At 36.7% G+C, this 72089-nt stretch overlaps 2 protein-coding genes across 2 annotated transcripts; both read right to left on the reverse strand.

The window, feature by feature from the left end:
* Window positions 1-25968: 25968 nt before the first annotated feature.
* Window positions 25969-37093, reverse strand: LOC123549278 (glycogen-binding subunit 76A-like). Its single transcript, XM_045337220.2, has 2 exons — window positions 36791-37093; window positions 25969-36676 (listed from the first exon to the last, which is right to left on the reverse strand). Exon 2 carries the CDS (start codon window positions 36505-36507, stop codon window positions 35128-35130), a length of 1380 nt encoding a protein of 459 aa, XP_045193155.2. The 5' UTR covers window positions 36508-36676; window positions 36791-37093; the 3' UTR covers window positions 25969-35127.
* An 8681-nt stretch (window positions 37094-45774) lies between these two features.
* LOC123549276 (aquaporin-like) lies at window positions 45775-58643 on the reverse strand. The gene is made up of 4 exons (XM_045337219.2): window positions 57977-58643; window positions 56198-56278; window positions 48234-48419; window positions 45775-47476 (listed from the first exon to the last, which is right to left on the reverse strand). Exons 1-4 carry the CDS (start codon window positions 58520-58522, stop codon window positions 47372-47374), a joined length of 918 nt encoding a protein of 305 aa, XP_045193154.1. The 5' UTR covers window positions 58523-58643; the 3' UTR covers window positions 45775-47371.
* Between the last annotated feature and the right edge of the window lie 13446 nt (window positions 58644-72089).

The following is a 72089-nucleotide window of genomic DNA, read 5'->3' on the forward strand; positions in this document are numbered from 1 at the left end:
ATCCGTCCGTCCACACTTTCCTTTAAACAACAAATCCTCTGAAACCATTTGGTGGAAGTTGATGAAACTTGGCCTGGAAGTTCCTTGTATGGTTCCCTTCCAAAGTTGTTCAAAGAATTGAATTCCACACAGAACTCTGGTTGCCATGGCAACAGAAAGGAAAAACTTAAAAAATCTTCTTGTCCAAAACCGCAAAGCGTAGAGCCTCGATATTTGGCATGTGACATTATTTAATGGTTCTCTATGAAGATTGTTCAAATTATGCCCCTGGGCTGAAAAGAGGCATGGCCCGGGGGTCCCAGATTTTACATAGACTTCTATAGGTAAAAACTTTAAAAATCTTCTTGTCTACAACTGCAAGGCCTAGGCTTTTGATATTTGGTATGTTGTATTGCTTAGTGGTCCTCTACAAAGACTTTTCTAATTATGCCCCTGGGGTGAAAAGAGGTCCTGCCCTGGGGGTCCCAAGTTTTACATAGACTTATATAGGAAACACACTTTAAAAATATTCTTGTCTGAAAGTTCAAGGCCAAGGCTTTTGATATTTGGTATGTTGCATTGCCTAATGGTCCTCTACCAAAATTGTTCAATTTATGCCCCTGAGGTGAAAAGAGGTCCTGCCCTGGGGTCCCAAGTTTTACATAGACTTATATAGGGAAAAAAAATAAAATCTTCTTGTCTGAAAGTTCAAGGCCTAGGCCTTTGATATTTGGTATGTAGCATTGCCAAGTGGTTCTCTGATAAGATTGTTCAAATTATGGCTCTGGGGTGAAAACAGGCCCCACTCCGGGGGTCACTTGTATATGAGTTACCGGTATATAGGAAAAAATACTTCAACAATTATCTGATCATATTTCCTAGACTGTTTCATTATAATTACCTGATGACCCCAAGTAATTAGGGGGTCACCTACTGACCTACTTTGTTGTTTTTTAAGATACAGCCTTGAAATTATGATGACATATACAGTTTTGCACACCGATCTTAACACTGACTTTCATTGACCATGAATGTGACCTACTGACTCTCTTAATATTTTAGCAGCTGTAGCTTATTACTCAGGTGAGCGATTCAGGGTAACCATGACACTCTTGTTATATTAGGAAGTTGTCTGACCCTGCTTTTGTTAACACTGTAACAGAGTCTTCGGAAAATGCGGCATTTGTGCTTGTGTAAACACTGTAACAGGGTCTTCGGAAAATGCGGCGTTTAATTATGCTTGTGTTAACACAGTAAGAGTCTTCGGAAAATGCGGCGTTTGTAGTTGTGTTAACACTGTAACAGAGTCTTCGGAAAATGCGGCGTTTGTGCTTGTGTTAACACTGTAACAGGGTCTTCGGAAAATGCGGCGTTTAATTATGCTTGTGTTAACACAGTAACAGAGTCTTCGGAAAATGCGGCGTTTGTTGTTGTGTTAACACTGTAACATAGTCTTCGGAAAATACGGCGTTTGTAGTTGTGTTAACACTGTAACAGAGTCTTCGGAAAATGTGGCGTTTGTGCTTGTGTTAACACTGTAACAGGGTCTTCGGAAAATGCAGCGTTTAATTATGCGTGTGTTAACACAGTAACAGAGTCTTCGGAAATGCGGCGTTTAATTATACTTGTGTTAACACAGTAACAGAGTCTTCGGAAAATGCGGCGTTTGTTGTTGTGTTAACACTGTAACAGAGTCTTCGGAAAATGCGGCGTTTGTAGTTGTGTTAACACTGTAACAGTCTTCAGAACATGCGGCGTTTGTGCTTGTGTTAACACTGCAACAGAGTCTTCGGAAAATGCGGCGTTTGATTATGCTTGTGTTAACACTGTAAGAGAGTCTTCGGAAAATGCGGCGTTTCATTATGCTTGTGTTAACACAGTAACAGAGTCTACAGAAAATGCGGGTTTGTGCTTTTGTTAACACTGTAACAGAGTCTTCGGAAAATGCGGCGTTTAATTATGCTTGTGTTAACACAGTAACAGAGTCTACAGAAAATGCGGGTTTGTGCTTTTGTTAACACTGTAACAGAGTCTTCGGAAAATGCGGCGTTTGTAGTTGTGTTAACACAGTAATAGAGTCTACAGAAAATGCGGGTTTGTGCTTTTGTTAACACTGTAACAGAGTCTTCAGAACATGCGGCGTTTGTGCTTTTGTTAACACTGTAACAGAGTCTTCGGAAAATGCGGCGTTTGTAGTTGTGTTAACACAGTAACAGAGTCTACAGAACATGCGGCGTTTGTGCTTGTGTTAACACTGTAACAGAGTCTACAGAACACGCGGCGTTTGTGCTTTTGTTAACACTGTAACAGAGTCTACAGAAAATGCGGGTTTATGCTTTTGTTAACACTGTAACAGAGTCTTCGGAAAATGCGTCGTTTGTGCTTGTGTTAACACAGTAACAGAGTCTTCGGAAAATGCGGCGTTTAATTATGCTTATGTTAACACTGTAAGAGGGTCTTCGGAAAATGCGGGCTTTATATGCTTGTGTTAACACTGTAACAGAGTTTTCGGAAAATGCGGCGTTTGTTTGTGTTAACACGTAACAGAGTCTTCAGAAAAAGCGGCGTTTGTGTTTGTTAACACAGTAACAGTGTCTTACAGAAAATGCGGCGTTTTTGTGCTTGTGTTAACACAGTAACAGAGTCTTCGGAAAATGCGGCGTTTGTAGTTGTATTAACACTGTAACATAGTCTTCGGAAAATACGGCGTTTGTAGTTGTGTTAACACTGTAACAGAGTCTTCGGAAAATGTGGCGTTTGTGCTTGTGTTAACACTGTAACAGGTCTCGAAAAGCGGCGTTTGTAGTTGTGTTAACACAGTAACAGAGTCTACAGAACATGCGGCGTTTGTGCTTGTGTTAACACTGTAACAGAGTCTACAGAACACGCGGCGTTTGTGCTTTTGTTAACACTGTAACAGAGTCTACAGAAAATGCGGGTTTATGCTTTTGTTAACACTGTAACAGAGTCTTCGAAAATGCGTCGTTTGTGCTTGAGTTAACACAGTAACAGAGTCTTCGGAAAATGCGGCGTTTAATAGCTTATGTTAACACTGTAAAGGGTCTACGAAAATCGCGGCGTTTATTATCTTGTGTTAACACAGTAACAGAGTTTTCGAAAATGCGGCGTTTGTGAATTTTGTTAACACTGTAACAGAGTCTTCAGAACACGCGGCGTTTGTGTTTGTGTTAACACAGTAACAGTGTCTACGAAAATGCGGCGTTTGTGCTTGTGTTAACACAGTAACAGAGTCTTCGAAAATGCGCGTTTGTAGTTTGTTTAACACTGTAAACATAGTCTTCGGAAAATAGCGGCGTTTGTAGTTGTGTTAACACTGTAACAGAGTCTTCGGAAAATGGGCGTTTGTGCTTGTGTTAACACTGTAACAGGTCTTCGGAAAATGCAGCGTTTAATTAGTGTGTGTTAACACAGTAACGAGTCTTCGGAAAATGCGGCGTTAATTATACTTGTGTTAACACAGTAACAGAGTCTTCGGAAAATGCGGCGTTTGTTGTGTTAACACTGTAACAGAGTCTTCGGAAAATGCGGCGTTTGTAGTTGTGTTAACACTGTAACAAGTCTTCGAAAATGCGGCGTTTGTGCTTGTGTTAACACTGCAAACAGAGTCTTCGAAATGCAGGCGTTTATTATGCTTGTGTTAACACTGAAGATGGATCTTTCGAAATCGCTTTTCATTATGCTTGTGTTAAACACAGTAACAAGTCTACAGAAAATCGGTTAAGTTGCTTTTGTTAAACGTAAACAAGTCCTTTGAAAACAGCGCGATTAAATATCATGTAACACAGTAAAAAGTCTACAGAAAATGCGTTTGTTCTTTTGTTACACGTACAGAGTCTTCGAAAATGCAAGTATATGTGTTGTGGTAACACGTAACAAGTCTACGAAATAACGGCGTATTAATTATGCTAATGTTAACACTGTAGTAGGTCTTCGTAAAATCGGCGTTTAATTATGCTTCTTTTAACACGAGTAACAGAGTCTTCGGAAAATTTGCCGTTTTGTAATTGTGTAACAACTGTAACAGAGTCTTCAGCAAACGCGCGTTTGTGTTGTGTTAACTACTAAAAACGTGTCTACAAAAATCGTTTGTGCTTTTGTTATAACACAGTACAGAGTCTTCGGAAAATGCGGCGTTTGTATGGTGTTAACACTGTAACAGGTCTTCAGAACACGCGCGTTTGTGTTGTGTTACACTGTAACAGAGTGTCAAACAGAAAAGCGGTTGTGCTTTTGTTAAATGTAATAAGTCTACAAAAATGCGGTTTTGTGCTTTTTGTTAAACACTGTAACAAGTCTACAGAGCACCGGCGTTTGCTTTTGTTAACACGTAACAAGCCTTCAAGACACACCGCTTTGGTAGTGTAAACCTGTAACAGAGTCTACAAAAATTACGTTTGTTTTGAGCTTTTGTTACACAGACATCAAGTCTTCGGAAAATGCGGGTTTGTGCTTTTGTTAACACAGTAACAGAGTCTACAGAAAATGCGGGTTTGTGCTTTTGTTAACACTGTAACAGAGTCTTCGGAAAATGCGTCGTTTGTGCTTGTGTTAACACAGTAACAGAGTCTTCGGAAAATGCGGCGTTTAATTATGCTTATGTTAACACTGTAAGAGGGTCTTCGGAAAATGCGGCGTTTAATTATGCTTGTGTTAACACAGTAACAGAGTCTTCGGAAAATGCGGCGTTTGTAATTGTGTTAACACTGTAACAGAGTCTTCAGAACACGCGGCGTTTGTGTTTGTGTTAACACAGTAACAGTGTCTACAGAAAATGCGGCGTTTGTGCTTGTGTTAACACAGTAACAGAGTCTTCGGAAAATGCGGCGTTTGTAGTTGTGTTAACACTGTAACAGAGTCTACAGAACACGCGGCGTTTGTGCTTGTGTTAACACTGTAACAGAGTCTTCGGAAAATGCGGCGTTTGTAGTTGTGTTAACACTGTAACAGAGTCTTCAGAACACGCGGCGTTTGTGTTTGTGTTAACACTGTAACAGAGTCTACAGAAAATGCGGCGTTTGTGCTTTTGTTAACACTGTAACAGAGTCTACAGAAAATGCGGGTTTGTGCTTTTGTTAACACTGTAACAGAGTCTTCGGAAAATGCGGGTTTGTGCTTTTGTTAACACAGTAACAGAGTCTTCAGAACATGCGGCGTTTGTGCTTTTGTTAACACTGTAATAGAGTCTACAGAAAATGCGGGTTTGTGCTTTTGTTAACACTGTAACAGAGTCTACAGAAAATGCGGGTTTGTGCTTTTGTTAACACTGTAACAGAGTCTTCGGAAAATGCGTCGTTTGTGCTTGTGTTAACACAGTAACAGAGTCTTCGGAAAATGCGGCGTTTAATTATGCTTATGTTAACACTGTAAGAGGGTCTTCGGAAAATGCGGCGTTTAATTATGCTTGTGTTAACACAGTAACAGAGTCTTCGGAAAATGCGGCGTTTGTAATTGTGTTAACACTGTAACAGAGTCTTCAGAACACGCGGCGTTTGTGTTTGTGTTAACACAGTAACAGTGTCTACAGAAAATGCGGCGTTTGTGCTTGTGTTAACACAGTAACAGAGTCTTCGGAAAATGCGGCGTTTGTAGTTGTGTTAACACTGTAACAGAGTCTTCAGAACACGCGGCGTTTGTGTTTGTGTTAACACAGTAACAGTGTCTACAGAAAATGCGGCGTTTGTGCTTGTGTTAACACAGTAACAGAGTCTTCGGAAAATGCGGCGTTTGTAGTTGTGTTAACACTGTAACAGAGTCCCTTTAGAAACACGCGGCGTTTGTGTTTGTGTTAACACAGTAACAGTGTCTACAGAAAATGCGGCGTTTGTGCTTGTGTTAACACAGTAACAGAGTCTTCGGAAAATGCGGCGTTTGTAGTTGTGTTAACACTGTAACAGAGTCTACAGAAAATGCGGGTTTGTGCTTTTGTTAACACTGTAATAGAGTCTTCGGAAAATGCGGCGTTTGTGCCAGTGTTAACACTGTAACAGAGTCTTCGGAAATGCGGCGTTTAATTATGCTTGTGTTAACACAGTAACAGTCTACGGAAAATGCTGCGTTTGTGCTTGTGTTAACACAGTAAAAGAGTCTTCGGAAAATGCGGCGTTTGTTGTTGTGTTAACACAGTAACAGAGTCTTCAGAACATGCGGCGTTTGTGCTTGTGTTAACACTGTAACAGAGTCTTCGGAAAATGCGGCGTTTGTGCTTGTGTTAACACTGTAAGAGGGTCTACAGAACATGCGGCGTTTGTGCTTGTGTTAACACTGTAACAGAGTCTTCGGAAAATGCGGCGTTTGTGCTTGTGTTAACACAGTAACAGAGTCTTCGGAAAATGCGGCGTTTGTGCTTGTGTTAACACTGTAACAGAGTCTTCGGAAAATGCGGCGTTTGTAGTTGTGTTAACACTGTAACAGAGTCTTCAGAACATGCGGCGTTTGTGCTTGTGTTAACACTGTAACAGAGTCTTCGGAAAATGCGGCGTTTGTGCTTGTGTTAACACTGTAAGAGGGTCTACAGAACATGCGGCGTTTGTGCTTGTGTTAACACTGTAACAGAGTCTTCGGAAAATGCGGCGTTTGTGCTTGTGTTAACACAGTAACAGAGTCTTCGGAAAATGCGGCGTTTGTGCTTGTGTTAACACTGTAAAAGAGTCTTCGGAAAATGCGGGTTTGTGCTTATGTTAACACTGCAACAGAGTCTACAGAAAATGCGGGTTTGTGCTTGTGTTAACTCTGTAATAGAGTCTACAGAAAATGCGGGTTTGTGCTTGTGTTAACACTGTAATAGAGTCTACAGAAAATGCGGCGTTTAATTATGCTTATGTTAACACTGTAATAGGGTCTTCGGAAAATGCGGGTTTGTGCTTATGTTAACACTGTAACAGAGTCTACAGAAAATGCGGGTTTGTGCTTGTGTTAACACTGTAATAGAGTCTACAGAAAATGCGGGTTTGTGCTTTTGTTAACACTGTAACAGAGTCTACAGAAAATGCGGGTTGGTGCTTGTGTTAACACTGTAACAGAGTCTTCGGAAAATGCGGCGTTTGTGCTTGTGTTAACACAGTAACAGAGTCTTCGGAAAATGCGGCGTTTGTGCTTGTGTTAACACTGTAACAGAGTCTTCGGAAAATGCGGCGTTTGTGCTTGTGTTAACACAGTAACAGAGTCTTCGGAAAATGCGACGTTTGTGCTTGTGTTAACACAGTAACAGAGTCTTCGGAAAATGCGGCGTTTGTGCTTGTGTTAACACAGTAACAGAGTCTTCGGAAAATGCGACGTTTGTGCTTGTGTTAACACTGTACAGAGTCTTCAGAACACGCGACGTTTGTGTTTGTGTTAACACTGTAAGAGAGTCTACAGAAAATGCGGCATTTGTGCTTTTGTTAACACTGTAACAGAGTCTTCGGAAAATGCGGCGTTTGTGCTTGTGTTAACACTGTAACAGAGTCTACGGAAAATGCGGCGTTTAATTATGTTTGTGTTAACACAGTAACAGTCTTCGGAAAATGCGGCGTTTGTGCTTGTGTTAACACTGTAACAGAGTCTTCGGAAAATGCGGCGTTTGTGCTTGTGTTAAGGTCACAATAGCCTAAATAGTTTTCCTTATATATTCTATATAAAACTGACCTTTTTCAAAGAGCTACCAAACATAGCTAGACCCATTTCAGAGAACAAATCCTTACCTCATTTTAAAGAGTTATGATAAAACTGATATAAAATGAAGAGAAAAGTAGGGGTCATGTATCTTCTAAGAGAGATTTCTCTGGTCACATTTACTTACTGTAAACTGACATCAAAATCACACTGCTGTGACCTGGAAGTACTACTCATACTAATATTGAGCTTGACTTCACCAAATACAACCTGCTCTCCCATTTTTCCTACCAAAATGTCAACAATACATCCACAATGAAATTTAAACAAAAACTAGCCTCAATTTAGACCTCTGTTGCCATGCCAAGTGAAAAGTTAGTGTTCAAATACCTGGCAGCCTTTACGCGACAAGACCAGATGGCTCCCACGCTGGTTCCTTTAGTCACGAGTTAGTTAGGCCTTAACACAGTAACAGAGTCTTCGGAAAATGCGGCGTTTGTGCTTGTGTTAACATTGTAACAGAGTCTTCGGAAAATGCGGCGTTTGTGTTTGTGTTAACACTGTCACTATAGCACAATCTGATTGAAATCATCTCCTCAAAAATGCTTCGTGTACGAGAAGATCGAGATTTTAATCAGATTGCACTCTAGCATGTCATAAAATACAAACAGCGATACAAATAAATAAAATGTAAGAAAGTTCTTTTGCCTAAAGATAAAACCAAAACGTCCATTCGACACAAACAGACAAATAAAACAGAAAAAAAAACTCACATTTAAAGAATTCATCCCTTTACCGTTATCAGATGTTTGCACCGAATACTCAGTTTGTAACTGATGCGCCTAAGAGCAAAAAGTAATAAAAATTGTTTTGGCATCTATCAACTTTTTTTATAGGAAGTTGTACAAATAAACACGTATACAAATAACAAACATAACGTAAGTCTTTACCACATGCAGTTAGACATTTAACATGAAGTCTTATTGTTTACTTCCTATCTTTAAAGCAGCAGAAAATGCTCTTAAAATGATTTGGGTGATTAGCAACAATAAATTTGTCCTTTGCTGATATGCCGGCATCACTGTGTACAACTGGTAACACAGATTTTCAGTCATAACGCCACTTGTACCGAATGTTGATTATGTTACTTCTTAAACCAACGTCTGTCGGCCTTTATTGTCAAAGGGTTATTCTCATCAGGCCGTGGACTGTTCTCACATATAGAAATTCATGAGCATATATTATAGGTGGAAAGAAACAGATGCAGACATATTTAAAATGCCGCACACTGGTGTTATATTTACACGCAGTCAGAATTACAACCGCATATTGCGTGCTGCACAGTAAACAACCAGTTGTAAACAGTATGGAAGGCCGGTCCGCCATGCTAATTGCAAAATGCTATATGCCAAATAGCAATTCAAAATGTTATTTTCAAAATGATCAATGTCAAATATTGATTGACAACGACAATTTAATTGCGAAATCGTGTCAATTAGCATTGCGCACCGGCCTTCCATATATTAGTTACAGAAGGTCGGTGCGCCATGCCTTTCCGAAGACTAGCACTCTATTGCAGTACATCATGAAACCAATAAGTAAAATTGCTACCACTATCTAATTATCTTATCGGTTTTGAAGCTGTATTTTGGTTTTGTACATAGAAAGACGATCAAGTTTCTCATCAATGCTATGAACAAATTTGCTTCAGTTCCTTTGCAGCATTATTTAGATTTTTCTGTGCATTGAACTAAGTTGTAAACCAGTGACTATAGTGAACAAGTCGGACTGGACACTCAAAATAAGCTAAAATTTCTAAATTCTTACAACTTACCAGAGGACCCTAGATGGGCTCAATTGTGTACCCCGATTTCGCCTGCAACACCGATTCCGCCCGGTTTGTACTCGTTTCAGTCAGGCTAGTAGCACGCTAATCAATTCGTACACCTGCGGGACATGCCTAACGTCACTGCACATTTCGGTGTACCGATCACGTGATCGGGATAGCGCGGTGCCAAAGAAACTTGCCTGTGTATAAAAATCACAAACCAGGCAAATAACATCGTATATTTTTTTAATACTTTTCTTGCATTCATTTTTATATTAAGCGTATGACGTCTCAAGGACAATATCCGAGACTTCAGGAAAGATGATAAAATCAGTGGAGGGTTTTCCGGTGAAAATAATTGACCACTGTCTAAAACGTTATTAAGATTACATTCTTCGTGCAATAATCGGTCAAGTGCATGGATGTAAGAATAACATTGTACTTTGAAAAGATTGGGTCTCGATATTGTATTTTATGTTTTTTCTTGATTGAAAGCATCTCTTGGCAAAAACATGTTTTCTGATACGACACTGTTTTCAGATCTCTGTAAAAAGTCCTTGTCATGCAGGAAAAATTAATTCCTGACCCCAGGATTGGTAATCCGTTACTCTATGTACTTGGTTGCCAGGACAAATCTTTTCGAACAACTACTCGATGGATTTCTCGAACTTGGAGTTCCCGCGATTGTAACTTGTAGAATTTTTGTGCACGGGCATCCGTGCCTCTGTTTGTTGATAAACGTGCTGCAAGAAGCTCCAAACAGTGTGACAAGTGCTGCAAACCATGTGTCTGGTGACAACAAAGTGAAACCGGAGATTGATAGGGCTGGTGGAGACAACGGAACACGGAGGAGCGTAGTCAACAAAGCCGTTGAGTTAAAGATTGAATTAAAGCATGTTAGAAAACAGACATGAAAAACACAAATAATTGTAATCATAACGGAACCGGCCTTTTAAAATCTTCAGCAAGATAACAACGTCTTTAAGTGTCTACAAACATACGTGACATCAAACCTTAATGTCAATAGATTATACTGTTCGGAATGAATTCTGTATCTTCCATCTGTCAGTTTTATCCGCTTTAAGACATGCTGTTGTTACTGTGGTTCGTATTTATGAATGAAATATGTTCTGTTTGTAAATCATTGATATTTTTATAGAAATGAATGCAAATAAATAATTATAGCTTATTAATTTTGTATCGGGAAATATGCACGAATTTTGCAGCGGAAATATTGCGCGACTTTAGGAGCGCAATAATCTTCCGCTAAAGAATGAATACATATTTCCTGATGCAAAGATAATAACCTTTTTATTAATTTATATACGTATCTACACGTATAAAGTTGATGTAGATATTATGAATTTGTTCAATAGCCTGAATAAGAATGTTGACGTTTCCGGTTCCATTGTAACTTAACGGGGAATAGAAACGAGTATGTAGTAAGTATGTATTTCCTGCATCATTGATGTTGAGACCGAAGGCGAGGTCGCAGTCAAACTGCCTCCCAACGCAACTGACATAAATGACATCTAAATCACCTGTTCCTTGTGCACTCATCGCCAAAACCGACTATATATTGTATTTACAAAAGCACAGTTACCATACGTTGGACATAATGCTATGTTTTCAACAATGTTATTACTTTAAATTTTCTGATTCTCTCAGTGGACGTATGTATTGGCATATCTACGTCGCTTTTTTATAACCATTACATTCGAAAAAATCTCAGTGAATGAGCGATTATTTTTTGTTAATAAAGCAGAGACAGTTGGGCTTCAGTACTAACCTATGATTCTGGCTATCCATCCAAAGAAATTGAAATATGCGAGAGAGAGAAAAAAACGAAAAAAAAAAAACTTTTACTGTTTGTTTGCAGTGTTTGTCTCCTGAAGCTGACAGTCGGCTATTTTTCTCCTATAAATGATTGTATGGGCAAACTAAATGCGATGAAGTGCTTCGTATGTCTAAAACGTTTGGCTTACTTTTTCTTAGTTTTTTTAAAAAATTTATTTCCATGATTTTCTTAGCATTAGATACCAGCATATCAATGTGCTAGTCTGTATTCAGACCCTGATTTATTCATTCCTTCAAATCAATGTGTCTGTGGAATTTTTCAATACCGGGGAATCATGCCTTAGTGCATATTTAAGCATGTTGAAGAACATGGGTCCACAGCGATACTTTTGTCTGTATTAATGAAGTATTTGTATTGAATGAACTGTCAGGCGCTGTAGAGAAAGAATTATTTACTTTAGACACACAGCCCCTATTATGAGAAAATCAGGATTATATACCTGGCACTAAAAATAAAGATAACGCCAATTCATTTTCAATTCATACGAGAGTACTCAATCAAATAAACATTCTTGTCTGTTTTGTGATATAACAAGCAAATTCGATGAATTGGTATCCCCCGCCGTAAGGGCTTGTGATGAGGAATGGCCAAAAGATATATCCGGCAAGAAGTTAAGGATGTTACTAAGAAGCAAATAATTTCATTAGTCAAAATCATTTTAACAGAATATGAATGGGGTTTTTTTTTGGGAGGGAGGGGGGGGGGCGGGGGGCAGCGGGGCTGACCAGGTGAGGGTACAAAATTTCACATGTTGATTAGAAATATTGATGGAAAATTAAAAATGATTTTAAAAAAATGGGTCGCAGTATGTTGGTTCATGCTTATTTCAAGTTTTATGAAATTCTACCAGCTAGTTACTGAGAAATGGCTGCGGACGGACGGACGGACTGACGGACGGACAACGCCATTTCAATACCCCCTCCCGATTTCATCGGCGGGGGATAATAAGCGTCTTGCATGCAGACAGCAAACATGTCAAATCTTGTATTGACTTTCTTGTATATCGTATTCCACAAATGATAAAGTGAATGTGAAATTATTCTCGTTTCGAAATTATCAGGCTGTACGGTAATTTATTGATTTTGTTTGGCGGGAATTTAGAACGGGGTTTTCGTGGTAATTCGGGGGTATTTAAGCGTTACACAGGTGTAGTCGTCACTTGAGGCTAGAATTTTGACAGCAATACACATCAGGACCCACCCACCCTCCCTTATTTGAAGCTGAACTAAACTATTTAATGGACCATGGATATATCAGAGTTATAGCTTTATCGCTTTATAAAATAAGAATTATTGTGATCCGACTTTAGAATAATTAATTACACTATCATTTGGATTCAAAAACATAAATAATATACATTTAGAATCATAACTTTAAATAATGGTTTCGGAAAGCTGAGTATTTTAGTTTTGAGTAACACGTTTGTACGATTATTAAAAGTATGTGTTAGTTTCGTTTCAGAATATCTTAAAGAATCAAGCTTACAATCCATGCCAAAGCCTGATGGGTACAACAAGAGGAAATCCACACTATAGAAATGTTGTATTTACTCCGCGAAAAATGTTAAGATATTTGCTGTCAAAATACATAGTCTAAACCTATACTGAATCTGTTTTTTGTTCTGATAATTGAGATAAGAGAATAATTGATTTACTCACAGCTTTAGTGTGAGTAAGACTTGTTTATAACACTCCGTTTTTACACATGTTACAATATCGTATCTAAGTGGAGCATGTGAAACTGTAATGACGCCATGACGTTTCAAAGACAAACGAAATTAGGCGAAGACGATACGGATAAACAAATGTATTTTACTAACTATCTACAGGTTTTATGATATTCAAAGAAATTCTAAAGTAAATTTTAATATACAATTGTTCTACGTGGTCCCTTTTGTTGACTGCCAGAGCTTAAAAATTCATTTCAATGGCTTCTCGTGAACCACCTGATGAACTTTACCAAGTACTTTTTATAGCATCCATGTATTCTCCATTCTCAAGTCGCATTGCCCCATTACAGGGGCCGCAGAGAAAGTTTTAAATGGCTTATCATGAACCACTTAATTGATCTTCACCAAACGTAGCATTATGTTATGGTCTTCTCTCAATTTCATTCAAATGGTTTCGCTTAACCATTTGTTAAAGGATACCATAAAAATAGGAAAAGATTTCAATGACTACTTTTCATGAAGCACTTCCGGCTTACTTACTTACGGAAACGACCGGAAATTGTCGATTGTTATGACGGGTCCATTACCTTGAAGGATCTTCACCAAACTTGTTCTATAGCATCCTTATATGGACCTCTCTAAGTTTATTCAAGTTTAATATATCCAAAGGACGTAATCGAGCATTGAGGACTTCAGTACACTTTATTGCACACTAGACTGACATTTCCTCGGGAACTTCGTTTATAAAGTAGACTCGTGCATTCAAAAATATATATTTTAGCTCACCTGGCCTTTGTACAGGGTGAGCTATTATATAGGTGGATAGTCCGTCGTTCACCGTCTGTCGTCCTGCGTCAACATTTTTACTCAAATATGTTTATTGTCTGGATCTACGGGTCAGAATTAACAAAATTCGTAGCATCCTGGCACCCCCCCCCCCCCCCCCACACACACACACACACAAACCCCTCTCTCTATCTCAGTTTTGATCAAATGGCTCAACTTGGCCCCTTGTACGGACTGTCGGAGTTAAAAATAGAAAAACGGTTAAACAACTTTTTCTTTAATGAGCCGCAATTGTTTTGGTTGGTCCCTTTTAAGGGCCACAAGAGGTAGATTTAAGAAAACAAAAACAACTTTAATGACTTCTTCTTTTAGGCAGATTGAAAGGTTTTCGCTAAACTTTGTCTGTAGCATCCTTGGATGGACCTTTCTTCAATGTTAATTAAATGGTTTCCGATTGACTGCAAGTAAGAATTAAGATATTCCTTACAAGACAGCTCTCCATCGTTACCACTATTACAACAAACCGTTTTAATTACCCAAACTGGTCATACACTTAAGAGACAAAGTATGCTGTTTGCTTCAGGGTTTCTAAAACCTTCGCTACCTTAGCCAATATAAGACATTTTGTGGAGCCCTCGGACCTGCACAGACGTTTTACGGGACTATATTTACATTTTACGGATCTTTGTCTTGTACGGCGTATTAATTGCTGAGTAATAGTTTTTTATTCTCAAGAACATTTGGTTATATCTTCTAACGGAATTTTCAGTAAATACGGTCAACTCTATAGTAATATCTTTGAATGCATACTGTAGTACATCTTTACTGTCCGTCAGTTCTGTTGTAGAAATGAATCAGTCATAACTAGTAACTTCACAGTTAATCTTAACTTAATCTGTGTTGTTCTACAATATTGAACCTGGTACAAGTCAGTGACAGGAAACAGATATTTTTGTACCAAAATAGCAGGTATTAAGGTGTTTATATGATTTACACACGATTGTATTTCATTGATTCAACTGAAAACTGCCGTTCCAAAGACAAGAATCTCACTAAACAGTGCTAAGGTAGAAAATAAAAGTCAATCCAATCCAAGGAAAAGCGTGAATTTGCCTCACTAAAATAAGAATTTTATGTAAAATTATTTATTGTTTACACGGATGCAGCACTGTCAACGCCATGTCTGTATTAATTTGGGAAACGGACACCTGAGCCGCAAGTTTGATCTTGGCTTGCATTCTGTTAATGTAAAAAATATCATAAAATGGATTTTGTTTTTCAAAAAAAGAAGGTTGTTTGAATGAGGGGACTATATTTTGAAAGATATTTAATCCTTACCCTGCTAAATTTCTATAATGAACGTATCCATCTTTCAATTTGGTCAGTACCATTAACTGTTAAAAGGGGTGCATACCAAAAAGATACTGACGGAATAGCGAATAATGTAGATCTTCCGTGCAGTCTGATCATGATCTACACTGGTCGCAAAGGCAGAATCAATCGTGTCCAGCAAGAGTTAATTTCCAGATGTACACACAGGCCCCATCATACTATAATATTATATATGTCATACTATAATTTATAAAGCTACATCTGTGGATATACAGACTGTGTACTGGTTTGTTGGTTCACTGATTGATCTGAGTATAGTTTTATTTATTTTTCCAATATATAAACATGCTTCAAGTAATAGGAAATAAGGCAATAACTCTAAAGTTAGTTAAAATATTCTGACAAAAGTTGTATATTCACAACTGCATCAAAGTGACCAATATTTATATTGAATTTCATCAAGATCCATCGATGTTTTACTTTGTTATGTTGGAATCGATTAACCTTAAAGCAATTAAAGTGAAATAAATGTGAAGTTCCTGAAGAGATCCTGCACCACTTCCCTTACCTATAGTGGTATATTTTTGTGTAAACTTTCATTAAGATCCGTCAATGAATAAATTAGATACAGTCAAAAATCTCTGTTTTTTACCAAATCAAGCGGAAAGAGCTTTCATGGGTCAAGGTGGGTAATACTAAATGTGAGCAAAGCTCATCTGCTTATTGATAATTATATGAGATTTGGATTCTAGCTAAAACACTTTTTGAATTTAAAGCATTTTGTATTTAAGACGGACGGACAGACAGCCAAACGGACAACACCAAATTTACCTTCGACGGGGGATTATAAACGGTCATTTAAAACACGTGCCGTAACAATTTAATTTGAACAGATTTTCCAAAATGACTGTTAGCGCAGAAGTTAATTAGCGCAGAAGTTAATAGGTTTGGTGTTTATTTTGTGAAATCAAAGTACACAAACATACGTTTAAAGCGTCCTTTTACTCAATTAACCATTAACCAATATGTAGACAGACACTGTATGCAAAATAATATATTTTGAAATGTATTATAATGCACATCACAGGTTTTCATCACTTATGAATTACATTATTATGTAAATACTTGCTTTATATCATTTTAACAGATATCTGCTTGTTTGTTTTTGCTGTCAATTCATCAAAACTTCAAAGATTATAGTCTTTTGAAGTTTGTCTAAGTTACATTACAAACAATTTAACATTTTTTGTCTATTTCATTAATATTTGTCAACACACGTCCCATATTCGTCAAAACGTTTATGTCTCAACCTTAGGCTAAATTTTGTTTGTGAAATTAGCAAAAAAAATTATGAAACACAAATGTTCATCCTACCGCTACAGAAAATTCAGCAAAATTTCAGCAGTGTATGTATGCTTTGAGCAAAAATGTAGCAAATCAAATATTTGTCGTTTCTTAAGTCTAACTGTCGTCGGACATTCTCATCTATCAGAAAATCGTAATAGTCCAGCTGATCTCTATGAATACGCGGACGACCACAAGATTGCGTTAAAAATTCAAGCGGGAAATTCTCAAAATGAGACAACTGTTCTTCAACAACTCGACAGTTGTCTAAATGAAATCATAAAATGGATGACAACCTTCAAACTGAAAATGAATCAGTCTAAAACTGAAATTATTATGTATGGAACAAGGCAACAGTTAGCGAAATTGGACATCACAAGTGTAAACGTTGGTGGGTGTGACGTAAAATGCGTCGATCACGTCAGGGAACTAGGTGTAACTATGACCAATACACTCAACTTTGACCATCACATTCAGAAAAAGTGTCAGATAGCTCATGTACAGTTACGAAACCTTAGGGCTATACGGAAACATCTCACACAGAAGTCAACTGAATCATTAGTGCATGGATTGGTTCATTCTCACATTGACTTCTGCAACAGTTTATTTACAGAAATTCCAGCCTACCAAATCAATAAACTACAGCGAGTCCAAAATCATGCCGCTAGAGTAGTCAAGAATGCTTCCTATGAAAAACCAAGTACCGAACTTCTGAAAGAATTACACTGGCTTCCAGTTAAGGCCAGAGTCATGTTCAAAGTTTTAGTAATAGTCTTCCGTGTCATCAATGGTACAGCTCCAGTATATCTGAGGGAAATGTTTGTACCTACTCAACAACGATACAGACTTCGCTCACAAAGTGACACTAACTTTAACATCCCTAGACGGCGAACAAAACTAGCAGACAGATCTATGGCAGTCGTTGGTCCCAAATGGTGGAACGATCTGCCTAGCTATCTGAAAAACATTCAGTCTGAAGCCAGCTTTAGATCAAAACTGAAAACACATTTATTTAGGCAGTTTTATGAACAATGAGTGTAGTCTTGTTAAAATACAAAATATTCAGAAGTGGTGTAATACAGTAATTATATATGTCCAAATCTTTAAATCTAAGTTCTAGAATCCTGTTCATATTTTGTATGTATATATGTTAAATGTGTGTTATGTAATTGTAAAGCGCAATAGAATATTTTATAATTTTTGCGCTATATAAATGCCATGTATTTGTATTTGTATTTTGTAATAAACCCAAGACCAGGGAACCATGTGCAGACCTATGGTATACGTGAGAATGACATAGGTCCACAAGTAGTTCCTTTTTCACATTGGGCCAATATTGACTTGTAGCGGAACTAACTATAATCGTCATTGACCCAACAACCCAATAGTACCTGGGCGGTTTAGTTGCGAAATGATATACTGTTAGAAGTAAATTAAATTGTCGGTCTACATATTTTAAGTAAATTTTCCTGGGCAACTAATTGAAAAAACGGACCAGAAATTTAGAAAACAGGCGAAAGTGCTCAATTACAAAACTTTTTTTTACACGCGATTGAAACTAAGCGTCATTCTTTTACATGTATATATCATTTGATGCGTCGCACTGATTAGACCATGACGTACGCAAGAAGAATTACAGCTTATGAATATGAAATCCCTGATTAGCCCCAGTCTTGAAGAAAGCAGTGAATAAAATAATTATTCAACAATTTTGAGCCTGTTGAGCACCACATATTTCGTGCAATGAACTTATTTCGTTCGACCATATTCTTAATTTCTAGCCGTTTGGCAACGTGACAAGACAATCACACGCGGTTTACTGCAGCTGTGATGATATCTATCAAATCTCAGACGTCCTCGGCATTTTATCGACTGTTAAATTATCAGAAACTATTTAAAGCAGCGTACAAAATGCCCACATGTCGGTCGTAACAGCCAGCAACTGGCAGTTAGACAAATAAGGTTGAATGTTGCTTTTCTGAATAAGGAGATACTGACGAATCCCAGGAATCGAACCGATGGAAAAAAAAACAACCTGTTTTCTTATCATGGAGTTCATTTACTCTGTTTTGCGGAATACCGCTTAAGGAGGTAGGTTACCTTGTTACAAGGGTAAATTCAAATTAGTTGAACCGCAGCATTCTTTTGTATTTCGTGTAATATGAAGTTTTAACTGCTACAATCTCAATTACGTTTGTCTCTATCCCTTCAAGTTAAATTTTTATCCAGGTTTGAAGAACATGACCCTCCAAAGGTATTTCATATTGAAAGAAGAAGGAAAATACGGATATTTAACACTTTTCAGTGTATTTTATTTTCATCGATATCCGTAGAAGTCTGCATAATTGATAATTTTACTAATATGCACGTTAGCTTTCTAATATAAGCTTAAAATGTATATGTCGCGGGGCTCGTGTTTCCATGGTAACGCATTTTCTCTCATTTTTAAACAACTATGTATAAAAATAGGGGTTTTCGACGGCCTCAGTGCTATTCTGTTAATGACCAACATGGAATATTTGGGTAATGTTATTAGCAAAATACTAAGCACTTTACATGGTACCCTATTTTTCTTAAAGTTTAAAGTAACCATGGCAACAGAGATGTTTAAAATAGCTTATATCTTGCTTTTTGTCCTAATTCTTTTATAAAAAGTATTGAATAAGATTATCTTTCTAGTTGATGTAGCTTTAAAACATATTATTTCTAACGTAAGTTATATTTTCGTGTTATTTGCATTTATTCAAACAAATTTCACAGCTAAGAATACTTACAGCAGTACCCCTCGTCTGGAATTTTTCATGGAAAAATCGTTCAGCATGCTGCTTTTATTCTCATGGATATTGTTGAAATGAAAATAAAAAGCCGAAGCTGTGTTTCTTATATAGACCAGTGTCAACGCTTTTAAATTTTACATTTAGATACATAGGTCACGGGCTTCGTTTCCATGGTAACATCAATTAAATTCAAGAAACCACAATTTTCTACTGAAATTGCAACAATTTTAGATCTTAGTTTTAGTACATAAGTAACAAATTATCAACGGAACCTGAAAAATAGGTATTAGAAATCAAACTGCTAGATTTTTTATTTGAAAATGGCCGTAACAAGTAACCTTTCACCCAACTATATTCCAAATAACATTGCTTATCATCATCCATTTTCTTACATTCCGCATAACATTTCAATATATCTACATAAAAGAAGCAAAATATTGATTATTATTCAGAGCAAAAGACTCATAAAAATATTTCAGCAAATAATGGTTATTTGAAAATAGTTAAAGTAAAGAAAATGCACAGAATTACGTACTTTCAAGATAAAAGCTATTAATTTTGCGCGGTAACTGACACGTAACGTCATGACGTCAATGACGTCATTTTAAGGCAACATTGTTTTGAAGCGTTTCTGCGGCAATTTATTCATTATTTCTGCATTATTAAACCATAAAGCATCAGATCGAAGACAGGTTCATGATTAATTTTCAGAAGAATGAATATACAGACACATTTAATTTGTCGTAAACGCCGTCGTAAATCGTCACGTTAGCTTCCGGATGGACATGCGCACATACAAATATGAAGGTAACCTACCTCCTTAAGTTGGTCGCCAGGGGCGTGGTAGGTGTTTCACAGTTCATTACTCCGCCTAACCTCTAGGGGCATGTGTGTGTTGTGTGTGTTCGGGTTTAAGGTCTTTTTTTCAACAATTTTTCAGTCATATAAACGATGGTGTCTACTTGTAGCAGTGAGCACAATGCCCAACTTTATAGTGCTGCCTCACTGGAATATCACGCCGTAGACACTTGACATGATACCCCACCACCCAGTCACATTATACTGACACCGGGCTGACCAGTCCTAGTACTATCCTCTTAATGCTGAGCGCCAAGCGAGGAAGCTACTAGTACCATTTTTTAACGTCTTGGGTATGACACGGTCAGGGATCGAACCCACGACCTCCCGCACTCGAATAACAAGATTTAGTGTTGCATGGTTTATTGTCTATCATGAACAGACTCTATTAAAGTTAGTATCCTGTTATTTTAATTGTTTGCAATCTATCCTCACAGTTTTCTTAGCATAGCAGCAGTTTTTAATTGCCGGCAGAAAATTGTCTCCCCGCACTAGGATTCGGCGTTGTTACATATTCTGGTCCATTGGGATTAAGTAGCCTATTCAATGTACACAGGCATCTGTATAACATAATTCCTATTAAGTCGGCCCAGGGCGTGAGAGGAATCAAGAACGTTTCTTTACCTCTCATGAACAAGCTCGTTCTAACCGAGCCTATCTGTATTTTTTACTTGGTTGCGTTTCATTCTTCATTTAACCCTGATTTTTCAAAACTTCAGAATGTACTTTATACTAGATTCAGCAAATAAAAGCATAGTATCGTGTTCTTGGGGGTTTTATTTGTTGTTTTTTTTCTGCTGAAAAAATGAACCTAGAAGGCTATGGGAAGATCACAATTTTGATAAGAAAATTTTCTACAATGTAGAATTAAATGAAACTTCTGACAGTTGTAAATAAACATTATGGTGAAATAAACGAGACATTATTTTGACTTATTTTATGCATCAAACGTTTTAATATCATATTATCATTATTATTATTATTATTAGTAGTAGTAGTATCGTAGTAGTAGTAGTAGTAGCAGCAGCAGCAGCAGTAGTTAGTAGTAGTAGTAGTAGTTAGTAGTAGTAGTTAGCAGTAGTAGTAGTAGTAGTTAGTAGTAGTTAGTAGTAGTAGTAGTATTAGTTAGTAGTAGTAGTAGTAGTAGTAGTAGTAGCAGTAGTAGTAGTAGTAGTTAGTAGTAGTTAGTAGTAGAAGTAGTATTAGTTAGTAGTAGTAGTAGTAGTATTAGTTAGTAGTAGTAGTTAGTAGTAGTAGTAGTAGTAGTTAGTAGTAGTTAGTAGTAGTATTAGTTAGTAGTAGTAGTAGTAGTAGTAGTAGTAGTAGGCAGTAGCAGTAGTTAGTAGTAGTATTAGTTAGTAGTAGTAGTAGGTAGTAGTAGTTAGTAGTAGTATTAGTTAGTAGTAGTAGTAGTAGTAGTAGTAGTAGGCAGTAGTAGTAGTTAGTAGTAGTATTAGTTAGTAGTAGTAGGTAGTAGTAGTTAGTAGTAGTAGTTAGTAGTTGAAGTAGTTAGTACTAGTATTTAGTAGTAGTAGTAGTAGTTAGTAGGTAGTAGTAGTTAGTAGTAGTAGTTAGTAGTAGTAGTAGTAGTAGTTAGTAGTAGTAGTAGTAGTAGTAGTAGTAGTATTAGTTAGTAGTAGTAGTTAGTAGTAGTAGTAGTAGTTAGTAGGTAGTATTAGTTAGGAGTAGTAGTAGTAGTAGTAGTAGTAGTAGTAGTTAGTAGTAGTATTAGTTAGTAGTAGTAGTAGTAGTAGTTAGTAGTTGAAGTAGTTAGTACTAGTATTTAGTAGTAGTAGTAGTAGTAGAGTCCCTGCAAGGATGCTACATGCAAAGAGAGATGCAGTGGTCCCGTAGAAACACTGTTTGCCTACGAAACCAGGGATGATGTGTTCCAGCCCCCGTTCTTCAAATGAAAATTACTAATATTTTGATGAGTGTCGTGAATGGGTACTCTACGCTTAGGCTTAGACGAGGAAAATGCTCTCATTCAATTTAAAAATTAAGAAAATAGGGAACGTACTTTCATAAGCACAACGCTCTCATTCAATTTAAAAATTAAGAAAATGGGGAAGGTACTTTCATAAGCAAAACGCTCTCGTTCGTTTAAAAAAAAAGTAATAAAAAAATAGGGAAGGTACTTTCATAAAGCACAATAAAAGGAAGAAGTCAATTAAACATGACGTAATTTCATATACTTTTTCTGGGAAATGTATGTGTTTTTTTTTAAGTTGTTTCGCCACATTTCAGGATATTTTATGGCGTTCGTACATCCTGTTCAGGGTCATATCAATAAATACACAAAAACAGTTCATGTTATGCAAGTAATATAATATGCATATCATGTTTAAAACAAGTGCCCCTTAAAATATTGAAAACAAGCTTTGAATATCTTTCCTTTGTGACAGCTATCTATGCTATTTCACAATCTGATCACCTCGGCCTTTATGCTACGCGTATTTACCGGAGAATACGGAATGCCCGATGTTGCACGATTGTGCTATTTCAGTGACATCGAGGTTCATTTACATTTTACCGCCTCGGTAGCTTAGTGGTAGAGCGCCCGCTTTGAATGCGGAAGGTCTTGGGCACACACCCTGGTCGCGTCACACTAAAGACATTCAAATGGAACTAGTAGATTCCTCGCTTGGCGCTCAGCACTGAGGGTACTTCTTAGGGCTGGTCCTTCAAGTGTCAGTATAATATATAACTCAGGGTTGGTAGGGGTAGGGGTGGGGGACATCATGTCACATGTCTATTGCTTGATATTCCAGTGAGGCAGCATTATATAGTTGGACATTGTGCTCACTGCTACAAGGATACATCGCCTTTTATATGACTAAAGTTGTTGAAATAAGAGGGCCATGAAGGCCCTGTATCTCTCACCTGACCTATTGACCTAAAGATCATCAAGATTAACATTCTGACCAAGTTTCATAAAGATATCGTCATAAATATGATCTCTAAAGTGTTAACTAGCTTTTCCTTTGATTTGACCTGGTGCCCTAGTTTCTGATCTCACATGACCCAGATTCGAACACGACCTAAAGATCATAAAGATTTACATTCTGACCAAGTTTCATGAAGATACAGTCATAATTGTGGCCTCTAGAGTGTTAACGAGCTTTTCCTTTGATTTGACCTAGTGACCTAGTTTTTGAACCCACCTGATCCAGATTTGAACCTGACCTATAGATCATCAAGATCAACATTCTGACCAAGTTTCATTAAGATATGGTCATAAATGTGGCCTCTACAGTGTCAACTAGCTTTTCCTTTGATTTGTCCTGGTGACCTAGTTTTTGATTCTACATGACCCAGATTCAAACTGGACCTTGAGACCATCAAGATTAACATTTTGAACAAGATCAATGAAGATATAGTCTTAAATGTGGCCTCTAGAGTGTTAACAAGCTTTTCCTTTGATTTGACCTGGTGACCTAGTTTTTAACCCCAGATAGTCCAATATCTAACTCGTCCAAGATTTTATTAAGGATAACATTCTGACCAAGTTTCATTAAGATTGGGCCAAAATTGTGACCTCTAGAGTGTTAACAAGCCTTTCCTTTGATTTGACCTGGTGACCTAGTTTTTGACCTCAGATGACCCAATACCAAATTCTTTCAAGATTTTATTGAGAGTAATATTCTGACCAAGTTTCGTTAAGATTGGGCCAAATTTGTGACCTTTAGAGTGTTAACAAGCTTTTCCTTTGATTTGACCTGGTGACCTAGTTTTTTAACCCAGATGACCCAATATCAAATTCCTGCAATATTTTATTGAGGGTAACATTCTGACCAAGTTTCATTAAGATTGGGCCAAAATTGTGACCTCTAGAGTGTTAACAAGCCTTTCCTTTGATTTGACCTGGTGACCTAGTTTTTGATCTCAGATGACCCAATACCAAATCTTTCAAGATTTTATTGAGAGTAATATTCTGACCAAGTTTCATTAAGATTGGGCCAAAATTGTGACCTTTAGAGTGTTAACAAGCTTTTCCTTTGATTTGACCTGGTGACCTAGTTTTCTAACCCAGATGACCCAATATCAAATTCCTGCAATATTTTATTGAGGGTAACATTCTGACCAAGTTTCATTAAGATTGGGCCAAAATTGTGACCTCTAGAGTGTTAACAAGCTTTTCCTTTGATTTGACCTGGTGACCTAGTTTTTGACCCCAGATGACCCAATATCGAAATTATCTAAGATTTTATTGAGGGTAACATTCTGACCAAGTTTCATTAAGATTGGGCCAAAATTGTGACCTTTAGAGTGTTAACAAGCTTTTCCTTTGATTTGACCTGGTGACCTAGATTTTGACCCCAGGTAACCCAATATCGAATTCGTTCAAGATTTTATTGAGGGTAACATTCCGACCAAGTTTCATTAAGATTGGGCCAAAATTGTGACCTCTAGAGTGTTAACAGTCACATTGTTGACGACGGACGGACGACGGGCACAGGGTGATCACAAAAGCTCACCTTTGAGCACTTCGTGCTCAGGTGAGCTAAAAAGTCATTAACCCAATAGCACACAAACACACAATTACATTTCTTGTCAACAGAATAATTTCTTGCATTCTCTCTGCGCGTGCAACAAATGTACATAGAGATTATTCAACCTATTTAAATAAAACAGACGTAAATGTCTACTTTTCCTTGATAAATTATACTTTCAAATAATGTGCTCAATTAAGTCATTAAACAAAATGTTAAAATTTGAATACGTGTTATGTTACTCTTCAAATTCCATCGGACTTTTAGTTGGAAAAAGTAAAATTTTCGACGTATTTTTACTGACTCAAATGCGCAACGAAAATAAACTGGCGTACAATGTACCTGCAAGCAAGCTCTCATGTCTGACTGTTCTTACGTAAGAACAAGCTGTTTTAAAAGTACAGCAGTGCAGAATATTTGAAATTTTAGAAAATGTATGTGAACAGTCTCCTCCAAAACACTTCTGACAAGCTGTAATTGGATATCGCGGGCTTAGCGCAAAACGGTTGTAACTCCTTCTTTATCTCATATAAGTTACAACCGTTTTGCGCTAAGCCCACGATATGCAGTTTGTATTTCATCAATGTAGTTTCCAACATAGATGTGTTTCCAGGGGACATCGGTGTCCCCACTTCTGTCTCTGTACGGCCATACGTAACTCGTTGACAATGCAAGACTAAGTAAACTTTTAGATTACCTGCGTCATCAGAAGGGTTCGAGGAGTGTTTGGGGAATATGGATAGTACAAATCATCAAGAAACCCAAGGGAAAAAAGAAACTGAGAGAGAAAAAGCATTTCTAGGGAGATTGGGGTGGGGCGGGGATTTGGAGGGATCGACTCCCAAGTAGAACAACAATCCCTTGTTTCGCGACTCTATGTCAAATACTTTAAGGCCCTTTAAGCATATTTCTTCTAAGTCAAGGTCCATAACTCTGTTCTGCCAGAATTAAATTAAAAACAATCTCCCCGGTGCACAACCTCACATGAATATCATTCCTTTTATGTTGAAAATGACCCTAGCTCAGACATTTTTCTGTTTTAGGCACTTTTATATACATGTTTGACTAAGTCAAGGACCGCGAATCAGGTCTGGCAAATAAAATTTAACATGCCGAGAGGTTTGATGACTACGGCAAACGTTTCTTGAGATACTCATGGCACAAATTCAGACAGACGGACATCCGGACAGACAAAGGCAAATCCAAGTGTCCTCCGCCTACCCCACCCCGCACAACGATGAAAATGGGGGCGGGGTGATTGGGTACAATTACTTTAAACTACTATATTTAGAAAGATCCGAGAAAAAAACTATTCAAAAACTACCACAAGCCTGCATTTGATTTTGTTTCTGTGGAGAATTGCACTATTTTTGCAGTGGTCTAAAGGTATGGAGGGAAGTGATACTGTACTGTATAAAAACAACTCAGTCCACGAAGTTTCACATTTATTTTGCAATAACAACGACGTAAAAGTCTTTTTCAAAAACTTTCACATGTATGTCGAGCCCGGCATACCATTCTCGAGTTTCAACTTTTAACAACAGTACACAAATACGTAATTAGTTATTATATCTATATAAATACGACATTCGTATATCAAATGGCACTCAGAAATGAAACGGAAAAATCAACAAAAATAACAAAAATAGCAAAATGTGAGAGTAATTAGGAACAACTATAAAAGTGAACAAACAAGTCCCTAGGATTTGTAAAGCAAGGCCTAAATATACTACAGAAAATGACGATAGCTTTAGAGGAAATTCTGGAAAGATAGTATTCTCGAAATCGTTTCATCATCTGTTATTTTTTCGACATAATATCATTTTATCAAAAATTATTCTTTGTAAAACGAAATCATTAGGAATGGCAACGAATAGCATTTTTGGTATTCGAATATTCGGTCAACCTTCCGAACAAATATTCGAATATTCGGTAATCAAATGACAAACAAAACAACTCAAAACCCTATGCGTTTATCATAACGCATAGATTCTACACCAGAAATCCTAAAATTTTAAGTCGAAAAAGAAAGGCAAACATTTAAGGGAGTTATTATTCTGTGCACTTACAAATGTATAATGACTCTAATATAGAATATAATTTTAAAACGATTTTTGCATTTATAAATCAGATATTTGCAAATTCTAATATCTAGCTGTATAAAACTTCTGTCCGCAATCAAAGTACTTCAAGCAGTAATCAAATGATTTCAAAATAATACTGAAACTCCTGCAAAGTAAGTGTCTACTGTTCACATAAAACTTGTAACAGTACACTGTCTTTTGAAATAAACATAAATATGTAATTAAAATTTGATCAGTTACAAAATGTGAATGAAATATGCAACATAAAACAAGAGTTATTATGTACGAAGTCTATTTGTGAATTACAAAAATGAAATGAGCGCCGCTGTGCGAAAACAGACGTCAGGGTCTTGCGACCAGTATGGATCCAGATCAGCCTGTGTATCCATGAATACTGATCTGGATCCATACTGTTCGCTTATCGATTGCATACAAGTGCTCAAACCGATAACTGAACAGTATGTGTGTGCCTTTATCTGGATCCTTCAGGTCGCAAAGCCCTAACGTTCGTTTTCGCACAGCGACGCTCAAAATGTAAAATAAACTTTGAATTTAGTACAAATAGTTCTAATTTAACACCTTAAGGTAGCACTTGTCCATATTTATCAGAAAAAAATCCAAAAATACATTTTCCACTCAGTCTAGTAAGACTAGATAATAGATAATCAAGGGTGATTGCTTATAATAGCACCTTTAAAGTAAAGTAGCCGTATGTACAAAATTACAAAGTTTTTAAACTTTAAGTGAACAACTCACTTATAAAATAATAATGAACATATTTACAATACTTTGAAGGGTATGACAGATTGCGTCATACAGAGAACATTATACAACTTCCACCAATATATTCTCAAATAACTTCCTTATCAACTACCTCCCCTACCTATAGTTCATTACCACTGGTTTAGTCCGCCTAGAATTAATATGAAAATGCATTATTTTTAGTATCTCGTAGAGAATTTGAACTTTCAAAGGTTTAGTCTTAGAAAACTAGAAACTTTCTTTTTGATAAAAGCCGAGGTGGAAAGGATATTGGAAAATATTAATTTAAACAACGTCATTTTCAACACTAAGTATATCAGAAGCATATTTTGAAAAAGCAGAATCCCAAAGCATCTATATAATTATGTATACATGTGAATAATTAAACGATACATTTATAATGTCATATATTATAGCATAAATTACTATATTTAAGTTAAACACTACTATGTAGTTATCTAAGCATTACACCGGTGTATATGGTGCTTATACATAGGACTGTGACTCAATGCAGACTTGGAGCGCCGGTATAAATTACGGACTCCGGTACATACCGGATTAACTAAATCTAAAGGAAAATATCTTAAATGTATATATTTTGTAACCATGGTGATACTTACCCTAACCTTTAGTCAGTATTTTATGCATATAGTACACTCAATGCATGCGGACATGCAAAAATATGCATATTTTTGCCGTGCGCTACAACTGATAATCACTTTCGGGCATGCGCAGAAGACCGCTCCAAGTCTGCAATGAGTTACATCGTATACATAGTGCACACCTTCTTCACATATTTAATAGGCTATATAGCATAGATAACGATCATAGACCATTTATTGACCTTCTAATGAAATTAGGTTTTTGCAGTAAAGCGAGCGCAGCGAGGTAAAAGCAAGAACTATTCATTAGGAGGCCAATAAGTCACCTATAACCTGTAGTTTGTAGGTAACCATTAGCAACACCGTACTAGTATATGTGCCTACTATTGAATTCACTTAATGACTACATTTTGTACAGCATTCAAAAGTTAATATTCATCGGTGTATGATTTACAAATTTCGACTTAAACAGTCTTAATCTAAATTTATTTCTATTCATTATCAATTTTTACTGTTCTTCCCCGTTTTTATTTAAAAAGGCTTTGAAAGCAAAAATAAAAATAAAACAACAACAGAAAAAAAGTAGCAAAGTTCATTGCATAAAAAAGTTTGTCGATTGTCATGTCATTTTCAATGGCGGATTTTTTTTATATAAATGGTAAAATGATCTGGCATCATAACACATACAAAGCGGCCGTTGCATTTAACCCTAACACTGCTAAATTTGTATCATGAACTTGTCCATCTTTCAGTTTGGACAGTACCACTAACTGTTAAAAAGGTTGCTTACCAAAACGATACTGACTGAATGGCGAAAAGTGCAGATCTTGATCAGACTGCACGGATGTGCAGGCTGATCATGATCTACACTGGTTGCAAAAGCAGAATCAGTCGTGTCAAGCATGGTAAGGGCTAATGTCCAGCAGCAAGAACGGCTCTGATATCAAACGTAAAATGCAAGGACCCTTTTACATATGTTTTTCACTCCATGAGGTTTTCGAGTTTAATACAACCTTTTTACCTTGAAAGCATTTTACAGAATTCAAAAAATATCGATCTGATACCAATCTGAAAAAAAAAAATCAAAATTAGAAAACTTCCATCATGTTGTCCCTTTTTAACCAGAAAGCTTGTGTATGTTCAATAAAAATAATTATGTTGGAAAAAAATTTCACAATGTGAAAGGTTCTATCTACGCAATGGGCCCAGCATGGGGATACACAAATGCTAGCAGATAACACAGGTGAAAAAAACTTTTAAAAAAGAAAACCGGATATGATTTCTTGACATCAAGACACCTATAGCCGACATGACGTAAACATGGAAATATAGGTATACAGTGTTATACATTTAGTTTAGTATTATGTAATATGGAGAGCATGTAGCTACAATAAACTGTTATAACAATCGCTGATATTGACAGAATTGTGGGTTTGTAACATTTTATGCCACTGAAAAGCATCAGTTATACTGAATCTATCTCAGAAAAATTCCTATGCCAGACAAAAAAATAGTCTGGATATGTATGAAAATCTTATCCTTTTTCAAATTGCAAAAACGCTATCTATCAAATACTGTGACATTATACCTCTCTGTTTTACATGGCAGTGATTACAAAGAAAACTTAACAGAAATGATAGAATTCATAGTATCCATCTGTTGCCATGTTTCCCTAAAACATAATAAAAACAAAAATATACCTAAATGTCAAGATAAATTCATTTCAAGCAGAGATATCTAACTTTTTTCACAAACGTTTTTCTACACTCAAAATCTCACTGAAGAACTTACAGGTATAATAACAAACTGTGCCAGATCATGCATTATCGTATGATTTAAAGAAATATAAATGAGCCTTGCCATGAGAAAACCAACAAAGTGGGTTTGCGACCAGGATGGATCCAGACCAGGATCCATGCTGTTCGCTAACAATTTCTCCAATTCCAATAGGCTTTAAAAGCGAACTGCATGGATCCTGACCAGACTGCGCGGATGCGCAGGCTGGTCAGGATCCATGCTGGTCGCAAACCCACTATGTTGGTTTTCTCATGGCGCGGCTCATATTAACAAGTCTTCAATATCTTAGCTGAGGTAGTTTGCAAAGTATTCATTTTGATACTTCAACGAAGGCGTGGCTTGGACTTAGAACAACTATGCATTTATTTGCGTGAAGACTACCTGTCTGATAAAGGAAAGGTGTTTTTAAAATTCTTTGAGCGAATTTGAAAAATGGAGTTCATGCAATGTAATCTCATTTATATAAAAAAAAATAAAGCTACTACTACGGAAATGAATACAGAGCATGTTAACATGTAAAAATAATAATTTTAACTTTTAGAAAACATATATTTTACAAACGAAAAACATCACGTGGTAAGCACCAACATACTAGTGGCATCAAAAACAGCTTTATCTTTCTTTTCTATATTACGATTTTTCCCCTTAACTGAACAAAACGTCTACAATTAATAAATGAGCCGCGTCATGTGAAAACCAACATAAGGGCTTTGCGACCAGCATGGATCCAGACCAGCCTGCGCGTCCGCGCAGTCTGGTCAGGATCCATGCTGTTTGCTAACGGTTTCTCTAATTGCAATAGGCTTTGAAAGCGAACAGCATGGATCCTGACCAGACTGCGCGGATGCGCAGGCTGGTCTGGATCCATGCTGGTCGCAAACCCACTATGTTGGTTTTCTCATGGCACGGCTCAAATGAAATCGCAAAAGCGCATTTTAAAAGCCACTTCAACGGCATAATTGATACGTTTCTCCTGGGAGGTCCATTTTACTGCGACTAGTCACGTTACTGTGCGTCTCGCACCCCCACCGGTACAATAAATGCAATATATGAGCCGCGCCATGAGAAAACCAACATAGTGGCTTTGCGACCAGCATGGATCCAGACCAGCCTGCGCGTCCGCGCAGTCTGGTCAGGATCCTTGCTGTTCGCTAACAGTTTCTCCAATTCCAATAGGCTTTAAAAGCGAACAGCATGGAGCCTGACCAGACTGCGCGGATGCGCAGGCTGGTCTGGATCCATGCTGGTCGCAAACCCACTATGTTGGTTTTCTCATGGCGCGGCTCATATATCTATTTTAACTAAACTTAAAGCTACAACTATCTAAATTAACCTATAGCCGCCACCTCCGAGTGAGATTAAGAAGTGGTGACAATAGGTCTACATGTTGCGAGGATATGCATAAATAATTTTTGCAGAATACAGTATCTCGTATTCAAAAAATCTACCTCTGAAAGGGAACGGCTAGCAAACTAAAACAATAAATAAGTTGCAAACCAAAAATTGTATACTCTTATATATATATATGTTCAACAAGAAGCACTTATCATAAAGTAAAAACAAAACAAGAATATTCCTGTCAACATGATAAAATGAAAGTCATACAGACATTCCGGCGAATGGAGAGTTTTTGGGAATTACACTGCTACTCATATCTATCAAAAATCTTGATCTTTTATGCATGCAAAATTATATGAATTTTAATACAGAACACGTAATGGTAGACTAGCTCCTAGACTATGATATATCTTTTTTTACATTTTTATGACTGAATATAGTGAACTGAGCCAGTCTATATCCTATGTCCAATATCATGATAACTTTAACATCATTCCTCTGTGAAAATCTCTAAAATAGACTGGCTATGGTCTCTATGAAACTGAATTCGACAAAAAAGGGGAAAATGTAGAAATATATTTATTATCAGTCTAGTGGCTAGTCTAACGTAATGGGAAAGCTATGACTACAGAACTTCAAAACGGAGTTTTAAAGAACAGAAATGATCCATTTATAAATGACCTTGTGTCCTATATGCTTTTACGCAATCTAGTATTTATATAGGTTATTTTTTATCTAAACACACAGAGTGCAAACATGTGCCATTTGGCTAAGTAGACTGTTCTACTTTGTAGACAAAATATGTTCTGTATATCTATCTAACTATCTGTATGTCTGTCTGTCTGTCTGTCTGTCTGTCTGTAATTAATATGTCGGTTACAGTGGGAGTAAAGAGCTACAAGAGGAAACACAAGGCATCAAGTGTCCACAAAAAATTCTCAACTATTGGTATGCTGGGCTAACTACTGCACCTAATATCAGGCCATTTTCTCTGACAGTAATAGTGTATAGATTAAAAAAAAACATGTATAATTACAACATGTTAAGCTCAAACAATGTACTGAATATTCCAAATTACTACAGGTTTATACGAAATCACTTCTAAGACACGTACAATAACAACGTAAGTAGTATATAACGTCTGTGACTAACATCCCATTTTCACGTGAAAAATGCATGTATTCCAAGCATCACTACATGCCTGAAATATCTGATACACATCGTGCTAGCGGTAAATGACTGTTATAGTAAAATTACCTGTTGGCATGGAATGCAATACACTACACTGTGGTCCAAAATAAACAGCCACTTTATAATAACTTTTTTATTACATTATGCAATCATGTGGTTCATTTTTGATCATTTCAAATATTTTTCGCGTACGAACTGTAACAAAATAACAATAAATGTTATCTTGGGTAAGGGGACGGGTGTAAGGAGAATAAAGCCACAAACTCTTTTCTTTTCCGCATACCACACAAAAAATATCGTGAGAAGAGCTGAGCTTCCAGCCAAAGAAGTTATAATATGTGTTCAGTCCAAAGACAATTTCTTTCCTCACTATTTTAAAAAATAACGATATAATTCAATAATTATTTTGCTTAAACATGTGATAATGTTGCAAAACTTAGCGCGTGTCATTCCGAATTTCATCAAGGCAGGGGGGGGGGGGGACCTCTCTACTGGGAGAGGTCTGCTGTTTATGGTGGGATTAATATATGAAGCAGTCAATAAAATGAATATCAGTGTTGTTTTTTTGTCAGTTTTGGGGGAATGGTGGCAGGGCCTTTAAGCGATGAAAATCGCGTCGTAGACAATCGAGTCCGAATAATTCAACAGTTTTCTGAAATATGTTACAGTCTTAATAGCACATTGTCTTGTGTTTAAAATGATATACATAATTAAGTACAGCTGCTGTTTTGGCTGGTGTATACTATACCATTTATTGGGAGGCGAATTTTTGTCAAAAATGGGGAAAACGAACTTTTTTTTGGAGAGGGGAATAGGGCCGAATTACGGTCCCAAAAACGGTCCAAAAGCACTGAACATACTTTAAAAAAATGAAAGTTAAGGACGCCATTTGCGACAATACAGGTCTGTTGAAATCCAAATACATGGTCCATGCCGTCTCCAGTAAGTTTTGACCATTTATGTAGAATAAAAACTTCATCTTAAACAAGTGGTCTTAATGACCCATCACAATCTAGTGACCTACTTTTTCACCCCGACCCTCATCCTTCCAGTATACTTCATGAAAATCATTCTGATAATACTGGTAGAATAGAGATATACTTCAAAATGACAGTCTTTCCTAAAATAATGTGTTGACAAACTATAGACATTAAGCACACTGTCAGGGCCTAATTATGTCTCTGTCAATTATAACCAGTATTTCTCATTTTTTATGCAAACCATGTATAATTACCATCATAGAAATACAAAATAATACAGTTATTCTGTTGTGGGTCTTTAAAAGCCTCCCTGAAAAGTAGTCTGTCTGCTTGTATGGTAAGCGCATATTATGTCTTTGTGGTACACAGGGTTAAGGCAATCTAATGTCATTTCAACAAATCCGTTCATGTTATTTATGTATGTTACAATAAACATTTCTTTGACCCCAAGATAACATGTTTGCTCATTTGACAAACATTTAACATACAGGTCTCATTTCTCAACCAAAAAAAAAAAACAATTTAAAAATGTAGTACATGTAATTGATATGTTTGCTCCCTGGGGTTTCAACTACTCTAAGATATCAGATATCCATTCAAAAAAAAAACTGTGCCAAATATATTGACATAGAGATAGCATTTTATGAATGAATTGGTTACGAAATAAAATAAAAAACCTATTATGCAGAAAAAATATGTATACAAACTAGTTAATTATTATGCAAATAACAATATTACACTTTATAAAGTTGCAAACCTAGTAATCTTTTAAAATCAGATTTCAAACCGTGATGAAAGCATATCATTAAATGCAGTAGCCCTTTGATCAGACTTAGGACACTAAATTACAAGTTTGTATTTTACAAAAGAAAATACATAAAAAAAGACTTTATACAATATCACATAAGTATTGTGTATATATACATGCATATACTTACACTAAAACATATACACAAAGCTACACTAATTAACATTCTACTAAGGATTACAAATCATTATATTATAATCCATTAATCTTTGAAAAAATGGATACGTGAACTATATCACAGATTTCCGCAAATAGCTTTGATTTTAAGAGAAATATAACAAGAATGAATTACCATCCCTATCAACATTATACAGGAATATGACCATGGCTATCTAAAGCATTGACTTAATTAAACACCCTGACATTCAAGAAACTGTACATTGATTTTGCATTTTATCTATCAACCCTTACCACGCTAAATTTCTATAATGAACTTGTCCATCTTTCAATTTTGACAGTACCATTAACTGTTAAAAGGGGTGCATACCAAAGAGATACTGACTGAATGGCGAACAGTGCAGATCATGATCAGACTGCACGGATGTGCAGGCTGATCTGCACTGGTCGCAAAGGCAGAATCAATCGTGTACAGCATGGTAAGGAGTTAATGTTTTTAACAAATTTTGAATTTAGGCAGGTTAGTCAATTTCTCTAAATCAGGAGCATTCTCACTCATCAGATGTTCGACATGGTACCCGAGACGGACCAAGGAGCCACGGTAAACATCCGGTATGCGAGAATGAATTACGAGGGGGTATTTGATGCAAGTAAGCCCATACATTTCCGTAAGTTTACTAAAAATAGTCACCTTGAAATCAAAAATGGATTCAGTGTGTCCCTAGATGATATAATTACACGATTTTTAACTCTTTAGCTAAAATTTTTCTTTCAAAAATCAAGCACTTTCAAATTTCTTTGTGATGACATTTACATAATTATGCATCAATATATTCATAGTAAGGTAGATCTATATTTGACAAGACTTTGAACAATTTTTATAGTCTTTATATACTACTGTATAAAACATACGTTATACAAAGTGAACCCAGCTGGCTTCGAGGTCTGTTGGGGTTGTCTTCGCGTAACAAATAATTTCATAGTTTTTCCCGCCATTACTATCCCAGTACACGTTATCATTCGCTGTATACGAAATGGCAAAAGATATCTTTGACCCGGGACCTACACTCGCTGGCGCCACTATTGTAAATGAAAATCTGTCTGTCGCGCCATCGCACGAGTTCTGAATATACGACGCCATGACGTCATAAAACGTCACCCAGTTGTTAATGGAATACCTCACACGTACACACTTATGATATCCTATATTTGCTACACGTACAACTCCCGTGATACTCATATCCGTTAGTACACAATTCTCTAGTGACACTTTATTCGCCATAACTTTCCCCATGAAGTCACCCACAGCACAAGGCTGCTGAAAGCATAAATCCAAATACCGGCTACCGACATCGTGCCGATCCTCTTCCACGCCAACTTTGAGGTCTGAAATCGCTGACGCTGGAATTTTAGGGGGATTTTCTGCATCAATTACATGACGAATAGATTCCAAATCTAGACCCATTGCGTCAGCGAAACGTACCATCTTTTTGCGCCCCGGAGTACCCGGTGGCGTTTTGTTTGTTTTTAAGGATGACGATTTTCTCAATTCAGCTTTATTAATATTAAATTCTGGCTCATCATAAACGGGGCTATCGGGAACATGAAGTAAATATTTATGTGCACCCGAATCAGTCAATGTTACACCTTGCATTTCAATTCTAAGCTGTGCCAATTTGGCTGGCAACACACTTTCCTCTGACGTAGCTTTTCTCATTTCGTTAGCAAGTACTTCACTTTTAGCTGTATCGTCAGGACTTGGGAAAGACACATCCGATGATGTATGGCGAAGTTCTGTTTTCTCCAATTCTTTTTCTAATGCCTCTGTGAGGCATCTTTGATCACAAGAACCTTCTTCCTCCGTCCCTTCCGGCGACGCCACAGAATCTAACGAGAAGTAGCTCGGATCGCTACAGGCCGAGGCCCTGCTTTCCTGTGACTCCACGGAATCTAGATCGTCCATCATGTTCACAAAAATCCCTTCTTCTGAAACCTCCTCGTCACATTTTGAATTACCCACGGGATCAACCGATGTGCCTTCTTCGTTATCATTTTCGACATTAACCTGCCGCTGATCAGCTGATTTCTCGGTGTCACACATAGTAGCCGATTTGGTGTCGGCTTCAAGTTCGAGCCTCGACTGAAAATATCTAGTTACCCGTGTATTTTTCGGCACTTTTACGAACGATGCACACGTGCTAAAGTTATCAAGATAACTTTCCTCTGAATAGGATAGATTTCTGGGGAAAAATCTCAAGAAAAAATCATCCGGTAGGCACTCATATTCGACCATGATAATTTATATATTTCCAAATAAATATGTGTACCCTACACGTAGCCAATATCCAGTTCGTAAATAATTTATCCATACATGTATTATTGTTTCCCCACCAGCAGAAAAGAAACCCGAACTCTTTGTTGTTACAAAGCCCTGCCGTTTCGCTATCCGACCTTCACCTATTCTGAAAAAGAAAGTCACCCAGTAGGAGTACTGCAAGGTCAGTATATATCAGATAAAACAATAGATAATTACGTAAAAGGTTGCACCTTAGTATAAACAATAAATTAAAACCCACCTTTGAAGAATAGATATCCTTTTAATATCATAAATGTCCTCACAAATGCACCGGTTACGAATATGCAGGAAGTATTTACATATTCGATCCGTCGTCCTTGAAATATACGTTTGTTACTATTAATAAATCACTGTGAAGTTCTAGGTCATTCCAGTATTTACTTTCGGTTTCGTGATATCATATAGATCTATAATTATGTTGTTTAAAGCTTATAAGAGGAACATTTATGATGTACTGACTTAAAATCCTCAAAAGTGTACTTATATTGGATTTTGTGACGCACTGGGAAATCACCTGGAGGCTAAAAATAATAATAGCACGCTGGTTCTCGTTTGTATCAAACGGTGACGTGTTTATACGGTAAATACGGGTAAAAAACAAAATGTAAACATGCAGTTCAGCATGTTTTGACGTTAGCGATGTTTTTGTACTTTAATAACGGACTGGACTGTATTCAGTTTAGCGATGTTCAAAGTAAATATGGTCTTAACCACATACACTTGGGGACACGCTGGAAATGTTACAAATCGTCACCTATGCTCAATACATGTTAAATGCTAAAAAAATATTCGCAAAACTTTGGCAGGGACGGAGGAGAAAGGGGTGGTTGGGGGCCCTGACCCCAAGTGTGTATGGTCTCAACAACTGTCAGAGTACGCAAGTAGGGTATGTGTCGGCGTAGGTTCGAAACCTGAAAGCGTTTTTAATCATCATCTGTAACATTCGTATCTGAGGGAAATAGATCAATTAAAATAACATTAAAGTTTATTTTCAAATAAAGTATGTATTTAATAATGTTAATGGAATTGTATACATGTTATAAATATAATGTTTAACTCTTAGCTCGGAAAATTCGTGATTCACAGTGTTACAAAAGGAAATTGATCCAATTTTTTTTCATGAATCCACTGACACAGCCGGTGAAACAATAGATACTGCAGATGAAGCGTCATGAATTGTAGCTGAATTACTTTGAAATGATATTGATTTGTATTAAATATAATAATAATTGAATATAAAAAAGAGAAAAATAATATCAATGTTATGAAATGAAATTAATTACACGCAATAAAAAGTATTTAAAAAATGTTAACTGAAAAAAAGGCGTCGTCCGAGTATTGAACCCCGACCGTTCGAGTGAAAGGCAATAGATTTACCACTACACCATTCCTAAGAGGTTAATATACAGCTTGGTTGTGCCTTCTTGCCATATGGCACACCTAGTGTCATAATTGCCCGAGGGCGATTATGAAATTAGGTGTGCCGTTATGGCTAGAAGGCACAACCAATCGTTTATTGTCCTTTTTATTATATACCTTCGCTTCATACTCATCTTATTATTTTCATTTTACATATCTTTTCTACAAACTTATAGGGCCTAAGCATCATTTGTATTGATTTTTTCATCAACAGTGCCATCAGTATTTGACAATCTATCTGAAAATGATTCAGCATCCTTTCACCAGCCATAATGGCGTTGGTACATGACGTCAACGTCCGAACGCGCTGACGTTCCGGTTACCCGGGGCCATTATGATTATGGCGCGAGAGGCGCACTGCGCCATTATGGATACGTCAATAGAGAACGTAATGACCGTTTTAAACGGCTTTTTGTTACTATTTATAGTAAGGTATATAATAATAATCATTACTTTTCAGTTCGGTTATAATGAAAATCATGCTGATTCCCCTAATTGGCAGACGAGTCTATAAATTGAACCCACATGACTGTGACAAAATCAAAACATGGGAATCACTGGCATAGGAAGAAGGGCGGGGTGCAACTGTGGGAGTTGGGGCCAGCATACGCTTTGGTCACTCAAAGTTTGACACACAAAAAAAGATTTTTCGTAGAAAAACAGTAGACTAAATAAAGTTTTACTGATTTATTTTAGCTCGATTGTGATGAAAGCTTCAAGCTTATTTGAACCATTCTCGAGTTCGTTTCATAAAAAAAAACAGTACAGGCGTGATATGAGAATCCATTGTCATGTCCTCAGTGGGGCTCGAACCTACGACCTTAGTGTTGAATGGCCGAGACCTTAACCATTAGACCACCGCCATTCCCCTCAATTGAGAGAGTATGTAGATGTACCGATACGAATTTAATTCTGTGCCGTTTATTTCGGTTGTTTACAACTTTCAGTAGTTTTAATTCATACTCTGTCTCCCACTGGTCCCCAGCTTAATGAAATCGCTCCTACACCAATGGGAATATTCATCACTTGAATAATGATTATGCTACTTTTAAAGAAAAGTTTTGTTTGTTGCCTAGATTAATATTTATGACGAATGACGTCGTGCCGAGGGAAACGAGGTGCTTTTAAAGGGCCGACTTGGCTATAAATTAGCTTCCAGAGTCTTGTGGTTTTCCCTGACATTAATGCCCATTTTATCATAATGTTTATCGCATTTCAATGATCAGCCATTACCAGGTACACACTAAGGCAATAATGCTGGACATGGTTGCTCACTGACCATCTGGGTTCCTCTTGTGAATATGTTCATGCTCCAGTGTGGAATTGCACTTGTGATACAGAAAAAATATTCATTCAAATGTCATGTGCAATGATATATATAGCAGTAATTCGATAATTTACAGTTCAATCACTGCGAATCATCGGCATGTATGCTCACGTCACGGGCTTAAATCATTGTACATTGTATTGGTAACAATTATAAATGATGTGCGAGCGAAGCGAGGAGAAATGTTTTCAAGCATTGAGCTTTTATGTGCACAGAAAAGAAAACGTATGGTTGACATTTTGGGGGGCGGGGATGATCCAGCCAGTGTACAGTACAATAGTTTTGAGTGGAAGCTCGCATATAGTGTCGTAGGAAAAATGAATGTCAACCCCAACATGTACGCATCAGATATTGAAATAGTTTTGCTCAGGGTTTTCGTGCTTTGAAACTTCATATAGAAATAGTAATGATTCTTCAGGAGTAGCAGAAATATTATTGGCATAGCATGTAATATAATTTGTGTGTGCTATACATTGCAATAAGATAAACATTTACTTTTTGTTGAAACTGTCGGATAAGGCCGTGGAAAATTTTTTTCCTCAAAGAAATTCATCCGATTAAAAAGTATTTTGTCTGAATACTCTTGTCCATATAACGGTTAATTGTTATTTTAATTGGGGTTCATTCAGGCAGGCAACTGGGTTGGATCATCTCAGACCAATGACCAGAATAGAAAAGGATAGATGGGGTTGAGAGTGGCGGAGCGAAATAGGACGGGACGGGACGGAGCGGGACAGGACAGGGCAGGGTATGCGGGTCTGCTCAAACGAGATAGGGATTAGATATATTTTATTATGTACATACAATCAAAATATCAAAAATGTAGAATTGCCTATATAGTCAAATTCAGTTGACGATCGCACATATGATAAAAGGACGATAACATGGCAGCTAGAGGGCGTGGTCACTTTTCCCTATATGTATATAGTGGAAACTTTGTATGATACGATCAACTAATTGGACAACATGCATGTGAATTATGTATATTGTTATTTGTGTTTCAATGGTTGTGAAACCAAAATTTGTAGTCCTGTTTGGCACCATATAACCTATACTGTGTTGGTGCGCCGTAAAACCCAAATAAATAAAATAAATTGTGTTTCAATGGGAAGAAAAATCTTAGTGATGTAACTGCCCTGCTTTTTATACATTACTACAGAGGTAATGCGCAACTCACCAGGAGACGTCGAATGAATCGGGGGACGACACATCATATGTTTGTGATTTTGTCGGTTGTTATAACTTGTTTTGATGTTAGAAACAATGAATGCATAGAAAAAAAAAGTTTTGATACAAGACATCATGTCATGGTGTACTGTAGGGGAGATAATCGCTGCTTGCAGTTTGCTCATTGTGTAAACTACGGGAAAGTAGCGACGTCACGCTCTGTGTACAGAATGGTATTGCTGATATCACAATCGTGAAACATCGAGTATTTCCGTATCCGCCGTATAATAATCTATTGCGTAGCAGAAACGCCGAGGTGGTCAAATTGCTTAGGTTATTTAATCATTCATGCATACGTCATTAAAACTACTAGCAAAAGGCTCTGGAAATAAAGCATGGTTCTAATTTATTGAGCGAATTACGTAAAACTGAAATGTTAAACTAATACAGTGCAACCTCTGTAGAGCAACACTCTTTGGTAGATACAAATATTGACTGTTATGTAGAGGTTGCTGTTCTGGAGAAGTAAATTTGGTAGTATATTTCAGCTTAGGTAAATACTGATGATGTTGTTATAGGGAGGTTTTTGCTTAAGAGAGGGCCGCTCTGGAGAGGTTGTACTGTACTTAGAAGGTATTTTAACATTTTGATCGTTGTGTTCGAACGGGCAAAAGAGAACGTATTAAATAGCTCCTAAAGACAGGTATTACTTATGCGCCATCAACGTAGAAATTTTATTGTAGTATATTTGTAAATTAAATGAAAGAATTATTAACTTTTGTGACAGTGAAGGTATCCTGCACGGTGAACAAAATGGTTTCGTTAAAGTTAGAAGTACAATGTCCATACTCTTTAAGTCTTACAAGTGTTATAGAAACAAGAAAATAAAAGACAGGAAGTATACTTGCAGACTTCATTGACTTTAAAAAGACATAATAAATAATGATAGTAGTAGGCTATATTATGGACAAAACTTCAAGAATCCGGTCTGCCAACTGGTGTAGCACTTGGTCTGTTAATCTCAAAATGAAAAGTTTTGGGGGATTTTGACTTTTCCACGTTTGATTTAATGGTTTTACCTGATCTATATTATGCAGCTCGTAGCTGGGGTGATAAATGCACTACTGCATAAATGTTATTCAAAGCAGATTTTTGTTGGGTTTAACGTCGCACTGACACAATTATTGGTCAAATGTTGACTTTCCAGCTTCTGAAGAACTGAAGATGGAGGATGACCCCAGTTGCCCCTCCGAATATTTTTAGGCACGAGCGGGCACCTGGGTAGAAGTACAGTATAAAACACTTTGCAGATCAACTGCAAATCAGATCAACTGCAAACTAACAGTAACTGCAAGAAAAAAAAACGTTCTTCCCCTTATTGACAAAACATATTTCACCAAATCCTACTGCTACTGTTTTTTCCTTCATGGGGAGGGGGGGGGGGGGCAAAGCAAATGCTGCCCCCCCCCCCCCCCCCCCCACTCCCGTTCTCAAAATTGATGGGGCGGCCCCCAGGCCCCCATCCCACTGCTCCTACGCCTATGTATTCGATCCTAAAACAATATCAGGTTAGTAACTCTTCCATACAGTATCTTCATTAATGTACGTGTTATTTCCCTTTATGTGTTCATGGCTCTCGAGTGGGTTAATTCATAGAACAGTTTTACAGTTCCCTCGGATTAAAGATTATATCAGTTTTCTTAGGCTAATAAGCGTTTTGGTTTACGTTTTCCTAGGACTAAATATACTGAATAGTATATCAGTTTCCAATGGTAATTATTAGACGAGTTTAAACCTTATGACTGAGCCGCGCCATGAGAAAACCAACATAGTGGGTTTGCGACCAGCATGGATCCAGACCAGCCTGCGCATCCGCGCAGTCTGGTCAGGATCCATGCTGTTCGCTAACAGTTTCTCTAATTGCAATAGACTTTGAAAGCGAACAGCATGGATCCTGACCAGACTGCGCGGATGCGCAGGCTGGTCTGGATCCATGCTGGTCGCAAACCCACTATGTTGGTTTTCTCATGGCACGGCTCATGTCATAAGTTTGTACCACTAATCACTTTAAGTGTACTCACGTTTTATGGATTTTTTGAGAGAAATTATTGTTTGCCTGAAATATGCGGGTTAGTCCCTTTCAAGGGATTTAAGGAAAGAAAGAGTATCGAATCCTTTATCAAGAATTAACCTTGCTGCCATTTTTATACGCACGAAGGGACGTATTATGTTATACCCCCGGTGTCCGTCCGTCCGTTAGCAATTTCGAGTCCGCTCTGTAACTCTTGAACCCCTTGAAGGATTTCAAAGTAACTTGACACAAATGTTCACCACACCGAGGCGACGTGCAGAGCGCATGTTTTGGATGTCTCGCTTCAAGGTCAAGGTCACACTTAGGGGTCCAAGGTCATATCAGTTTGTTTCGTGTCCGCTCTGTTACTCTTGAACTGCTTGAAGGATTCCAAGGAAACTTGGCACAAATGTTCACCACACCGAGACGACGTGCAGAGCGCATGTTTCGGATGGCTCGCTTCAAGGTCAAGGTAACACTTAGGGGTCAAAGGTCATATATGACTTTGCTTTGTGTATATTGCTCTGTATTGCAGTGCACTTGTTTTTATTTGGCAGATTCCTTTTCTGTTCACTTACAATAATTTTTTCATGGAATTACTTCCCTTTTATGTTACTATAAATAGCTTATTTTGAAACATTTTTATTATTGGCCATAGGAAAAAAACGAGACCACTTTTCTGTGGTACAACATGGATGGTACCTCCAATTTTAGGTGTATTTTGACATACCTGTACCTTGTAAGGATTTTTTTTTGGACTTAGATTTTTTGGGGAATTTCTTCCCTTTGTTGTTCCTGTCCTTTGAGCTTCAACAGTCAAGTGCTTTAAATTTTGCTCCCATCCTCTGATGTAACCCTTCCGGCGTATATTGCCCCGCTTGGCGGTGCTCTTGTTAAAATGTTTTCTAATGAGCCCCATATAATACAACAACAGTCAAAGGGTTGTCAAATATAAGCATTGTAGAAAATTTCCTTGTAGGTACTGTTAGAAATAGTTTAATGCGAGGCAAGAGGTAAATTAATAAATACATTATCAACATCATGATTTTTTTCATGAGTTTTAGACTCTTGGCTAGTCTTGGATTTTGAATTTACTAAAAGACAAAAGAAAGTTCAGTATAGGTTCTTTCAAAGTGTTGAAAGTAGATTAAACTTACACTATTACTCTATTGAATTTATGTAGCTGTTGGGACTTTTGATATAGACTATAACTGGGGAAATCAAAAAATCAATGAAAAACTGTTATTACAAGAGTTGTCCATTTTTGCTTCAGATATTTTTAGAAGGTTATTTGTTAAATATCAAATATTTCTTTTTTCACATGGACAGGAGGAAAAGCATAAATATATTTAGTAAATTGGTGCACTTAGCTATCACTTCACTCTGGAAAAAACTGTACGGATGAATTTGAATTTTTTAGGTACCATCTCTACAACATGTGTATTCCAAGACTAAATATTGTCTTTAGTAACTCCAAGCAATTTTTATTCTGTGCTACAAGCACGTGCTTCATGGCAGGGGGATTATATACCTGCATAACTTTGTGTTTTGATACTATATACATAACTGTATTTTGGCAGAATTATTGAAATACAGTTATTTATGGGTGGCCTGGTGATCTAGCGGTAACACGCTTGACTGTCAATCCACAGGTCCGGGGTTCGAATCCCGGTCGAGGCACTGGAAATATCGGATGCGCTCGAGCGTCTTCTACCTTATTAAGAGGCCAGTACTGGTTCTTCCTCCCGTGTATCGGTGCTACACACCGGGCAGGTTAAAAGTACCAGACTGTCTATTCGCAAAGAGCTAGGTTAAGCTAGCCAGGCAAGCCTGTATCTAACTGATTTTTCTCTCTCTGTTCTGGGGGCTTTCTGTCGCTCTGTTCAAATCACACTGTGTCTGTACCAGTAGAGGATGAATTTGTCGCCCTCAGTAACTGCCTTTGTGCTATGTAATACCCCAGTCACACATACGGCGCGGATAGCTACGCCTAGCGACGGATAGAAACGTAATCGATCCGTACCTGAGCCGTACCTTAAAGTAGTAATCCGTATCAATCCGAACGGCTCAGGTACGGATCGATACGGATTACTACGTAACTATCCGTAGCTATCCGCGCCGTATGTGTGACTGGGGTATAAAGCGCCTTTGAACGTGTTTATCATGAATAACGCTCTATATAAATCTAGTATAATATATAGAATATATTTATACACCCAGTATCAATATTGTTAATGTCTTTAGACAATATCTTAACCATGAATAGGACATAGGAAGGGCTGTATACATGTGGATAGTAGCAGTTAATTTATTTATTTAGGTTAAAATTACAGGGGCCGAGCACTGCGCCTTGAGGAACACCGGAAGATAGATACCACACTTGGATCCGAGCATACAACGGAAAAGATAGGATGCAAACCAAGATGAAGGGTACTACCTATATGATATTGTTCTAATTTACGTAATAGTATACATTTTTATAGTATGATTAATCAGATGAAAGACTTTGGATAGATCAAGCAAAATAGTTCAATTATTGTCAATGGCTGTAACCGTGTCGTCAAAGATTTTAGTTAGGGCTGCTTGACAGGAATGCTAGTTTATATCAGTTCCCATGGCATATTAGTAGATCAGTTTCCATGGCATATTAGTATATCAGTTTCCATGGCATATTAGTAGATCAGTTTACATTTTCCGCAAATTGAATAGTATACCAGTTTCCACTGGCTGATAGACCTTTCCGGAAATGTAATAGGTTTGTATACTTTCTAAGAGAAATAAGAAAAGATAAAAAATCTTTGAAGATTTAGCAAATAAATTCCATAATCCTTATACGAAACATAAATTGATAAATATTGGCATTATTGTTATTAGTTTTAGCCCTCATCATGCTGGACACGATTGATTCTGCCTTTGCGACCAGTGTAGATCTGGATCAGCCTGCACATCCGTGCAGTCTGATCATGATCTGCACTGTTTGCCATTCAGTCAGTATCTTTTGGTATTCACTCCTTTTAACAGTTAATGATGCTGTCCAAACTGAAAGATGGACAAGTTCATTAAAGAAATTTAGCACGGTAAGGGATAGAGTATGTTAGTTTCAATGCTTTGTCCTGAACTTTTCTTCTGTATATAGGAACCGGAATGATATATCACAGGTTGTTGTATAGTCTTTAAGGGTTTAATATTACATGAATTGCCATAAAAATCAACGAAGATCTATTTGTTTTTGATTTATTGAACACTTATATCAAAACATAATATTCTGCAGCAGAATAATCCATTATATTATAGACACATTCTAAGACAATACATAGAATCTAAGCTAAGTATGGTATGGTAAAATTTCAAAAAGAATGACTAGCGTAAAATTATATTTCAAACAAAATCTAGAAACAAAATAGTACACGAAATTGCTGAATATTTTTATGTTTTTCGTAAGAATATTATGCCTCCGAAATTTGGGGTGCCGAAATTTGCTACCACACCGATGCTGGAAATTAAACAATGGGTTCTTAACTGCTTTGAATTTTGAAGTTAAACTTTAGTCTATCTGCGTGGTTTTGAAAAGGTCATAAAACTATATACTTGGTTCTTTGGTTTTATGATGGAAAAAATTGCAGATATGATGTAAAAAATCGTGTTGGTAATCGTATTCTATTGATGTTCACGTACTAAATAACGGACATGGTACTGAACGTGATCATTTTTGCACTGTCATGAACTAAGTAATTTACTTCAATACTTCTTTTTTAAATTCGAATGAAAACGTGCAGGGCAAAGACAATATTGTGTAACCCAAAGTGAATCCGAATTACATACATAAACTAAAACCCAAGAACCAAGCATAGCTATGACAATTATGGTTTTTCCGTTCTAATATTTCCAGTACTTCCGCAGTTGCTAGTATCTGTAAAAGTGAGACTCTATCGATATATTACCGGTATTAAATATTATAATATATATACAAAATAATACAAGTAGTATGTTTTTTGACTTATACATAGGTACATACAATGTTAAGCTATGTAAAAACGAACGTGAAAGAAAACAAGTATACATAATAAAGGAGGTATTTTGTTCGCTTTCGCACACTCGCCATTTTTTCAGACATTTAAATTCTCACTTTCTCTTTTCACAACAATAAGAAAACTATACAGCCTCCCAAAGTCGCATTCATTCTTTTTCGCTTTGTTTTACATGTACTCATCTTCGTTAATCTGTCTCGTTTTTTTTATCTAAGAGAAAAGACGTGTTTATTTCAGTATTAACCAAAGAATGAAAAGCTGCCACCAAAATGTCAAGAAGGCTTACTTTAATAAGGTAGATTTTTTTTTCGTCGCAAAACTAACTTTATTTGAATGGCACTTAAGTATAAAAGAATGACATTATATTAAATGATGTTGATAGTTTTGGTAAACTGATAATGATGATGATGATAATGATGATGACAATGATTGCAGATGATGATGATAATGATGATAATGTTTTCAGATGATGATGATGTTTGGAGATGCAGACGATGCGAATGATGTCGATATTGATGGTATCGCTGTTAGTTATGAAAATGGCAGTGTATGCACCAATATCTACCATGTGTTCTTTTCGTTTGTTGTTTTTTTTTTTGTTCAAAAAAGAAATATCTGGATTAATGTAGGTTTTGTCATGCATATAATTATTAATTCTTGTTTCATATTATAATTTCAAAAGTCTCATTGTTTTACTATTTTTGTCAAGTTCTTTCAAGAAAATAATTTGTCATGAGAGCTGCGCTATTTTAAGACGACTCCGCCCATATGCGGTGCCATGTGACTGTATTACTCCGCCGGCTTCTCCTCGGCAGGTTCGGCTTCTTCCTCCTTCTTTTCTTCAATCTTTTCCATCTCCACAACGGCATCACCTTCATTGTCAGCAGCAGGTGCCTGTATAAAACAATAAAATGGGTTATAACATCGTCTCTATTGTCGGAAGAAGGTGTCTTTATAAATTATCAAAATAGGTTATAGCATCGTCTTTATAACCGGCAGCAGGTACTTGTAAAAAAAAACAGCATCGCCTTCATTGTCGGCAGCATGTTTATGTACAAAAAATGTTTTAGTATTGCTTCCTTTGCAAGAAGTGGGAACCTGAATAAAATAAATTGAGTTTAACATTGCCTTTATTGTCGACAGCAGGTGTCTGAATAAATGGTGTTTTCACGTCGCCTTCATTGTCGACAGAAGGTGCCTGAATAAAATACTAAGTTGCTTCATAACATTATGTCACAAAATCAACACTTTGGAACATGATCTATTTTTAACTTTTCTACAGATACGACTAGTAATTAAGGCCAAAAAAGACCGCAGCATCATATATCCCATATCCGTTTTCTTTTCTGGATAAAGTAGTTTTTATTGTTGCCCTCATGTATTATGTCTTAGATATATATGAATGTATTTTTCTCAAACTGAGAGTTGATAGTGTTGAATGAAATAAACTTTGAAACTTGATTTAACGTCGCCTTTGTGTGTATTGCATAATTGGGTTGCCTGGTCGTGAACGTGTCAGATTTGTTGTTCAATCAAATTATTGATCAGTGAACATGCCCAAACACACAACTGTTGGTTTGTCATCCTATGTGCGAACGTGTTAATACGCCGACGTAGTTCTTTATGGTTTAGGGATATTTCACTGGCTTACCTCAATGAGTCCGGCTTTACTACTGTTCAGTTCTTCCTGGTTCGTTGTTGTCTTCGGCTTCTCTGCTGGTTTTCTGTGCTTGAGAACGAACTTCTTGGTCCTGCTGAAGCTTGCACCGGCTGCGAACACGTACTCGTACACCAAAGCAGCAACAAGACCTCCGATGATTGGTCCAACCCAGTAGACCTAAAATAAAACAGTGAGATACTTTATTTAATTAGCATTGAAGCAGAATTCACAATTTTTTACCAAGAGGAGCAACTCGTATTGGTATATATCGTGTTATTATATAGTACACGGTATTTATCTCCCTTCCATCGTTATGCCGACCTGTCTTGTCTGCAGTTGAATATTTTTTCATTCACATTATATGTAAATGTATTTCAAACCATTCTCCTCGTTTTTACACACAAATACCAATCATAATAAATCACATTTTTGTCGCGCATTTTCTTCGTTTTGACCGACATTTTCATTAGTATGGATTTATCAATGCGTAACTTTAAGGTCAGAAGTATCTCAGTCATGTGAGTAAAACTACTCTGGTCGCATAAATCACACTAAATTGGTTCATAAATGGGCATTGTTTTGTTTTAACGCCAAAAATGATGTGTACTATTATAATTGTTTGTGACATATTCCAAACGGATTATTTAGTAGAATGGTTAATGCGAACAAAAAAATGCAAAATGTTCAATAGAAACTGGCCATGTGGGTAACACGAAAATATGTCCGATTTTTAATTTAGCATATATTTCAACTTTATGTCAAGTCAAAGTCGAATCAAAATCCTTTATTTCACTCATTTCATGAATCAATGAGGTCATATATCAATTAACAACATGTTTGAGACTCGTACTAAATAAATTATCAACGAAGTTTTAACAAAGCTAACATGACAAAAATGCAAAATTATTATTTCTAGTTAGCAAAACCACAATATAAATGTATATGTATCAGTGTAATTCTGGTATCTACAACTCGTTTGATACCCAGTAAGGGCATCGGAGAGTCACTATAGACATTATGCTTTATGCTTATCAGTCAGTACCAAAATTATGCTGATCGGCAGGAAATGTTGCCGAAATGGCCACAGACTGTTGAATGTCGCACGAAATAAACATGTATTTAATTGCTGCTATAATTTATTCTAATGGGTCTGGATTTTCTGTATGTTTAGTATCAAAATATACATCATTATCATATCAAATAGCCAATTTAACTGGCAATTTTGCTGCCGACACAAATGCATGCCTTCAACATATGACCTTTTTTCCAGCATTTACTGCGGGAATTTTACTGCAACAAGTATATACTTTAATCTAATTTTCTTGTAAATTTGCCTCAATTTGCCCCGGAATGCTTAATAGCTGATTTCCGCGATGTGATAGTGAAGGGCATGTGCGGACATAGTGATACTGAAAGGCAGGTGCGGCAACTGTATGTTAAGACTTACTCTACCTCTAATGAAAACATCTTTTCGCATCTCAGATCTTGAGAGTATACTCAAAGATGTTTAGAAATGTGCATCTTAATTAATCCTACTCAGTTCCGCTCGCCCCCATAATGAGAGTGTTTACATCTAATACTTTAACTCCACCCATTGCCTCAACCTTGAACTCCTTTTGCGGTATGCAAGTCATTTTACAAATGTACTTTATCCAGAAAAAAACATGGCAGGTGACTTGCCGGTTTCTTATAACACAAATAAAACAGAACACGATTAATGAAATAGAAAAATTTTGAAGAAGACTAAAATGTTACTAAGTACATTTTAGTAACTATGTTAACAAGCGTCGAATCTCGAGTGAACGAGTTCTCGTTTTAATCCCTGTATTTGAACGAGCAGCTAAAATTTAGTCAAGGATTTTAGAATGCTAGAGAAACCAATATCAACAGCATCAAATACGAGAAGCGGAACTCTGCTTTGGGTTATCAAAACCTTGAAGATATAAAACATGAAATTAGCTTCAAAACTATCTTATCTTGTCCTAATCTAGATACATCGTACACACAGATACACTTTAACACCGTTCTTTCAAGAATGTTCATTTATTTTTTGGTCCTCTTTACAGAGCTGAAGTTATAATCGTTTTTATAACTGTTTTATTTTAACAATATAATTAATAACTTAATAATCTTTAAATAATATCAAAACATATCATATGATATTTATCTTGCCCTAAAACCAGACTATTTACTGATTTTATTATATCGAGATCACAGGTAAGGAAACAGATGCGTCGTTTTTAAATATCGCCTGCGTGTTTTTAAATATCGTCTGCTTGTTTTAAAATATATCAACGGAAGTGGTTTTGCTGCACTGTTTTGCCAATTAACCCATTTCCTTGAACTAATTCAAGATGAACCGTTTAACAGGTGCATCTCTGTATGCACTTGAAACAATTTGTGCAGCAATTTATTTTACAAGGAACAAATGAAGCACAATTGTGCTTACAGAAAATTGAAGAAGTTTAAATGCTTTCATCTCAATTGACATGTCTGCTTCAAAATTCCACCTTATTTAACTCTTCAGTTCTTAAACCTGTTATGCGCGTTTCGTTTGATTTTTTACCATTTTTAACTGGCATTTTAAAAAGAAATTATCCTTTGAAATTTCTTTTAAATATTTCATGCATACCTAGACATAGTCGATCATTCATTTACACGCCCATCCCTCCCCACCCCGACCCGTCACCTTTTTTATTAATTGTGCCATTATCTTAAATTTTGATATATATGGGTATCTTTAGATATGTAAAAACATGTTGCGCAAAGTGCCATATTTCTAGTAAATGTACAGGCATAATAAATTTTGTAACATTATATTCTATCCGGTTATCGATCTCGGAATCAATTATCGCTTATCGATCTCGTTAAAACAATTATGACCTCATCAGAATCATCACCTCACTTGTTATCTGCGGTAATCCTTCTGACTTATCGATAAAATCATTCGTTATATATTTTCTCAGTGATATAAGCTGTCTTTCACATCATAGAAACATTAGTTTTAGATAAAATGTGACACTTTTGGCACTTACATACATGATCAATGTTTGTGATAAGAAATGTTTCATCACCGTATACAGAGTTTCTTTTGCGGCAACTGCCTATAAAAAAAAGGAGTTTGAGAAATCGGAGAGCCGCCTTTGTGTGTATTGCAAATGGTGACAAAGGTGTATGTAGAGGAGGTGGGAGCGAGGCAGGGGAGTGGCTTGGGGGAGGGGGGGGGGGAGGTTTTGGTACGGAGGGTTCTATACACACTTATTTTGAAAACCATTTTCAATGTAGGATGACTCATCAACTTACTGGCAGAAACACAGCGAATGCTGTATACGTGTACGGAATTTCAAATGAAGCGCTAAATTTCATTGTTATTTAGCAACGCGTGTTCGGGAGCAAAAATCGATAACGGGGTTATAAAAATGCAGATGTGCTCCCCCGCTGAGCACAAAATCTTTAAAAATGATGTAACAATAGGATAAAAAGAATCAGTAGCATTTTGAATTGATTTGAGAAAAAAAAAAAGATTCTGTTGCATTTAATTAACGAATTTACAGAAATTCTTCCTCAAGGATATCATTATTACAGTGCCGCTAATTTATGCCGCGTTAACATGCCAGCGACCCCTAGGGGCAACGCTACGCGTTGGCAGAAAGTCCGTTATCTTAAAAGCCATCTGTTTTCATTGGTAGTGATTGGATTTACACTGACTTTTAATGTTGGTTTGCTTCAAATTTCATTTGCACGTGAAACTTGTCTGGCCAGATTCTCACTATAGTGGGCTATGGTGTTTTCTGTTTTTTACCCCTGTGGAAACTTGCATCTGCTAATGACTTTCACAGACTCTTTCTATGACCCCAATACTTGACATTCAAGCGGGATTTTTTTTTCACATGCCATGTTATAACTAAAAAAGAGCTGCGCACTCATAAACATTAAACAGTTACTAATAATCATAGAATTTTTTTCGGTGACCCAAATACTTGACACATAAGCAAGAATACGTTTCAAATGGAATGTCTTCACATGGCGTGCATTAAGGAAAAAAAGGGCTACCTTACTCGATAAACATTTACTCATTAAAGAACACTTCATGTTTACAACCGCGGTTTCGTATTTTGCCCCTTGACATACTTGAGATACGCTAAACCCCTTTGATCTACTTCCGAAATTAGAAAACATTCCAGCAAGTAAAAGTGGCATATGCTTCCAATTAAGAAATATTTGGACCCCCTACCCTCTTGTTTTCGCATCTGTGGATGAAGGATTGCGATTGAAAATGAAACCAGTGTGATATTAATGCATAATCTAATTTATTAGATGAAGACGCTTGCTCGAATAAGCAATAAAAGCTGAAATGTTACCACATTTTTTCTTATTTTAATATGGAAATTGCATTACGAAATTACATCAATAATATCCGCTGCATGTGGTTGCTGTTTCACATGCCTTGAGTAGTATTACGGTGTTAGAATTTTCATGAGATCAAATTCAGCTACAAGTGTATATAATATTCGAGGGAGACCAATTTTAAATTATTCTATTTTCATGTTCAAGAACAAAATAAATGTGGATATTTGCTGTATATATTTTGAATGCATTTGACTTAAGAAATAATGTATACAAAAACTATGTTTTAACGTTATTAATACGCGAGAAAAGGCGTAACCCATGTGAATTATTCTGCCGACGTATAACCAATTTTGAGTGTATTAGTTAAGTAAAACACGATTTTTCTATACATTATTTCGATTCTAATATGCCCTTTATCTAAAACAGTAGTAGAAGTATAGTAGCGCTATTTCTTGGTCGCAACAAAGACACTGACATTGACGTCATCGCACGTTAACGTGACGTCATTTAAGTGTAAAATGTGTTTTAACTAGAAATTCAGTTAAACTATTAAGAGATAAAGGAACAAAGGTAGATCATTCAAACCAGAATTTTGCCAAGTCTCGATTGAATAGATAAAACAAACTTATTCGGTTATGTAAAAATAGCATGCTGGAATAGGAACATAGACAGAAAAAAAAAACAATTGGACCTAAGACAATCTTTACAAGAAAATCTCATCTACAAAAATACCAATTCTTCGTAAAATGTAGGCAATCTGCCATTGTTTGTATCCGTTCCTATTTGTATTATGAATTATGAGAAAATATTTATATTTCTTTTAAACATAAAACAGCTTGATATGAGAACCAGACATTGCCGACAGTTTAAGATTTGAAATACACTCGCAAGCTAGATGTATAAGATTGATAAGGTATAAAGAAATCTAAACGTCTCTAGTTATTACTTATGAACAACTCCGAAACTTATAAAATTTAATGATTTATTTTTCATTCTGTATAGAGCTAACCCTTATCATGCTGAAAACCGCAAGATATCTAAAAATACGACTTCTGTCAGAAATTACGAAGGTCAAATTCCTTTATGGATACGCCATGTGATATTTCGTTCACATTTTTATAGGGAGGAAACCAAAATCATAAGAATAACATACCGTTGTGATAAGTGCCACTTGAGATTTAATGACCGAAAGAACTACACACAAAACCCTGTAAACAAACCGTCTCAATTTTGCAATAATATTTGGAAGAAATGCATGCGATGTTAGGATTTTTGATAGATGCTACTATTTTGCAGATAAATTCTGACTTGAAAAAGGAACAAAGCTGTACGTATACGTTTGGGGTGGGTGGGGGGTGAGGGAGGGAGGGGGCGACTATTTTGCAGATAAATTCTGACTTGAAAAAGGAACAAAGAGATACGTTGGGGGGGGGGGGGGGGGGCGGGGCACTCGCTTTAGATAATACTGAGACTAGATGTGGTATTGTACAGTATTAAGATAGATTTGAGGCATACACAAGTAGATATTCTTTTAAGACGAACAGACGCAAAACTCAAAACTGCAATATATATATATGACTAATGTAGAGCTCAAGTATAACTGGCCAAGTTAATGCGGCTTCCATCTATGATACGCTACATTGGCGCGTACCTAATACTGGCCCTCTTTGGATATATATAAGAAAACGCCGAAATTTGTAAATAATTTTCGGGGTTAACTGGCACTGAATAAGTAGGCCAGTCCTAACGTTACGGTGGTTACTCGAAGACCACATATTTCAGACGTTTATCTATTCAACAAATTTGTTTAAAAGAACCATATGCCCATAGGCTGTTCTTTGTATCTACATCCACCATACATGTCTGTTTATGAAAGCAAGGGCATTCATCATCTCCAATATAAACAATCCCTGCCCTGTATTTAATCAAAGTACTTAAACACTCATTATTGCAGAAATATTCCAGAAATGCGCCCCAACCATAGATTGTGATTTTAAACTTTTTGCGCACCAAGGGAACTTTTCATTTACCAGAGCCATTTACTGGCCACAGGCCAGTAACACTTGTAATGCGGTCTTTGACGTTTCTCCTCTATCCCGCATCCATTATCTTAATCCAGTACCATCATACTTTTGGACAGTTGCTAAAATTAATGGCAATATGCGTATTAAAGAATCAATTTGGATAATGTCATACCAACGGTTTTTATACTCGCACTTTTGGGCAAATTAATCATGTAATCGATAAAAATCCTATTTTTTTTTCTCGACATTTTTACACTCTATACTGGACAGCTGTTGCATGTCGCATGACATTGTATTGAATCAAAGTTACAGGAAACTGGGGAAAACACAGATCAAGTTCCCTTTGTTCCAGAGGATTACAGCCATTGGTCCAGAGGATTTATTAGTCATAGTTTCAGATATTTCTACAATTTCAGTGACCGTAATCCCTTCAGCGTCCTTCATTTCTGAGCTGGGTTAATTGTACCAGTTTTATTCCAACAGTAACGTTATTTAAGTTATTTAAACGCGACATTGCGTTAAAAGAATCAAGTGGGTTTTCAACACGATACAAATGTCTCTTTAGTATTTCTCGGAGATAAGAAATAAAAATAATCTGAACGTCCCCATGTTTTAAAGCCTTTGTGCACGAAACGATAACCAGTCTTTAAACGATACATAAAAGTTGTTCGCTTCCTTGGCAAATTACCTCCCTTTATACCGGCGAAATAATTTCGAAAGTGTTCTATGAAAGCTTTTATGTATGCTCGCATAATGAGATAATTTTGCAATAAACTACAAATATTCCCATATGAAAGAAGATAATGAGTGTTATTTAGGAAAAAAAGGGGATGATTTGTGATTTTGTGATGATACGTGTAAATACCACATACATTAATGTTTGTGCATAAAATTATCCGGGACAGTTTCACTAGAAACTTGGAACGAGTTTTAAGTCACAAACGATTTGTAAATTTTACTAATATCACTGACAAGAATTAGTGTATGAATAAAGTTTGTTCGTAATAAAAAAGCATCCCCCCACATCCCCAAAGTTTTAAAGCCTTTGTTACAGTCATATTAAAGGGAGGTAATAGATCTAAAAATACTAAATACAATATTTGAATAAACAATTTTGATGTCGGGTAGTTGTATTTGTCAAAATATACACTTACTGACCAGCAAACCATTCAATAAGTGTTTTATTACACGACATCACAATAGCTATGCAAATCTGTGTTGAAAACAGATTGGTCAATAGCTCAAACTATTAACCGGCGATTTTATATAAGAAGCCGTGTAACAATACACACTTACTGACTGGTAAGCCATTTAATAAGTGTTTTATTACACGACATCAGAAAGTTTTTACTAAAGCACAAAAAAGTAAGTGTTGAACTATATAGAGTAGACCAGTCAATAGCAATTACTATGGGCTGGTGATTTACATAAGGAGTTATGTTTTAACAAAACTTATTAGCTATGAATCGCTGTTGGTCGACTAAAGCAATGCACTAGTGCAAGTTGGTTACAGCCTCAGTTTCACATTTTTTGAAACCCATGTATGACAAATCCCTTGCGAGCTTTAAAAATCAAACTTACCCAGTGGTTTGCCCAGCTGTTCTGAACGACTGCTGGTCCAAAGGTTCTGGCTGGGTTCATACTGGCCATGGTGTAACGGAACTGAAAAATGCATAAAATCAGTGAGATATTGTGGCACAATTTTTCTGTTAACGCTGACATTTCGTCAACACACTGAAAATATCACAAGTTATATATTTATGAAATAATCTTATAGAAAAATCTTTTCGTATAACATATGCGTGAAATGACACTCACAGTCAAAACAAAACCTTAGGCGCATTGTTTCAGCACCGATTCGGGCGTTTAATTTGAAAAGTACGGTACAGAATTTTCCCTTCATTAGCAACAAAGGATTTGAAAATCAACTCCTGCTGAAGTCTTTTAAATAACGGTATTATCAGCTGGAGTTAATTGTACACTGATTCAATTTAATAACATTGGCACTGATATCACATCAACAGAAAACTGGAAAATCGATCAGTATTTTAGTTCAAGGCCTAATTAATGGATGGTAGCGAGGTTTTATTAAGGGAAAATATTGGTCCCTAATGGAGTAAAGATTTCAAAAATTGACAATGACATGATTCTTTTCCTAAGGGCTTAGGGACAATGCGTATCAAAATACGCTGATGAAACTAACGGGTTGTCATGGAAACACAGCCAATTTAAATAAATTGGCCGTTTACATCCATCATTTGAGCGTTGTTATTGCATCCGTAGTTGATTTACAATGATTTTGTTTGAAATCAAAATTTCTAAATGACTTTTTACGGTAGCTTAAACCGTTATTAAAAGAACTTAATGTTTCTGAATGGGAGTTCTGAAGTAAAATCGAATACTTTTAATTTTCATTTTACAACTAATATTACGGTTTCCACCGTTTGGTAATTTTTTACCAACATATATAATTTATAAAATATTCTACAAATAATTTACAGAGACATACAACTGGTGAAGAAATGGCTTTATAGTGCTTTATAGTACATGTAAATAGTGTAGTCAGTCTAAAAGAAATCTGCCTCTATAATAACACATTTTCATCTGACGAGGAGCGCTGGGCAAATAATCTACCTCCATTTATACAGGAAGAAAACACACTAGATTTAGATATATGAGAATTATAGGGACAGGATCCAGTACAATTAGACACATTATGACAATGGCCGCCAGCCCATTATGTGGGCGGTTTCAATTGTATTACATCAATTTAATTTCAACCTGTTAAAAATTGACAAGAGCGACAATAGCAGTAAATCGGAACCCCTTGGGCCGTATGGTATTTACAATATGGCGCGTAGCTCTCTTTGGAATCTATGCGAATAATGTTTATGGAAAATATAATTAAAGCCGAATTTTAAGACATAGCAACGATACGAAATTCATAATACTGAAAATATAATTTACAGAACCCGTATTTTAAGACATAGCAACGATACGAAATTCTGCCAGAAAAATAGCGTCTAGATTTGAAACCAGAGCATTTCATTGGGTATTCGTACGCCAGATGTTCTGGTGTGAAAAGTCACTGAAGGGCGCGGAAATCAAACGAACGAATACTCTTCAGAAGTGACAAAGAATTTTGGCGCCAGGTGCTGAGAGGAAGGATTTCAAATCAATGACATGCACGTTCATTACGTACTAATGACTTTATTAATGTAATAATTAAATTGGCAAATTTGTCATTTACATTATTCTGCAAAACTCATAAGTCTTAGGAGGTGTTGATTAATAACTGACACATGCGCTATATATCTGACTGACATCTTAAAATAAGAAAATATAAAAGTTTAAACTTACGGCAAACAAATGCCCGGCGACGACGGCCAAAGCAATGGTAAGAGGAGCAGACCCACTGAGGTCATTTCTCTTATCGTCGGTGGAGGCAAGAACGACGAACACTAACACAAATGTGATTAGTAGCTCGATGCCAAAGGCTTGAGCCTCCATCAATGGGGCGAACACCACTGTAACTCCCATGGTAGCATTATCCACGCCGGATAATCCTTTCAAAATTCCAGCTCCAGCGATTCCACCCACTAACTGTGCAATAATGAAGAACAGTCCTCTGACGACGGATGCCCGTCGGCAAACCACTGCCGCGACGGACACCGCCGGATTGAAATGTCCACCACTTACATGATTGAAACACCATACCATTGATCCATAAACAAGTCCAAAAGTGAGAGCAATTTGCACAACAGTAGAACTTCCAACTCCATTATTATCAATAGCGCCACACCCGAATAAGACCAAAAACAGAGTCCCGAAAAACTCTGCGGCCACAGCGCGGTACAGGGCGGGCTTGCACAGATCTTCGATATTTTCATGCATGATTTTATTCATGTTCTCACATCCAACGCAGAGTGAAAAGTGCCAGCGCTTGACTTTGAATCTGAAAAGGGCGCGGTTTTATAGGCTAAATTAGCAGCGTGAGCCTTGTGAACTCCTATTGGTGAGTGATTCAAAAATCGCTACCAGTCTCCAGAATTCGCCATCACTGCGCACGCGCGACTATTCCGTAATTGGAATTATGACCTTTGGCCTTTACGCGTCCTGTGAATTTATGGTTACTCGTACTACGCGTAGTAACACCTTCTTCATTACTAAAGAATGCGTTCTTTCCCAAGCTAAACAACAAAAAATACGAGAGCAGTAAAAATAATGACAAGAGTATTTTGTAAATCACGCAAAAATAATGATTATAGGTTTCAATGTAGGTTAAGTGTCAGAAAACCCCGTGATCTTATCATTAAGTTACACATAGAGCAAAAATGCCAGAGAAAAAAAATGATTGAACAATTTTTTAAGCATTTGACAGAAATTATATATTACATGGTAGATAAAATATTAGTAATCTTTAAATGCTGAGGATAAATAATTATTCATAAATATTTATTTGTAGTTTATCAAAATTTCAAATTGCATATCAGAAGTTATCATTCCGCTGTTTTCATCATGCCATTCGGTGTTGTTGTTTTTTTTTGCACCGACAAACAATTTGATTCTCATTCATAAAATAAGATATAATCTCATTTCTAAGAGGCCCTATGTATTGTCTTATTGGCTTGAAATATGTACTACGATACCTCTCCATGTCCTGATCGGTTTATTATAGAAACAACAAAAAAATACAAGTACATCATTTTCTTAAACAGTATACTCACGGATTACCAAATAACATCGTTTAACAGTTAATGCTGCAAGCAGAATGTGCTGTTTTTTTTTTTTGTTTGTTAATATTTATTACACCTAGACAGAATACACGGGGGAACATACATCTGTATTTTTACAAAATGCATTCCCATGATGCAGTATCTATGGTTTTGCTATATATACGTAATCTAATACTTATTCGACGGAAATAACATCCCTATAATCTGCATGCAGGAGCGGATGGTTACATACATGATAATTATGATATTTTCCACTTTTTTAAAACACATTTTTTTAAATGTGAATGTACTGTTTATGGCATGTGTAGTAAGAAAAAGAGCTTAAACTATCATGTTTACCTAGCATGAGTCAGCTGTAGAAAAACAACAATTAATCTGTGATATGAAATCAAATTGTCTGAATTACAGGCTATTTTCTTTATTGCCTTTTACGCCCCTTTAGGCCCTAGTAAGGGCTGTAAATGTGATTTTCTTATTTTGGAAAACGAATGATTTCGTTTAATGTTTAAATTGTAAAAGTACACATATAGTCTCGTGAACAGCTAAATGATGGATGGACAATGCGTAAGCTTTAATTCTACGCTCCTATGACAACTGCTAGAGAAATCCCTTTTGAATGGTTCCATTTTCAAGAGTTGCTTGGACAGACGTTAATATCGCGTGGAAAAGCATTAAGTTCGCCAAATGATGGAACACCATCAGAATCAACCATTAATTCAAATAATTTCTACGACGATTGTTTACAAACTGATTTACATTTATTTGACGAAATATATCAAGTTGTTTTTTTTTTTCATACTATACATAATTGACAAAGCTATCTCTGTACATTATCGAGAACACTGAAATGATTTTTAAGAATGCTGATATTGTATTTCTTTCTGTTCGTGACCTTAATACATTCCTCGCCGTTATCCCGCTGGGTTTATGGAAATACCTCTTGGAATCTAATCACTTGCCAAAAATGCAAACGCTTTTAAATCATAACATAATCGTTATCTATAGGAAGTCGCATTTTCTTGCTGGTAAAAAATCCGAAGTTGTGATTGTACTTTGGTGAGAGCTTTAGCCATTTGAGTAAAAAAAGAACAATTTTAGAGGGAGTGTTTCAACGAAATATAAGAGTACCCTTCTTTCTTTGAGGTCTTGATAATTGATACTTTTTCTATTAAACCTCTGCTTAAAACACCTCTCTTAATTGGCGATTGTTCCAAAGAAACGGGTCAGATTGTATTTCTAGGTATAGGCAGCCGCGAACAGACCCTTATCCAAAGACCACTGTCACAACATATTGATTTTATTAATTACTATTTCTGAAGCATATAACAGAATAGAACAGACATTTGTTGCTACGTTCTATACCTTACATTTAGTTCCATGGAACCTTGTACTATAATGTTTCCCAAGAATCTATGATTTTTTTCTTTTCCTGACATAATGCGTCTGATGATCGAGATAACATCCGACAGTTATGCGTGCCCCACGCGCTAGGCATGCGCAATCATGGTGCAATGGTGTCATGTCACCTTACAACCCAGATGGTCAAGTAATTAGTATATATACATTCATGAAAGTGTTGTCTTTGATTTCGCATTCTTGAGTACATAAACATTCCGACATACCTTTAATATAAGTGAGCTGTAAATAGACGTATTTGATTTAATATTGTTTATCTAATTTTATCCCTAGAACCGTGGCGCACCAGTGCAAAGGATTATTTATTATCAGGAATAGGAACAAGGAATCATGACGCTATTTCAGAATTAAAGATATCTAGGACAAAAGCAAAAGACCTAATTTAAATACACATAACACTTAAAATTCAATTAAAATGTCAGGGGAATAAAATATTCCCCTGAAGACATATTGTGAAACATCCAACTTGCAAAAACAACATTTCTCTCGTAAATTGATTCAAGCTGTTCAAAACATACCCTAACCGTATCTGTTCTGTATGTTTTTACTACAAAATACTACTTGTTGGCGCCCAACCAGAACAATGTTGTTTTGCTGAGAATTTTCTGCAGGCTGTGGCATTGACATATTTTGCACGTGCATTTCAAGTAATTTTATAAGTCATTAATTCCAACTGTTCCAACTATTCGTAGGCCTAACAAAATTTTTGTTCTCTGGAAACTTTGGCTCCGGTTATGTATATATTAAGAATTATATGGTTTGAAATTAGTTTAAATTTTTTTACAATTGTTCTAAAGTAGTTGTGTTCGCGTTTTTCACGCCCAAAATACAATCAGTCAATTATGCATTACTTCACAATTTCAAGTAATATAAATTTCCAGAAGATAAAGAGAATCTTAAGAGTAGTTCAAGGAACATTGGTCTTTCAAAATGACTTTTTAAAGGCCCCCATGGAACAAAATAAAATTACATAAAAACCTATATCATTTGACAGTATATGGAGCTTTGTTTTAAGAAGCAACATTTCAATTTTCTCTTCCATAATTAACCTGCCAGAAGATTCAATTATTTCTGTAGTAATATAATCACAGACTGCAGCACAACGGTGCATCAAATGTCAAAGAATTATGTTTATGAGACTGTACATTGAGCATGTTCCAAGACTTCAACTGCGTTAGTGGAATCTAAATGGATCTCTTACTGTTTACATAGCTCAACAATATATCTCCTAAATAACATTTAATTCTCCATTGTGTAAATGTTAATTCAAATAATTTCTACGACGATTGTTTACAAACTGATTTACATTTATTTGACGAAATATAAGTTTTTTTTTCATACTATACATAATTGACAAAGCTATCTCTGTACATTATCGAGAACACTGAAATGATTTTTAAGAATGCTGATATTGTATTTCTTTCTGTTCGTGACCTTAATAAATTCCTCGCCGTTATCCCGCTGGGTTTATGGAAATACCTCTTGGAATCTAATCACTTGCCAAAAATGTAAACGCTTTTAAATCATAACATAATCGTTATCTATAGGAAGTCGCATTTTCTTGCTGGTAAAAAATCCGAAGTTGTGATTGTACTTTGGTGAGAGTTTTAGCCATTTGAGTAAAAAAAGAACAATTTTAGAGGGAGTGTTTCAACGAAATATAAGAGTACCCTTCTTTCTGTGAGGTCTTGATAATTGATACTTTTTCTATTCAACCTCTGCTTAAAAACACCTCTCTTAATTGGCGAGTGTTCCAAAGAAACGGGTCAGATTGTATTTCTAGGTATAGGCAGCCGCGAACAGACCCCTTATCCAAAGACCACTGTCACAACATATTGATTTTATTAATTACTATTTCTGAAGCATATAACAGAATAGAACAGACATTTGTTGCTACGTTCTATACCTTACATTCAGTTCCATGGAACCTTGTACTATAATGTTTCCCAAGAATCTATGATTTTTTCTTTTCCTGACATAATGCGTCTGATGATCGAGATTACATCCGACAGTTATGCGTGCCCCACGCGCTAGGCATACGCAATCATGGTGCAATGGTGTCATGTCACCTTACAACCCAGATGGTCAAGTAATTAGTATATATACATTCATGAAAGTGTTGTCTTTGATCTCGCATTCTTGAGTACATAAACATTCCGACATACCTTTAATATAAGTGAGCTGTAAATAGACGTATTTGATTTATTATTGTTTATCCGTGGCGCACCAATGCAAAGGATTATTTATTATCAGGAATAGGAACAAGGAATTATGACGCTATTTCAGAATTAAAGATATCTAGGACAAAAGCAAAAGACCTAATTTAAATACACATAACACTTAAAATTCAATTCAAATGTCAGGGGAATAAAATATTCCCCTGAAGACATATTGTGAAACATCCAACTTGCAAAAACAACATTTCTCTCGTAAATTGATTCAAGCTGTTCAAAACAAACCCTAACCGTATCTGTTCTGTATGTTTTTACTACAAAATACTACTTGTTGGCGCCCAACCCGAACAATGTTGTTTTGCTGAGAATTTTCTGCAGGCTGCGGCATTGACATATTTTGCACGTGCATTTCAAGTAATTTTATAAGTCATTAATTCCAACTGTTCCAACTATTCGTAGGCCTAACAAAATGTTTTGTTCTCTGGAAACTTTGGCTCCGGTTATGTATATATTAAGAATTATATGGTTTGAAATTACTTTAAATTTTTTTACAATTGTTCTAAAGTAGTTGTGTTCGCGTTTTTCACGCCCAAAATACAATCAGTCAATTATGCATTACTTCACAATTTCAAGTAATATAAATTTCCAGAAGATAAAGAGAATCTTAAAAGTAGTTCAAGGAACATTGGTCTTTCAAAATGACTTTTTAAAGGCCCCCATGGAACAAAATAGAATTACATAAAAACCTATATCATTTGACAGTATATGGAGCTTTGTTTTAAGAAGCAACATTTCAATTTTCTCTTCCATAATTAACCTGCCAGAAGATTCAATTATTTCTGTAGTAATATAATCACAGACTGCAGCACAACGGTGCATCAAATGTCAAAGAATTATGTTTATGAGACTGTGCATTAAGCATGTTCAAAGACTTCAACTGCGTTAATGGAATCTAAATGGATCTCTTACTGTTTACATAGCTCAACAATATATCTCCTAAATAACATTTAATTCTTCTGTTTAAAATGTTTTGTGTAGGAGTATGACTTGTTGGCAGTATAATTGAGCCGTGCCATGGGAAAACCAACATAGTGGCTTTGCGACCAGCATGGATCCAGACCAGCCTGCACATCCGCGCAGTCTGGTGTGGATCCATGCTGTTCGCTTTCAAAGCCTATAGCAATTAGAGAAACCGTTAGCGAACAGCATGGATCCTGACCAGACTGCGAGGATGCGCAGGCTGGTCTGGATCCATGCTGGTCGCAACGCCACTATGTTGGGTTTCCCACGGCATGGCTCATATATATGTCAACCGGTTTACAAGTAACCGTTACTTTTTGACAGTTTCATAGTAATTCCTGTTTCAAGTTCTAAATGGTTTTGTTTTTTATCATAGATTACAATATGTCTCATTTATGTTTAGTATAGACCTTCTTTTTTAATTAACTCGATTGTATGAAAGTTTGAAATGTACTTAAAACACGCTCGTACCCGATTCTAAAAGAAAACTTTAGTGGGCTCGAACCCCCGACCTTCGGGATGAGTGAACGACACCTTACCCACTAGACCACCTCTCCTCTTATCGTTTTGAGAGCTGGGTGTGGATAATTTGGTTGATAGTTTGGTGGCTGATCAGATTGATAACAGCCGTTGAGGCTGTGACAGTGCGTGTAGGTCTAAATACGGTGTAACTTATCAACTAAGCACATTATTTATGCAGTGCTTCAGCCACTGAAATAGCCCGTCTTCTGTGTAATGCAATGAAGACTACGTATATCTGTTTCAGATGTATTACCAGGGTCATCATATGGCGGATTGGGAATGCGAAAGTTATGCAGTTGGTTGTGGTCCGTAGTTGCAAACTGCAGACCAACATAACGCCTTTACCGGCACCGCCGTTTCGAATTTTCTGATTCCAGCCACTGAATAACATCTTGTGTCTGGACGTTAGTTTTATCAGCATGATGTTTCGAAGTGTCTTTTCATGCATAAGCCTCGTATCCTATAGTAAGTCATTTTACATGTTTGTTTGCTGGTGTAAGCTGTTTCAAAGTTTGAGCAACTATACTGTAGCTCCTTCTTCAGACACGACTTGGTTTTTTGCCTTATCAGCTTTATCAAAGATTCAACAAGTAGCTCTTTCTTCAGACATAACTGAATGAAGTCATGAGGTGTTTTTCTTCTCAAATTTAGCCAACTGCCTCAACGATGTATCAAGCAGTTCTTTCTTCAGACATAACTGAATTTAATCGTGTGCAGGCTTTCTTCCCCAATTTAGCCAACTGCCTCAACGTTGTATCAAGTAGTTCTTTCATCAGACATAAATGAATGAAATCGCGTGCAGGTATTCTTCCCCAATTCAGCCAACTGCCTCAAAAGTGTGTCAAGTAGTTCTTTCATCAGACATAACTGAATGAAATCGTGTGCAGGCTTTCTTCCCCAATTTAGCCAACTGCCAGTAGTTCTTTCATCAGACATAATTGAATGAAATCGTGTGCAGGCTTTCTTCCCCAATTTAGCCAACTGCCAGTAGTTCTTTCATCAGACATAATTGAATGAAATCGTGTGCAGGCTTTCTTCCCCAATTTAGCCAACTGCCAGTAGTTCTTTCATCAGACATAATTGAATGAAATCGTGTGCAGGCTTTCTTCCCCAATTTAGCCAACTGCCAGTAGTTCTTTCATCAGACATAATTGAATGAAATCGTGTGCAGGCTTTCTCCCCCAATTTAGCCAACTGCCAATAGTTCTTTCATCAGACATAATTGAATGAAATCGTGTGCAGGCTTTCTTCCCCAATTTAGCCAACTGCCAGTAGTTCTTTCATCAGACATAATTGAATGAAATCGTGTGCAGGCTTTCTTCCCCAATTTAGCCAACTGCCAGTAGTTCTTTCATCAGACATAATTGAATGTAATCGTGTGCAGGCTTTCTTCCCCAATTTAACCAACTGCCAGTAGTTCTTTCATCAGACATAATTGAATGAAATCGTGTGCAGGCTTTCTTCCCCAATTTAGCCAACTGCCAGTAGTTCTTTCATCAGACATAATTGAATGAAATCGTGTGCAGGCTTTCTTCCCCAATTTAGCCAACTGCCAGTAGTTCTTTCATCAGACATAATTGAATGAAATCGTGTGCAGGCTTTCTTCCCCAATTTAGCCAACTGCCAGTAGTTCTTTCATCAGACATAATTGAATGAAACCGTGTGCAGGCTTTCTTCCCCAATTTAGCCAACTGCCAGTAGTTCTTTCATCAGACATAATTGAATGAAATCGTGTGCAGGCTTTCTTCCCCAATTTAGCCAACTGCCAGTAGTTCTTTCATCAGACATAATTGAATGAAACCGTGTTCTGCCTCAACGTTGTATCCCTAACAGCTCTTTATCAGACATAATTGAAAGAAATCGTGTGCATTTTTTCTTTTCGAATTTAGTCAACTGCCTCAACGTTGTATCAGGAAGGTTCCAGGTTGTATGAAGTAGTTCTTTCTTCAGACATAATTGAATGAAATCCGTGTGCAGGTTTCCTTCCCCAATTTAGCCAACTACCTAAACGTTATATCAAGTAGTTCTTTCTTCAGACATAATTGAATGAAATCGTGTGCAAGTTTCCTTCCCCTATTTAGCCAGCTGCCTCAACGTTTACCAGGTTGTATTCCCCAATTTCAAACTGCCTCAACATAATTGAATGAAATCAGTGTAGGTTTTATTCTTAATTTTGTCAACTGCCTCAACGTTTTATCAAGTAGCCCTGTCTTCGGACATAATTGAATGAAATCAGTGTAGGTTTTATTCGTAATTTTGTCAACTGCCTCAACGTTTTATCAAGTAGCCCTGTCTTCACACATAATTGAATGAAATCCGTGTAGGTTTTATTCTTATTTTGTTAACTGCCTCAACGTTTTATCAAGTAGCCCTGTCTTCAGACATAATTGAATGAAATCCGTGTAGGTTTTATTCGTAATTTTGTCAACTGCCTCAACGTTTTATCAAGTAGCTCTGTCTTCAAACATAATTGAATGAAATCAGTGTAGGTTTTATTCCTAATTGTGTCAACTGCCTCAACGTTTTATCAAGTAGCCCTGTCTTCAGACATAATTGAATGAAATCAGTGTAGGTTTTATTCGTAATTGTGTCAACTGCCTCAACGTTTTATCAAGTAGCCCTGTCTTCGGACATAATTGAATGAAATCAGTGTAGGCTTTATTCCTAATTTTGTCAACTGCCTCAACGTTTTATCAAGTAGCCCTGTCTTCAGACATAATTGAATGAAATCAGTGTAGGTTTTATTCCTAATTTTGTCAACTGCCTCAAGAGTAAGTTCCCTCTACTTTTTTGAATTGGTGGTCTCTGACCATATATACACTGAATTCCGGAAAAGGGCTGCATAAAGGGGCAACATTTTCGGGCAGTTCAGCGCCTTTAAAAGCCTTTAAAAACTCACCATTTCAAAGAACTGTTACATAATTTATCTTCGTTTCGATGCATTTGCAATAATGTCCCAGTGCCTTCAGATCGTTCGACAAAAAAAAATATTTCCAAGTTTTAGATATCTTGAAATAAATGCTATATTTCTTAAGAAGGCTTTAAAACTTAATTACTGACAAACTTTATGTTACGGAAACACATGAGAATTTGCCGTGTTTACTACCTTTTACGATGAAAATCGAAAAGCGTTTGTCACGCTTTTACTCCAAGTAAACTGTCTCGATTATAAATATCTATAGTTCGAAGTCATTATTCACTACTTCAGCTATAGCGCTATTGGTAACGACGACGGGAAAATGTCTTTATTGCATAATAAGACCAAACTTCAATTTGAAAGAAAGACTTTTTTTTTAGCCAAATCTGGACGCATGCTGCTTTAAATTTCACAAAAACAGGTTGAACGTAGTTTTTTGCAATAGTTTATTTTTATTTCTTTACAAGTGGTATTCATTTTTTAAGAGAGACAACTTTTTGAGAATATTTTAAGTATCCATCGTATGGTGTTGTTCGTTTATCAAATATTTCTGTGTTTTGAAGATATACTCATAGACCTTAAGAATTAAGCTTCTGATAAGCCAATGAGGATTGTTCTGTAACAGATAAACAAACAAAGATTAATTTAGATCTCATTCAGAAAACAAAACTAAATCTTAATTCTATCAGGCAACAGGAAACAGTTCGCTTATTCACACAAATTCGGCAGCTGACATAGCTTCACGTTCACTGGTGTTAATGTGACGGAACTGAAGATAATGACCGAGGTTATAGAATGTATTTGATAGTTTCTGTCTATTACCCGTAACGTTTGGTGCATCAGAAATTCCTCCTGTTAATAAATAACGTTAAATACACGGTTAGCACAATCCTGATAGGGAAAATGTGCTTTACGCTCCATTTTAGTTGCCTACACCTTCATACAGTGAAAAAAACATATTTGATTGCGTAAACATTTATTATGTGTACATGACCTCGACTTTATCTATGGGGGACAATTTATCTTGCCACCCTCTACAACTTGTATGGTATAACATGCGAAAATTGTATGCCCTATGTTGCGCCTGTAAAACCGCATCTCGTAATTACAAATATCATTTAAATAATCCTAAATTACTGGCCTTGGTCCGGGTGATGTGTGTGTGTGCGGGGGTGGGGGAATGCTGGGTCCCGTTTCCCATAGACGGCTGGGAAATGACCTATACTCATCTAAGTTAAGACCCAAAAATGCACCAGAGGCCACCATTTCATACCTGTATTTATAAATTTTACAAGGATAGACCCACTCCCTGGCACTGGCTAATGAGGGACATACCCCGCTCCCATAATTACCCCAAGTGGTTGAACATAACTTGGGGTCTACCAAATGATGTCAGCGATGAGGTCATTATATGCCTCAGCCTCTCCCTGCGACCAAATTTATGATATATGGGCACTCAGAATTTAGACCCAGTATTCTAAGGGAGGCCCCTTGATCCACTTTAAGGAGACGGGTACTCCCTCCCATACCTACCCCAAGAGGTTTAACAGCACTTGGGGATCTACTAAAGTGATGATAGCAGTGACGTCATTTAAAGTTTCAGTCTCTTCCTGCGTTCAGATTATTGATAATTGCACGGGTACTCAGATCTTAGACTCAAAAGATGCATCAGAGGCCACTATTTCATTCATATATTTTTAAAATTTCCTTAAGAGACCCCCTGGCCCTTTACACGATGTGTTGCCCCTCCCGTACATACACCCACTGGGCGGTAAGACTTCACCCTCAACTTGTGCCCAATCCGGGCCTGAGGAGTTTCTTTTCCTGAAAATTTATTAAAAAAAGTAAGTTGACCTTTAACATACTTTAGATTCAGTTTAGAAGGTTAAAACCTTTTTAAAGTAAAATACTTGTTTCCATCAGAATGTCACCAAAACGTGCCATTAAACTTAAATCTTAAAACACTTGAAATATGAATATTCGAAACGGTAAAATATTAATATGCATTAGTGTTAACTTTTAAGTTTGGTAATTAAAAAAAGTTATACAATTGTTTAAAAAAAACATTCCTTTCCTCTTACCTATGGACGTGGCTCATCAAATGAAACTTACCGGTGCTTATTAATTCGCAATAGCCTGAATAGGTTTATTCTGATATACCAGTTTATTTCAATTTACCGATTTTAGGCGATAACGTAGAAATACTTATGCTTGTTTTTTTTTTTTTTTGATAATTGCCTCTTGAACTCAGAAATATATCTAAACTTTTTATCTAATAGTCCTTGAAAAAAAAAACTTCATTGGCTTTTAGATTGCATCGGACTGGAGGAAATACATAAAATAAAATCATTTTCAGAAATTAATTCTGTTCGATGTACAAACGCTCGATTTTGGATTTTTATACCTCACCCGAAGTAGTCGAAGTGGATGGGTGTGTTTTGAAAGGAACGCGTCCTGCTACCTGTTTATATATACACTCTGCCAGCTAAGGGACAATACCTTCGAAATTCACGTTAGATACTAGTAGCACCCGTGGTTATGTGCATCCTACTTCTTACGCATTATTGCTATAGTATATAGATAGGTCAATCATTCTTTATATTACCCAAAGTAGCTGAAGGGGTGTAGTTTGGGTTGAATGTGTCTGGCTGTTTGTCTTTATCAATACAATATGAATGTTTGCAAACATATTTATGCGTATTAATAAACTTTGATAATGTGGCAGCTGACCTCAATACAATCGACACTGTTTATTTTCTAACACAGGTAACTTAATAATTACTTTGCAATATAGCCCTAAGATAAGTTTATGACGGACTATCTTTGAACACCCCTGGACTTATTAGACTCAACTGTCACATTATCAAAGTTTATTAGTACCCACCTCCTATGTTGTTTTAATCCAATACCTTCGATAAACCTCGGTTACACCTACATTAAAATAAATTAATTTAGATGTCAATGAGTGACAAAGCAAAAGTATGACAAAAATTTGGAAAAGTATCGTCATCGTAAGTCGGTGACCCTGTTCCCATTAAAATGTCACTAAATCATGAATGAAAATAGTCCTTATTTCACAAATGAGTAAACATACACGCATAAATACTCGTCCGCAAATCACCCCGCGACCTCTGACCCTGTCACCAGCCATCTTGTCAAGCTGAACTAATTTCTCACGCGTGCGTGTCTTTGTCATACTAAATGACCATTTATCTAGACATTAAGTAAAATTTATTGTTATAATAGTTTGGAATGTGTGTGGCAACGTTAAATGTCGCAACGCCGCTAAATGTCGCAACCACCGTTATATGTCGCAAGGTTGACGTTAAATGTCGCAACCACCGCTAAATGTCGCAAAATCGCCTGCCGCTAAATGTCGCACCTTTAACGTTAAATGTCGCAAAAATTTGCCCATCGTTATATGTCGCAACTCCAACGCTAAATGTCGCACAGCAAAAAAAAAGTTAAACAGTCTTTACAACTTAGAGATAAGATAAGAGGTAATGCATGCTTGCATGCATCAGTATGCAATGTGTGTTGATTTGGAAGGGCTGAAATGACCTTTTACTCTAATCTGCACGTTTGCTTTTCAGTGGTCCCGCACCATACATACGTTATATATTCTATATCTAAAGGTTTGAGCACTCACGTAGTACTCGCCACAGTACCAAATTTATTTCAGGTCTGAACTATGTAATTCTATGGAGTCCTGTTTAGCTCATGAGATATTAAGCTCGCGCTCCGTATTGTCGCGCGTTGTATCGCATGTCTTTAGTCGACCTTAATTTCGTTACACAACAGCCCGGGGGCCAGAAATTGTTGATGGAGGAGGGGATGGGGGTGGGGGACCAGTTTAAAACAAAAGCGTCATCGGCGACGTGCGGTAGGTACGGGGTTCCTCTATTCGTATTTGTGGGAAAGTTTTTTATGTACAGGTATGAAATGCTGGCCTGTGGTGCATTTTTGTCTATTTTTTGAGGTACGTACTAGAGGGGCACTCCCCTTATTTTAGGTGGTTAGGGTCTTTTCCCATTCACAATTTTGAAACACAGGTATGGAATGCTGGACTTTTACTGCATTTTTTATTCAAAATTTCGGTGTATGGGAGGGGTTATCCCTGCCATTTTCGAGGACTCAGCGGCTCTCCCCGGGAACGTTTGAAAAGCAGGTATAAAATGGTTGCCTCTGGTGCATTTTTTGTCTTAATTTTAAGGTACTGGAGGGGTACTCCCCTTATTTTAAGGGGTCAAGGGTTCTTCCCCCTGGGGAATTTTGAAATATTAGTATAAAATGTTCGCCTCTGGGGCGGTTTGGGTCTACATTTTGAGAAAATATTATTTCCAAAGTAGTCGGGTGCAACTTAGATGAGTATAAGTCACTACTAAGCCAACAAGGATGGGGTTGGGGGTGGGGGGTCGGCTCGGGCCGCGATCCGGGCCTGTTACACAACAGGATGTTTAACTACGCGACACGAAGACTGTAACTGTGTTTTGTACCACCTGTAGAAAACGAATATTTTCTATTAATCAGCCATGGATTCTATTTCTTTGTTTGGAGGTTTACATTTCAAATCATAAGGTAACTATCATGCTTCAATGGCGGAGAAAGATCCTATGTGGCCCTTTGTACATATTTTTAGGTAAAGCGGGAATTTTGATATTATTTTACTTTTAGTCTCTTAAAATTGT

Source organism: Mercenaria mercenaria, chromosome 6, assembly GCF_021730395.1.
Source record: "Mercenaria mercenaria strain notata chromosome 6, MADL_Memer_1, whole genome shotgun sequence".
Classification (NCBI taxonomy): Eukaryota; Metazoa; Mollusca; class Bivalvia; order Venerida; family Veneridae; genus Mercenaria; species Mercenaria mercenaria.

What these genes read in the sequence shown, in the direction of transcription:
- LOC123549276 (XM_045337219.2), bottom strand. Translation starts at nt 58,522, where the DNA reads ATGAATAAAATCATGCATGAAAATATCGAAGATCTGTGCAAGCCCGCC. An exon ending in TCGCCGGGCATTTGTTTGCC is followed by an intron (nt 56,279 to 57,976) that starts GTAAGTTTAAAC and finishes TGCATTTTTCAG; the next exon opens with TTCCGTTACACCATGGCCAG. An exon ending in GTAAAGCCGGACTCATTGAG is followed by an intron (nt 47,477 to 48,233) that starts GTAAGCCAGTGA and finishes TGTTTTATACAG; the next exon opens with GCACCTGCTGCTGACAATGA.
- LOC123549278 (XM_045337220.2), bottom strand. Translation starts at nt 36,507, where the DNA reads ATGGTCGAATATGAGTGCCTACCGGATGATTTTTTCTTGAGATTTTTC.